This window comes from Hyperolius riggenbachi, chromosome 2 (assembly GCF_040937935.1).
Source record: "Hyperolius riggenbachi isolate aHypRig1 chromosome 2, aHypRig1.pri, whole genome shotgun sequence".
Taxonomy (NCBI): domain Eukaryota; kingdom Metazoa; phylum Chordata; class Amphibia; order Anura; family Hyperoliidae; genus Hyperolius; species Hyperolius riggenbachi.
In genome coordinates this window covers 16,315,181-16,387,269 of record NC_090647.1, presented here as the reverse complement: position 1 = coordinate 16,387,269, position 72,089 = coordinate 16,315,181, and the positions used below count along the sequence as shown (strand labels likewise).

Genomic DNA, 72,089 nt, shown 5'->3' with positions numbered 1-72,089 from the left:
ATCTCATATCATTTCTTGGGTAATTATGCAGAAACATACAGACACACAAGCCTATCCACATTCTAGTACAGGGGACAATCTTCCCATTACTGATAAACTATACAGGCCACACACCCAGACCACCCACACCGGACAACACACACAGTTCCAGGCCGGGGGGACAAGTACTAGAGCAGATATATTACTGGATACAAACACAGCTAGTAATAATTTACGTATATCAGATGATAGTAAGACTGCATCCACACCAGCACATATGAAGCGCCCAAAAACGGCAGAGAGATTTCAGAAGCCTCAGGTGTTGAGCAGCCAGAGTTTCTCCTCAGGGCGACATTATTGGGAAGTGGATGTTGGGAGATCAAATAACTGGAGAGTTGGCATGTGTTACCCCAGTATTCCTAGGGGTGAAACACAACCAGGGATTGGATATAATAGAAAGTCGTGGTGTTTGCGGGGGTACCTTTTTCAGCATTTATTGGTACATTGCAGTAAAGAAATCCTGGTACCTGACAAGATCCCCAGTAATAGAATTGGGATATATCTGGATTATGAGGCCGGGCAGATCTCCTTTTATGCCCTGTGTGACCCCATCAGACACCTCCACACCTTCACTGCCACCTTCACTGAGCCCCTCCATGCTGCGCTGGGAGTTTGGGAAGGTTGTGTAAAAATATTGAGTTAAACCAAGAGAAAGCCACTCACTGATGCACACACACAAAGAATTGTACTTGTTGACATGTCTGTCCATTGCTTAATAAATGTCTAACCTCTTGAGTCATTCCCAATTTCACAACTTTTGATTAAGGAAAGGTTTTCTTCTCTTCTTGACTGCATGTGCTATTTTTTTTTGCTTATCATGTAAATGTCATGTTAAAATATTTAAAGTTGACCCGACATAAATATTAAATCAAGTGTGAACAAAGTCCAATACAATTCACCCTAAAAAAAAAAACATCACCCGGGGCAAGCTTGAAAACATAGTACAGTAGAGTCTCCATTTTTCGGCAATGACGGGGATCAGCTGATGCCAGATAAGTGTGCTTTCTGGTTGCTTGAGACTCAATGTGAAAAGTAGACCTAGCTAACACAGTACTATACCCCACTCTGTATACATACCCTGAACGGTCTTATATATGGTCTTGATAAAGCCCATATTGCAGGGCGAAACGATCATCGACCATCCTCCGCACCTCCTTCACTACTGCTTGTGCCTATAAGTATACTTTGCATGTTGTTCTTATGCTTTTGTCCTTTTTGATGGAATTGGATTAAAGTTTGCAAGTTTTACAGAGCATACAGTGTTGTTGCTCCTGGATTCTGTACTGTTGGCCTATTTATACATACCATGAACTCTGTATTACATTTTTGGAGGAATTTTTTAAGAACAGCAGAGCCCTCAAACAGCCTAAGAAGTTGGCCTTTACCGATTTGAGTAGTGCTGGTGATTTGTACTGGTTGGTTGAGAGTGCTGGTTAGTTGAGTTCCGGATAACCAGGACTCTAAGGGAGTACTACATCAAAGCTCACTGTCCGTCACTTGTAGTAAACAGCTTTCATGATCACCAGGACTGTGATGATTTCCTTGATATTACTCCTAAAGGCTCTGTAGCTAATGTTGTAGTTATATACAGTATGTTATCTTTGCTTATATGCATTATCTTTATCCATACATCACTGTGATTGAATCTGCTGAAGATAGTTGCCTGTATGCAGAGTATAGCTACAGCCAGGACCGGTTCTCTCATGAAGCAAGGTGAAACACTTGCATCGGGTGCATAGATTACAGGGACAGCATGTTTGTACAGTGTGTTTATGCTTACAGCATGCAGTCAGAGTAGGAGGCGAAGCAAGAGGAGAGCGAGGTGAAGAGGTCATCATTGGGGAGAGCAGCTTGTGGTGCTGTGTGAGGAGACTGACAGTGAGTGAGGGGGGGGGGGGGGGGGCAGGAGAGCATCATTGGGGAAAAGCAGCTTGTTGTGCTGTATGAGGAGTCTGACAGTGAGTGAGGAGGGGGTAGGCAGGAGAGCATCATTGGGGAAAAGCAGCTTGTTGTGCTGTGTGAGGAGTCTGACAGTGAGTGAGGAGGGGGTAGGCAGGAGAGCATCATTGGGAAAAAGCAGCTTGTTGTGCTGTGTGAGGAGTCTGACAGTGAGTGAGGAGGGGGGAGGCAGGAGAGCAGCATTGGGGAAAAGCAGCTTGTTGTGCTGTGTGAGGAGTCTGACAGTGAGTGAGGAGAAGGGAGGCAGGAGAGCATCATTGGAGGAAAAGCAGCTTGTTGTGCTGTGTGAGGAGTCTGACAGTGAGCGAGGAGAAGGGAGGCAGAAGAGCATCATTGGGGAAAAGCAGCTTGTTGTGTTGTGTGAGGAGTCTGACAGTGAGTGAGGAGGGGGAGGCAGGAGAGCAGCATTGGGTAAAAGCAGCTTGTTGTGCTGTGTGAGGAGTCTGACAGTGAGCGAGGAGAAGGGAGGCAGAAGAGCATCATTGGAGGAAAAGCAGCTTGTTGTGTTGTGTGAGGAGTCTGACAGTGAGTGATGAGGGAGGAGGCAGAAGAGCATCATTGGGGAAAAGCAGCTTGTTGTGTTGTGTGAGGAGTCTGACAGTGAGTGAGGAGGGCGAGGCAGGAGAGCAGCATTGGGGAAAAGCAGCTTGTTGTGCTGTGTGAGGAGTCTGACAGTGAGTGATTAGGGGGGAGGCAGGAGAGCATCATTGGAGGAAAAGCAGCTTGTTGTGCTGTGTGAGGAGTCTGACAGTGAGTGAGGAGGGGAGGCAGGAGAGCAGCATTGGGGAAAATCCTCACGAGTTTGCCTCGGGCAGCAAAAAGTCTAGAACTGGCCCTGGCCACAGCGTAATGCTCTCACTCACCTCCCAGTGTCCATAGTGACCCCACGATACCGGGGTGTGAGTGACTGTGCACGTGCTGCCTGGGTCACTCCAGGCACTGGGTGATAACGGCAGCACAGAGGAGGGAGAGTACCAGCTGGTGTGATGAGTCAGAGCTGCAGTAATACTCTGCATAGGGCGCTAGGTAGAGCTGCAGTAATACTCTTCTTAGGGCCCCGGGTAGAGCTGTAATTTCATGCTGAAATCAGTAAAAAAATTGATGTGCAGTTTGTGGCACTGATAGATCCCTCTGTGATTGGATGTCAATCGGAGACAGATCTATCTGTTAGCAGGTCGAGAGAAAGTCTGCCAGTGTATGGCAGGCTTTACTGGGGATGAGCAGTGTCTAAAGTTCCATAGGAGTACATACCTGTATCAGCCTTAGTATGTCCCCTGTCTGGGCTTAGTATGTTCTGTGTCTGGGCTTAGTATGTCCCCTGTCTGGGCTTAGTATGTTCTGTGTCTGGGCTTAGTATGTTCTGTGTCTGGGCTTAGTATGCTCTGTGTCTGGGCTTAGTATGTTCTGTGTCTGGGCTTAGTATGTTCCGTGTCTGTGCTTAGTATGTTCTGTGTCTGGGCTTAGTATGTTCTGTGTCTGGGCTTAGTATGTTCTGTGTCTGGGCTTAATACGCTCTGTGTCTGGGCTTAGTATGTTCCCTGTCTGGGCTTAGGTTGTTCCCTGTCTGGGCTTAGTATGTTCCGTGTCTGTGCTTAGTATGTTCTGTGTCTGGGCTTAGTATGTTCTGTGTCTGGGCTTAGTATGTTCCCTGTCGGGGCTTAGTATGTTCCCTGTCTGGGCTTAGTATGTTCTCTGTCTGGGCTTAGTATGTTCTGTGTCTGGGCTTAGTATGTTCTGTGTCTGGGCTTAGTATGTTCCCTGTCGGGGCTTAGTATGTTCCCTGTCTGGGCTTAGTATGTCCCCTGTCTGGGCTTAGTATGTTCTGTGTCTGGGCTTAGTATGTCCCCTGTCTGGGCTTAGTATGTTCTCTGTTTGGGCTTAGTATGCTCCCTTTCTGGGCTTAGTATGTTCCCTGTCTGGGCTTAGTATGTTCCGTGTCTGTGCTTAGTATGTTCTGTGTCTGGGCTTAGTATGTTCTGTGTCTGGGCTTAGTATGTTCTGTGTCTGGTCTTAGTATGTTCCCTGTCGGGGCTTAGTATGTTCCCTGTCTGGGCTTAGTATGTTCTCTGTCTGGGCTTAGTATGTTCTGTGTCTGGGCTTTGTATGCTCTGTGTCTGGGCTTTGTATGTTTCCTGTCTGGGCTTAGTATGTTCTGTGTCTGGGCTTAGTATGTCCCCTGTCTGGGCTTAGTATGTTCTCTGTCTGGGCTTAGTATGCTCCCTTTCTGGGCTTAGTATGTTCCCTGTCTGGGCTTAGTATGTTCCCTGTCTGGGCTTAGTATGTTCTGTATCTGGGCTTAGTATGTTCTCTGTCTGGGCTTAGTATGTTTCCTGTCTGGGCTTAGTATTGTTATAAACTGTTCTAATCACCTTTTTCCGGCACCAGCAACTTCTTATAGTTGCGTCTCACAGACTGTGAGATAACTTGACTCTCAACACAGCAAGCAGGAGATAGACTTTCTCAGGCTTCTTCAATATTCACATTATTTATTCAGGAAACATATATACAGATATAGTCCATCATATCCTGGCAAAGCAGATTACCATGTTGCGTTACAGCTGCGTGAGTACTTTCCTGCTGAAGGTACAGAGGTCTTCTTGTATCTACTCTATGTTACATCTAGACTACCTATGTACGGCATACATTATATCAGATTACAGAAAGGAATGAAATACTTAGAGGTTCCAGTCAGCATTGAGAGCTAGTGTGAAAGTAAGAAGCAGAGTGAGCTCCCATCGCTCACTCAGGCTTTAATACCGACTAGAAAAGAGTTAAATATGACATCATCTTCGCCACCCCCTAAATCAGACTATTGGTGGACCCACTCGTGGTGTCATCATACACACCTACTCGATTAATATTCAATGCGGCTTTTGACATACATACAAGAATTTGGTGTTTAGTAAATATGGCTGATGTTTATTGTTCTAGTGGTGTACATGCACAGGTCAGGGAGACCTGTGGCCTTGTCCATAGAACAGCTTCTTGGTATATTCTAGTTCTGACAGAACTGAAGATTTTCTCTCTAAGAGAAAATCCCCTTAAAGGGCAGGTCTGCTCCCCAAGCCTTTTTGACTAACTCAGTCCAAATAACTGAGGCCTACTTAAATTATAACAAGTATGTCCCCTGTCTGGGCTTAGTATGTCCCCTGTCTGGGCTTAGTATGTTCCCTGTCTGGGCTTAGTATGTTCCCTGTCTGGGCTTAGTATGCTCTGTGCTGGGCTTAGTATGTTCCCTGTCGGGGCTTAGTATGTTCTGTGTCTTGGCTTAGTATGTTCTGTGTCTTGGCTTAGTATGTTCCCTGTCTGGGCTTAGTATTTTCTCTGTCTGGGCTTAGTATGTTCCCTGTCTGGGCTTAGTATGTTCTGTGTCTGGGCTTAGTATGTTCTCTGTCTGGGCTTAGTATGTTCTGTGTCTTGGCTTAGTATGTTCCCTGTCTGGGCTTAGTATTTTCTCTGTCTGGGCATAGTATGTTCCCTGTCTGGGCTTAGTATGTTCTGTGTCTGGGCTTAGTATGTTCCCTGTCTGGGCTTAGTATGTTCCCTGTCTGGGCTTAGTATGCTCTGTGTCTGGGCTTAGTATGTTCCCTGTCTGGGCTTAGTATGTTCCCTGTCTGGGCTTAGTATGTTCTGTGTCTGGGCTTAGTATGTTCCCTGTCTGGGCTTAGTATGTTCCCTGTCTGGGCTTAGTATGTTCCCTGTCTGGGCTTAGTATGTTCCCTGTCTGGGCTTAGTATGCTCTGTGTCTGGGCTTAGTATGTTCCCTGTCTGGGCTTAGTATGTTCTGTGTCTGGGCTTAGTATGTTCTGTGTCTGGGCTTAGTATGTTCCCTGTCTGGGCTTAGTATGTTCCCTGTCTGGGCTTAGTATGCTCTGTGTCTGGGCTTAGTATGTTCTGTGTCTGGGCTTAGTATGTTCCCTGTCTGGGCTTAGTGTGTTCCCTATCTGGGCTTAGTATGCTCTCTGTCTCGGCTTAGTATGTTCCCTGTCTGGGCTTAGTATGTTCCCTGTCTGGGCTTAGTATGTTCTGTGTCTGGGCTTAGTATGCTCTGTGTCTGGGCTTAGTATGTTCCCTGTCTGGGCTTAGTATGCTCTGTGTCTGGGCTTAGTATGTTCTGTGTCTGGGCTTAGTATGTTCCCTGTCTGGGCTTAGTATGTTCCCTGTCTGGGCTTAGTGTGTTCCCTATCTGGGCTTAGTATGCTCTCTGTCTGGGCTTAGTATGTTCCCTGTCTGGGCTTAGTATGTTCCCTGTCTGGGCTTAGTATGTTCCCTATCTGGGCTTAGTATGCTCTGTGTCTGGGCTTAGTATGTTCCCTGTCTGGGCTTAGTATGTTCTGTGTCTGGGCTTAGTATGTTCTGTGTCTGGGCTTAGTATGTTCCCTGTCTGGGCTTAGTATGTTCCCTGTCTGGGCTTAGTATGCTCTGTGTCTGGGCTTAGTATGTTCCCTGTCTGGGCTTAGTATGTTCCCTGTCTGGGCTTAGTATGCTCTGTGTCTGGGCTTAGTATGTTCCCTGTCTGGGCTTAGTATGTTCCCTGTCTGGGCTTAGTGTGTTCCCTATCTGGGCTTAGTATGCTCTCTGTCTCGGCTTAGTATGTTCCCTGTCTGGGCTTAGTATGTTCCCTGTCTGGGCTTAGTATGGTCTGTGTCTGGGCTTAGTATGCTCTGTGTCTGGGCTTAGTATGTTCCCTGTCTGGGCTTAGTATGCTCTGTGTCTGGGCTTAGTATGTTCTGTGTCTGGGCTTAGTATGTTCCCTGTCTGGGCTTAGTATGTTCCCTGTCTGGGCTTAGTGTGTTCCCTATCTGGGCTTAGTATGCTCTCTGTCTGGGCTTAGTATGTTCCCTGTCTGGGCTTAGTATGTTCCCTGTCTGGGCTTAGAATGCTCTGTGTCTGGGCTTAGTATGTTCCCTTTCTGGGCTTAGTATGCTCTGTGTCTGGGCTTAGTATGTTCCCTGTCTGGGCTTAGTATGTTCCCTGTAATTATTACCCAGGACAGGATCACAGTGAATGTGTGTCCTTCCTGTGTAGGTGACGTTCCAGCTCAGTTACCAGACATACTCAGCGTCTCATGAGTACTTGCAATAGCTCTGTAGTAAAGTGAAGCAGCTCTATATATTTTGCTGTGTCACCAGGCGTGGGGGTGACAGATAAGCCCTAACTGTGCAGGGAAATATCAACTACTGATCAGTGCTGCTAGCTCATGTAAAGAGCCCCTGTAGTGACATAATATGGCCTCAATTCACTAAGCAGTTTAGAATAGTCTACTGGTGGTTTTTAGTCTACTGATGGTTTGGTCAGTTGCATCAAAGGGGAATTCACTATTACCAAATGTTTTAGACTTGTTTTTAGACCTGGTCTAAACCATTTGGTAATTAGGTGGGTAAAGCAGGGGAAATGATGAAAAGATGCAATTCACAAATGAGTAGCTATGACTGACATCCTTCTCCTCTGATAAGCTCTCCTCTGCATACAATTAAACTCCTGCATAATTATTTCATAAGGTTCCATCCTCACATCTAAAATACCTCCCAGAATTACTTTACTACAGAAATCAGCTGGTCTAATCTCTGTCAGAGAAAGTGGGCGTGGTTACTTCTTGTTTGCCTTTGTGAATTGCGTAATTACTGAATGGTAGACCAGGTCTAAAAACAGGTCTAAAACATTACACCAAACCATCAGTAGACTAAAAACCATCTGTAGACTAGTCTAAACTGCTTAGTGAATTGAGGCCATAGTAGAATGCATTACATTATTCAAGATATGTGTAACAGCGCAGAGGAAACAAAGTGGCCGCTGCTGAGAGAAGAACGATGTCCAGAGATCACAAACAGGTTAATTATATACAATCAGCTCAGAGTCCAAAAACAGGAGACAAGTCTTCAAAGGTAAAAAATAAGCAATTTTATTCATGACATTATTTTCACTACAGTATTTTCACGTTCCTCTCATTCATTTGTTAATAACTTTATTGCTACTCATTACACCAAAAAGATCTATATATTGTATTTACTGGATAATCTAGGCTTTCTTTGGCTGGTATGTTTTGATGAGAATTATAATATTTCTTGTGAATTTTAAAGAGAATAAGAAAAAAGTAATTACGTCTCCGTTTTCAGCCATTATAGTTCAAAACTAAAGTGTTACTGTAGATAAAACCCACACGTTTTATCAGCCCATTTGTCTGATCATTACAACATTTAAATGATGTCCCGAGAACAATGTATGGTGACAAAATTTTATTTGTAAATAAAGTTGTATTTGTTCCATTTTGTGTTTCTTTATATTATATCGAAAATTACAAGCCCTTATTTGCAAAAAATAACAGTAATATACATATTAAAAAAGCCCTAATATAACTATTTACAGGTGAAATTGAAAAAATTTAAATATTGTGCAAAAGTCAGTTTATTTCAGTAATTCAACTTAAAAGGTGAAACTAATATATGGAATATGAAACCCTCTGCAGGTGTTTGGGATGAATTAGCTGATTAGAGTCTGACACTCTGAGCCTAGAATATTGAACATTTTCATAATATTGTAATGGCCTGAGAGTTTGATTTTAGGGTTTTCATAAACTGTAACCCATAATCATCAAAATTACAGAATGCGTTTATTTCAATGCTCACACTTTTTTTTATACAAGTGTTTTATTCTGGTATTTTTTTTGGGGGGGGGGGAGGAGGGGGAATGTTAGTAACTTTTTTTACTGTATTGTAAATGTACTGTGTGTATTTTTAGAAATGCACTCTGCTCTGCAAATTAGTCACATTTTTCCCCCTCATATCCTCCCACTCCCATAATCCAGAGTGTTTGTTCAGCACCTTTAACTCCCTTCTCCGTCCCCCTCCTCCTCCAACTTCATGTTTATCAGCTGAAGAATTTGCAACATACTTCACTGCTAACATTTACAAAATCTGAAGTGTTTTTTTCCATGCAGCCCTCAAGTTTCATCTCCACTCCTCTAATTGACTAATCTCTATGGGGCTGATTCATGAAGCTGTGTTCAGGGCCAGATTTACCATAAGGCACTGTAGCAGGTGCATGTCTACTGGCAGCTTATGTGGCAGAGGCAGCTCCCCTCCCTTCCCAAATGTCCCCTCTCTCAGCAGAGCCAGAGGGCGATGTCACTCACCCCCTGGTCTCCAGTCCGGCGGCTGCAGGCACATAGGTAGGGGTGGAAATCCGAAGCTTACCATAATCGGTGCCTCCTGTGAAAGGGAGAGTAGCATGGTTGGCGGTGTGGGTATTGCACCCTCTGCCCCTGCACTGGACCAGCCACAGTGCAGATCAGCTGTGCACTCCGACCACACACACAATGCTATTTGCCACCTGCTCTTTTTATCTTGGTGGGGGGTGGGCTTGAGCCAATGTAAGCTGGTGACTTAGTAGTGTTTAGCCCTCAATCTTGTGTAGCCCCACCCCCAATTGTGTATGCGTGTGTCTGTTTTTTAAGGTAACTAGGGCTATATATATATATAATTATTATAATGGTTTTCATTATTAAAGTAGACAGGGCCTTATCCAAGATTTTGCTGTACAGGTTCCTCTTTAAATTACACTGCTGCTAGGTTCATGTACTTTTAGCTCTTTATGTAATATAAGAAAATAAGGGCCAGGGTTAGGGGTGTAGCCTGTGTTGAGAGGCAGTGTTTAAAGAGAATCTGTATTGTTAAAATCGCACAAAAGTAAACATACCAGTGCGTTAGGGGACATCTCCTATTACCCTCTGTCACAATTTCGCCGCTCCCCGCCGCATTAAAAGTGGTTAAAAACAGTTTTAAAAAGTTTATTTATAAACAAACAAAATGGCCACCAAAACAGGAAGTAGGTTGATGTACAGTATGTCCACACATAGAAAATACATCCATACACAAGCAGGCTGTATACACCCTTCCTTTTGTATCTCAAGAGATCATTGTGTGTTTCTTTCCCCCTTCTGCTCTCATGCACTGAAGTTTCAGGCTGCTCTTTTCTTCTTGCAAACAGCTTTGCCCTTGTCTGTAATTCCTCACTATGTGAAAGCCCAGCCAGCTCAGAGGACGATTTATCCAGCTTGTAAAAGATAAGAGAGAATCTGCCATAATCTAAATAACACACAGGCAGTGTGCATAGAGGGGCCTGGAGGGGGGAGATTCATCACAGAACCACAACACTGAAGAACTTGGCAGCCTTCCAGACACAGGCTGACAAGTCTGACAGGGGAAAGATACATTGATTTATTACAGAGACAGTGATAGCAGAAAGTGCTGCAGTAAGCAAGAACACATTAGAATAGCTTTTGGAACTTGTAGGATGATAAAAAACAGGATGCAATTTTTGTTACGGAGTCTCTTTAAGGTGCTAGAATCTCTGTGCCTAGTGCCTACAACCACTTGAAGTGTAAATCCGGCCCTGCCTGTGCTGCTATAGCAGTGCCAGCTCCATGACCAGCGTTGCAACCTAAATCCAGGGCTGCATGCTATGCTCGGTCTTGCAATGTAGCGTGCCTTCCTTAGTTACGCTTGCTGCTTACATAGCAACATGTGTTGCTTTAAATACCAGGCGCTGCTGTGAAGTATGGCGACCACGATACTTTACTACAGCGGCCACAACTATTAATTCATAGTAGCGAGCGCTCTAGTGAAGTATTGCAATACTTCACAGCAGTGGCTGGCATTTAAATGAATGCACGTTGCTATGTAAGCAGCATGCGTAATTAAGGAAGGCATGCTATGCTGCAAGACCAAGCAGCCTTGAATTTAGCTTGCGGTGCTGTCATGGAGCTTGTGCTAGTGAATGGGTGAGCTTTTTTAGCTCATAGAAGCACATAGCAATACCCTTTGGAGATGCGTTTTTTACCCCTAATAAAAAAAACATTTTCAAATAAAAACAAATTAATAAAAGTCTAAAACAACAAATGTTTTATTGATTTTTTACCAAACGTGTCTTAGTGAATTGAAGCCATAGAGTATGGAACATAGAAGCATATGGAGCAGGCATTTCAGTCTTTTATGCTAACATTGGGCCATTGGGCTAGATTTTGTCCTGCCTGTCAGGAATTGAATAAAGTTATAACACTTCAAATGCCTATTTCAGCTTTATGATCATTAATCCCCAACTTACACCTAATGTCTTGGAAAAGGATGGCAATATGTTTTATAAAAGATCTTTATACTAACAATATCCTGTGCTCCTTCCTGGAGTTTTAAAATACCTTCAATTTACATAAAAGTTAACTATAGTAATTCTTACAGATAAGACACCCAATTTCTACTAATAAATATGTCCTCCCTCCCCCAATATGTTATTATATCCCTTAAAACTCGATCAGCACACAGACTGGGTATCTTGGCTATATAAAACCATTGACCCTCACTCATTGGTTCTTCTAAGTGGCAATTGAGAGCATGGGATAGAATACTGAGGACTGGGAGACGGCAGCCCAGGAAATCAGACTAGTCTCTCACTGTACTTCACACTGGGACAACCATTTAAAAATTGGCAATGGTACATGTACGATATAAAAGAAATTGAGACACGTTTCTTGCAAAAGGTATTGGTGTATTAAAACAATACTGTAACCTACCATATAAACGTACCCCATATATTGCACACACCCATATACAATGGACAGGCCCTACTATTGCTGCCAGCCTATTCTAGACTTGCTGTGCTGCATAACAGTCCTTGCTAACTGCATGGACTTGCAAATGGGAGGGTGCGGCCACCATCATAAGCGACCACCGCAAGGTTTCTGGAGACAACGCGATTACCCCCCATGTGCACGTGGGTGAGGGTAGGACCGTAGGAGTGGTGAGATCCGGGCTTTTCTTTTAACAAAGCACTATAATCAGGGATGCTCGGATGTGCCTCATCCACGAATTCGGCAATCCGCGTGGTTGCAAAAAAAATCTGCATTCGGCCCCGCCGCATGCGGATTTTTGACCGCGTCCACGCAACCACGCGGATTTTCTGCCGTGAATGGCGTAATCACGCGTGGATTCCCGCCCGGAGGCGGATTTTCTTTAAACGTTAATAACAAAGCCCCCATACATGCTACAATCCCCCAAATTGCATGGATTATCGAGGTGATAAGGGGCAACATAACTTCAACATAAAAAATTCCCCCCCAATTTTTTTTTTTTTAATGGCTTTTAAAGACAAATCACCACTGTAAATGGGGCTATTAATTGGTAATACGTGGTTTTAAACAGGGATATACGCGTTAAGCAATCAAAGAGGTGAAGGCGAGTTCCAATGGCACTTGGCAGCGAAGGTACCGCTGGAGGAGGATGAGTGGCTGACGCCAAAAAGGCCCCAGAGAGGTTTTTGTAATTTGTTTTTTTTTTTTTTTGCAGCAGCAATTAGCAATGACATCGCAGCAGAGTTGTCAGTGGACACGGGCAGTGTGAACGCAGAGTGCAGTGGTGGTAGCGACTGAGTCAGGAGAAGGACTATGCGGGCGGTCAGTTCAGCAGCACAGAAGGACCACGGCAACATACTGGTAGTAGTAGTAGCAGCACAGCGTCATAGTGCTGGCCAAAAAATTAAATGCACCCGGTGACCCGGGCAGTGTGAACGCAGACAGAGTACATTGGTGGAAGCGAGTGAGTCAGGAGGAGGAGGACAATGTGGGCGGTCAATTCAGCAGCACAGAACAGAAGGACCATGGCAACATACTGGTGGTAGTAGTAGTAGCACAGTGTCATAGTGCTGGCCAAATAATTAAATGCACCCAGTGACCCGGGCAGTGTGAACGCAGAGTGCAGCAGCGGGAAGCGACTGAGTCAGGAGGAGGAGGACAATGCGGTCAGTTCAGCAGCAGCAGCAGCAGCACAGAAGGACCATGCCAACATACTGGTGGTAGTAGTAGTAGCACAGTGTCATAGTGCTGGCCAAAAAATTAAATGCACCCGGTGACCCGGGCAGTGATAACGCAGACAGAGTACATTGGTGGAAGCGACTGAGTCAGGAGGAGGAGGACAATGCAGGTGGTCAGTTCAGCAGCACAGAAGGACCATGGCAACATACTGGTGGTAGTAGTAGTAGCACAGCGTCATAGTGCTGGCCAAAAAATGTAATGCACCCAGTGACCCGGGCAGTGTGAACGCAGAGTGTAGTAGCGACTGAGTCAGGAGGACAAAGCGGGCGGTCAGTTCAGCAGCTCAGAAGGAGGACCATGGCAACTTACTGGTAGTAGTACCATAACACCAAAAAATTAACCAAGGTAGGCACTAGGCAGGTAGTAACTGTCTTTATAAAGGCAGGCATAGTTAACAGCAGCACATGCAGCAGCCACTTCATGTCCCCCTGTGTCTGACAATAGGGGCCAGGAACTCACCTTCCACCCAAGCCTGGTTGATTTTCAGGCGTACGTTAAAAAGGGGCGCTGGGAAAAAAGGGCGCCAGGTTTTTAACGATAAGCATGGATAACGTTTAAAAATGTATTGTACTGTATTTCGTTTAAAATGTTTTTTAAAGTTATAAATCATTAAATAATGTGCATTAAATCGACAATTGTAAAAACGTTAATCTTTCGTTTAAATACTGAAACGTATAATAACGTTAAAAAAAAAAATTACTAAGTAACCCTCCCTGTACCTACCCCTAACCCCTAGACCCCCCTGTTGATGCCTAAACCTAAGACCCCCCCTGTTGGTGCCTAAGTAACCCTCCCTGTACCTACCCCTAACCCCTAGACCCCCCTGTTAGTGCCTAAACCTAAGACCCCCCTGTTGGTGCCTAAACCTAAGACCCCCCTGTTGGTGCCTAAACCTAAGACCCCCCCTGTTGGTGCCTAAACCTAAGACCCCCCCTGTTGGTGCCTAAACCTAAGACCCCCACTGTTGGTGCCTAAACCTAAGACCCCCCCTGTTGGTGCCTAAACCTAAGACCCCCCCTGTTGGTGCCTAAACCTAAGACCCCCCTGTTGGTGCCTAAACCTAAGACCCCCCTGTTGGTTTTTTCGTTTAAAAATAATGTAAAAAAAAAAAAATGTACTGTTTTGCGTTTAAAAATAATGTTTGAAAAAAAAATTGTACTGTTTTTCGTTTAAAAATAATATTTAAAAATGTATAAATCATTAAATAATGTGTAATCATGAGAAGCAGTAATAAAACATTAAGTCTCCGGGCGCCGCTTTTAAAACGTTATTTTTCTCCGGCGCCCTTTTTTCCTATCGGGCGCCCATTAAACGATATTTATTATAGGAGTGAATGGCGGCGCCCGATTTGTCCACTAGCCTCAGGCGCCCGAATTTACTGTTCCCGATTTTCAGGAAGGTGAGTTTGTCCACAGAGGCATGGGAGAGCCGAGAGCGCTTCTCTGTGACCACGCCACCGGCCGCACTAAAGCATCTCTCTGAGAGGACACTGGAAGGAGGGCAGGATAGGTGTTCCAGGGCGTACTGGGAAAGCTCGCTCCAGATGTCCAGTCTCTTGACCCAGTACTCCAAGGGGTCCATGGGGCTGTCGGTGTCATTGAGCCCGCTGGATGACCCCATATAGTCAGACACCATGGTGGTCAGTCGTTGCTTGTGCTGGTTGGTGGTGGATGCTGTGGCGGGCACCTCTGTTCTGGGCTGCTGCACTGCATACAGGCTCTTGCTTAGGCTCTTCAGGTCTCCGGGGCGCCAGTTGCTGCTGCTGGTGCTGGTGGTTGTTGTTGTGCTGCTAGTGGCAATGGCAGGCACCTCTTGCTGGCTTGGCAGAGCAGTTACAGTGGGGGTGGAAGGCAGGGGGAATGTTTCCAGTAGTCTGCGCACAAGGGCCTCCTTCAACTCCCTTGTGCGTTGCTTGGTGGTGGATGGCGTCATTAAGTCTCCCAGCTTCCCCTTCAGACGGGGATCAAGCATCAAGGTAATCCAGATGTCCTCCCTTGAACGCATCTGGATCACCCGGGGGTCCCTGCAAATGCAGCGCAACATGTGCACAGCCATGGGAAACAAGTGGGCCCTGCCAGCAAGATCTTCCTCGTCCTCGCCATTGTCCCATAACGCATGCCTGTCCTCTTCCTGTGCCATGTCGTTGTCCTCCTCAAACCGCCATCCACGTACAACGCCTGCTGCACTCTGCTCCTCCTCCTCCTCCTCATTCAGGTTAGGGACCTCCAACTCTTCCACTACCTGCTGTGAGCCCTCCTCTGAGCTGGACTGTGCTGCCATCTGCTCCTGTTCTTCCAACTGCCTCAGGGCTTCATCCCCACGCTCAATTAAATTGTCCATTGCCTGCTCCAGTAGACAAACCAAGGGCACCCACTGGCACACAGAGGCCCGCTCCTCACTGACCATCTTGGTTGCCTCCAGGAAGGGACTCAGCACCAGGCATACTTGCTGCATCAGTGTCCACTGAGTGGCAGTAATCATGGGGACTTGCTGGTTGCTGGGGACACTTGGGTCTAGCATGTAGGCCCTAAGAGCCAGCCTGTGCTGACACAGCCGCTCCAACATGGCCAGAGTCGAATTCCAGCGAACTGGCATGTTGATGATCAGCCGGTGTTGTGGCCTTCCATACTGCTGCTGTAAGGTGGACAAGAGTGCAGAGGCAGTGGCTGACAGGCGGAAAAAGCGTACCACCGCCCGGGCATCCTGCAGCAGCTCGCTCATCCCCTGGTAGGTGCGCAAGAAGCGCTGCACCACAAGATTGAGCACGTGGGCCAAGCAGGGGATGTGCTGGAGGTTTCCCTGCTGCACTGCTGCCACCAGGTTGGCCCCGTTATCGGCTGCCACATACCCCACTTCCAGGCCTCTGGGGGTCAGCCACCCCGCTCCTGCTTCCTGAGGGGGCGGCCAGGACGTTGGTGGCCGTAAGCCTCTCCTTCCCCAGGGTCACCAATTTTAAAAGGGCTTGGCAGTGCCGAGGCTTGGCGCTGCTGCTGCCTGAGGCGGGCTTGCTTTCCGGGTGCAGAGGGAGTGTCGTGACAGGACCCTTCTGCATCCCCTCCTGATCCCGCGTGGTGGCCCCACTAGCTGGGCTGATGCGCTCTTGTCCTCCCTCCCTTCCATCAGTGTCACCCAGTGGGCCATAAAGGACAGGTAGCGACCTGTCCCAAATCTGCTACTCCACGAGTCCATGGTCACGTGGACCCGCTTGCCCACAGAGTAGTCCAGGGAACGGGCCACGTTTTCCACCGCAAACTTGTGGAGTGCTGGGATCGCGCTCCTGCTGAAATAGTGGCGACTGGCCACTCGGGGATGCCAAATTGGAGCAGCGTCCGCATGGCGCTCCCCTCCTGCACCAGGGAGTAGGGAAGCAGCTGTGATGCCATGGCCCAGGCCAGCAAGCCATTTAGTTTGCGGATCCGCCTGTGGCTTGGAGGCAGAGGCTTGGTCAGACCCTGAAAGGTGTCGCTCAGCAGGGTCTGACGACGCTGGGATGCAGGGGAGACAGAGGAGAGAGACGAACACTGGCTGCCAGCCTCAATGTCTGTGTCCTGAGCAGCCGAGGTGGAAGAGCGCTTGCGTGCTACTACTGCTGCTGCTGTGGGGGATTCACGACCCTGAGGGAGGGATGATGCTGCTGCGCTAGTGGGCCTTCTGCTCTCAGGAACCCCTGCCAGCAGTGCCTGCTTCCTCTTAAAGTCCGCATACTCGCGGCAGTGGCGGCTTCTCAGGTGGCCCTGGAGGGATGAGGTACCCATCTTGCTCAGACTTTTCCCACGGCTCAATCTTTTGCTGCATAACCTGCACACCGCATACCTTTTGTCATCAGTACATTCCTCAAAGCAATCCCACACTGGTGACTTTAATTTACTGCGGCCCCCACTAGCAGAGGGTGCAGCGGAACAATGTGTGGTAGTAGTTGCCGGGGGTTGCATGGTGGTGGTGCCGGCTGAAGCAGTGTCCTATCTACTTCCTCCACGCCCACTGCTGCCGATGCCCCTGCCTGACATATGGCGATATCCTTGCCTAGGCCGAGGTGACTCGTCATCCTGCTCTGACCATTCTTCCACGGACTCAGCAGGCTGCGCATAGTTAGGGTCCACAACGTCGTCTTCATCAGCAGCATCATCATAATCCAGCTCTTCCTCTGACTCCCCCGCCTCCTCTTCTGTCCCTACATCCCCAGACACAGACCCCTCTTCTTCATCACCAGAACTCAACAACGCTTGTGATTGTGGCCCGATCTCAATCTCTGCCACATCAGTCCCCAGTAAGTCCTGAGCTTCTTGCATCAGCAGGTTCCCAGATGCCGGACTCAGGGACAGAACGCTGTCATCCTGGGAGGGCTGCTGACCAGTGGGTGCTGGGGTGGATGTCACAACAAGCGTGGGACGTTGGCGGCTGCTGCTGCTGCTGCTGCTTGGAGTGGTGCTCACAGTAGAGGTCTGGGAGGAAGTCATGATGTCCATGAGTACGTCAGGTTCCATTTGCTCAACCACCACACGGGGACCAGAAACTTTAAAATATTTGGACAATGGCGTCCGCTGACTCGGCCCAGGCTTTACTGCCCCCCTTTCTGCTGCATCACGACCACGTACAGCTGGGCGTCCTCTCCCTGGACGTGAAGCAGTCCCAGAAGTGGCTGAGGCAATTGAACTCCCTTTCCTCTCTCCCTGCGAAACCCTGCCAGACATGTTGCTAGTAATGAATCACTGGATGCAGTGGGCACAGTACAAGGTCACTGAAGGATGCAGTGGGCACAGCAGTGGGCACTGGATATACAACTAGGTCACTGAAGGATGCAGTGGGCACAGTACAAGGTCACTGAAGGATGCAGTGGGCACAGCAGTGGGCACTGGATATACAACTAGGTCACTGAAGGATGCAGGGGGCACAGTACAAGGTCACTGAAGGATGCAGTGGGCTCAGCAGTGGGCACTGGATATACAACTAGGTCACTGAAGGATGCAGTGGGCACAGTACAAGGTTACTGAAGGATGCAGTGGGCACAGCAGTGGGCACTGGATATACAACTAGGTCACTGAAGGATGCAGTGGGCACAGCAGTGGGCACTGGATATACAACTAGGTCACTGAAGGATGCAGTGGGCACAGCAGTGGGCACTGGATATACAACTAGGTCACTGAAGGATGCAGTGGGCACACAAGGATGTCACACTGTGTAATGAGATGCTTATATGCCAGCGAGCGAGCAGTGGGCACTGGGCACTGCACAAGGTCACTGACAGAATGAATGAACAGCGCTGGCAGAGAGTGGCGGCGCTGGCGGTGTGACTGGCTGCCTGCAAATAGTACAAGTGTATAACTGTCACTGGAATATACAAGTGAACACTGCAGCTGCACTAACCTGCCTGCCTGCACTACACACAGATAATCCCCACTCCCACTACACTGACTACACTGCAGCACTGAACCTGCCTACACTACACACAGTTAAATAATCACTAGACTCCCACACTCCCACTACACTACACTGACTACAACTAACTACAGCAATCACTCACTGACTAGCTAACTGTGTACAGTATAAGAGCAGTGTTAGCAAAAAAAACGCTTTGTTTTTAACACAATAAATGCACTTGCTCAAACAATGGCCTGGAGATAATCCTCTCAGCACCACAGTCTAGCAAGGACAGAGCTTTTCCATCATGGCCGCCGCTTTATATTCAGGAGGGGAGGGCATAGCTCCCCTCCTGTGATTGGTTGCTAGGGCCTGGCTGGGGCTAGTGTTGGGCGAACAGTGTTCGCCACTGTTCGGGTTCTGCAGAACATCACCCTGTTCGGGTGATGTTCGAGTTCGGCCGAACACCTGATGGTGTTTTCGGCCTTTTTAGTTCGGGTTCGCCCGAACTACTGTATGCCCCCCGAACAGGGCCGAACAGGGCCCCTGTTCGGCCGAACAGAGCCCTGTTCGCCCGAACATGCCGCAATACGGCCCCCCTATGGGGTCGCAGGCATAAGGGGGGAGCATGCCCCGATCGCGGGGGGGGGGGTCGGAAATTCCCCCCACCCCCTCCGCTAGCGCTCCCCCCTCTGCCCGCTTCCCCATAAAAAAAGTTTGATGAAAATTAAATCGTACCGGTGGCTGGCAGTGGAGTGAGTGAGGAGGAGGAGGAGTCCGACTAGGAGAGTGACGCGTTGAGGCCGGGCAGCGGGCGGTTCAGCGGTAGTACCCTTGTGGTACTTCCGCCCTTTCTCTGACCTCACGTCCTCTGCATACGAGGGTACGCGTCACGCGTACCCTCATTTGCGTCATCACGTAGAGGACGTGAGGTCAGAGAAAGGGCGGAAGTACCACAAGGGTACTACCGCTGAACCGCCCGCTGCCCGGCCTCAACGCGTCACTCTCCTAGTCGGACTCCTCCTCCTCTTCATTCACTCCACTGCCAGCCACCGGTACTATTTAATTTTCATCAAACTTTTTTTATGGGGAAGCGGGCAGAGGGGGGAGCGCTAGCGGAGGGGGTGGGGGGAATTTCCGACCCCCCCCCCCCCCCCCCCCCGTGATCGGGGCATGCTCCCCCCTTATGCCTGCGACCCCATAGGGCCCCCAAAAGCGGGATGTTTGGGGAGTTCGGGGTTCGGCCCGAACATGCCGAACATCTGGCCCATGTTCGGCCGAACGGACCCGAACACCCAGGTGTTCGCCCAACACTAGCTGGGGCCCTTTGATTGGCCTGCAATGTGTCACTTCCGCATAGTTTGACGCATTTCCGCTAACCACGACTTCAGCGCCGGGTTTCACGAGCGTGAATGCGGATTTCTGTCCGCATTCACGCGAAGCTGAAGCAGATTTTCGTGGTTGAAAATCTATTCACGGCTTAGCGTGTCCGAGGCGGAATGCGTCAAAATGGTCGTGAATCCACGCGTAAGCGTGATCACGACCTGGCGGTGAGCACCACTGACTATAATTATGGACATGTGAAGACTTTATATGCTGTCCAGCGAAGATTGCATAGTTCTGCTTGTTATAGTCCCAATGAATTTGGCTGGACTTTTCAGTTTAGCAGCAGTTAGCAAGGACTGTTATGCAGCACAGCAAGTATAGAATAGGCTGGCAGCAATAGTAGGGCCTGTCCATTGTATATGGGTGTGTGCAATATATGGAGTATGTTTATATGGTAGGTTACAGTATTGTTTTAATACACCAATACCTTTTGCAAGAAACGTGTCTCAATTTCTTTTCTATCATATGTTTATTGTGCTATGCACGAAAGGTTTAGAGTGGTTTAATGGTACATGTACCCCACGAAGCTGACTAAGTTCCAACTGTCTGCCTCCACATACCTATGAAATTGCTGCAGGGAGATTTGGGCGCAGGATAATGCTGATAAATGGCTTACACTGCTCCTGCACAAGTCCCTGCGCCACTAATTACTATTAGAGATGGCCCAAATAGTTCGCTGGCGAGCAGTATTCTGTGAAGTTCGTGTATTCGCGCTCACCGCGAGCAGTGAGCTCATGGTGATATTCGACCTGCCCCCATACATCATCATTGGGCTAAACTTTGAACCCTTACATCACAGTCAGCAGGCACTGACAGCCAATCAGCTAGCACCCCCTCACAGACCCCCTCTCCCTCCCCCCCACCGCCCCCTTTAAAAATGCAGCAGTGTCAGCCATGTTCCAGTCTGTCTTCAGCTGGAATAGTGAGAGGAAGGGACAGAGCTTGCTGGAGATAGGGAAAGCATTAGCTAGGCCAGTTTATTTTAATCCTCGTTGGCTGATTGCTGCTTAATCATCGCAAACAGCCCTTCTGAGGGCTACTTCATCCTTCTGCTGTGTTTTTATTGTGTGTGTGTGTATGTGTGTGTACCCTCAACCCCCAAAATTCTGAGGAGGTGGTTGACTGGCTTACACAGCACACCAGATCTTTTACTGCTTCCGCACGGAACCTCCTTGTTGCACCGTCCTCTTCCTGCTCTGCTTCTGGTTTCCCACAACAACTTACCACCACCACTATCACCACAGCTGCTCCACTTAATATGTCAGAGGAGTTATTCACACATGATGCATTTAGTGATACACTTGGGGTCATCCAGCCAACACGCCCTTCAAGGCCTGCTGTTGCCACCACCCGAATGCCGACATTCCAAAGCTCACCAGTGTGGCATTTTTTTTGTTTGTGTGCCTCTGATACCGGCAATGCCATCGGCAACCTCTGCCAAAAGAAACGAGTCGTGGGAAGTTAAACACCCAACCTGGGGACAACTGCTTTGTGAAAGCACCTGAACGCAAAACACAAACACCAATGGTATGCAGACATGAATAAAAGCAGCACACAAATATAATAACTTTGAAATAATTTTTGATAAACTTGACAAACATGCTTTAAGAAAGACAAAAGAAAAAAATAGGTTGTACCGTAAGCTGGTCTGCTTGCTACCATCATAAAGTTCTATAATTTACTTCCCATCCCATCCAGGCCTCTGGTACACGTGATATAACAAAGCCAGGCTGGTCCGTTTACTTGAGCATAACGCACTTAATAAAATGTTGTTGTAAATGACATTGACATTTTTTTTAAAAAAAAGAAACTATTTATTTTAAAAACTAACAACGCCCAAGCTGGTCCATTCTGTGGAGCAATAGAGATGTCCCGAACGGTTCAGCCGTGAACTTATTTGTGCGAACATCGCTGGTTCGCGTCGAATTGCGAACTTTTACGCGTGTTCGACCCGCCCCTATACTGCACTTTGACCCTCTGTATCACAGTCAGCAGACACATGGCAGCCAAGCAGGCTGCACTCCCTCCTGGAGCCCCCCCCCCCTTATATAAGGCAGCAGCGTTGGCCATGATCTCGCTCTGTGTGCTACTGTAGTAGTGAGAGAAGGGAGAGGTTGCTGCAGAGACATAGGGAAAGCTTATTTAGGCTCTTGTTAGGCTTGGTAGCTTGCTCCTTGCTGATACTTATTGCTAAAAAGCACCCCGAAAACAGCTCTTTTGAGAGCTAATGTTCTTGTGATGATTTTTTTTTTTTTTGTGGCCCACTGACACTTGCATATACAGCCCTGTCTGTCGCAGCTGGCCCTTGCTAATTGCTATACTGTGCCAGGTCCAGCACATTCAGTGCCTACCTTTTCACTGCACCTGTGTGTGTGACAGCTGCACATTTGTAATACCAGTCTGTGCCGTGCATACCTTTCACTGCACCTGTGTAACAGCACACAGTTTTATATATTAGTCACTGCATACCTGTTCATGGTACCTGTGTGTGTGACAGCTGCACATTTGTAATACCAGTCCATGCATACCTTTCACTGCACCTGTGTAACAGCACGCAGTTTTATATACCAGTCACTGCATACCTGTTCACTGTACCTGTGTGTTTGACAGCTGCACATTTGTAATACCAGTCCGTGCATACCTTTCACTGCACCTGTGTAACAGCACGCAGTTTTATATACCAGTCACTGCATACCTGTTCAATGTACCTGTGTGTGTGACAGCTGCACATTTGTAATACCAGTCACTGCATACCTTTCACTGCATCTGTGTGACCGCATGCTGTTCTATATAGCAGTCACTGTATAGCTTTCACTGCATCTGTGTGACCGCATGCTGTTTTATATACCAGTCCGTGCATACCTTTCACTGCACCTGTGTAACCGCACATTGTTGTACCAGCAGTCACCTTTTCACCGCACCTGTGTGACCACACATTGTTGTACCAACAGTCACTGCAACCTTTTCACTGCACATGTGTAACCGCACATCGTATTAGTCAAGTCAGTGCATACCTTTCACTTCATCTCCCCAATATGGACAAAACAAGAGGCAGAGGCAGAGCCAAAGGCAGGCCACCTGGCAGGTCTGTTCGAGGTCGAGGTGGCGTGATTTTGTGCCACCCTGGACCAAAGTATAGTGTTCAGAAGAAGGCACCTGCCATCAACTCCCAAGATTGCCAGGACGTAGTTGACTAACACAGAACACCTCTGTAACGATCGGTGGGCGCAGAGAGTATCTGATTACCGGTGATCTGCAGTATCACCGGAAATACAGATATATACCAGATTATAAGTGAACTGCAGTCTCACCGATAATCCGATATACAAACTAACCTCTGATCACCTGAGTAGAGTGTAGTGTTTGGTGTAACTGTAACACTAAGAGGACAAGGCCTCAATGCAGTAAGGAGTACTGTACAGATTCCTTCCGCAGACCTGAGCTCTCCAAGACGGGAGGAGTCAGACTGACAGTAGGAAGGGATATCTGAAAGTGACCCTCAGGAGGAAGGATCGCTAACAGAGTGAGGAACCGCCTCTAACGGTAAGGTCGGTTCTCGAGGTCGGACAAGCCAGGTCGTACACACACGGACAGATAAAGTACAGGATCAGGAGGCAAAGGCAGAGTCAAAGTACAGGCAGGGTTCAGCAACGGGGTATCAGAAATATCGGGGTACAAAATCAGGAGGCAGAAGCAGAGTCAAGGAACGAGCCGGGGTTCGGCAACAGAGTATCAGAAATATCGAGGTGCAAGATCAGAGTTCAGGAGGATAGTCAAGGCAGGCAAAAGTCATAACAGATAATCACAATCAAACTAGTACTTTAGCTATCAACAGAATCTAGCTTAGTGTAGGATTACAGCTCCAGCTGGTCCCGGCACACTAACGGATCTAACTACGGATCTGGGTGCTCCCACATATGTGAACGCAACGCCAGACAAGGAGCAAGTGAACAACCAGCAGTATATATACTCTAGGACCTCTCCAGGACCTCCCTAATTGCTGGTCCAATGGGAGCAGTGGAATTTGTCAGCTGACCCAGCTGGTCAGCCGACACCCTTCTAACTGCTATTTAAACTCTGCCTCTGTGCTCGCGCGCGTGTAAGTCTGAATCTTGGTGGACTATCAGTCCCAGCCACACCAGTACTGTTTTGCAATGTATCTAATGCGGGGGTCGCCTCTGATGTATATTCCGCCGTTACCAATGCGGATTCCGCCGCACTGCCCATGCGGCATGCGACGTTTTTTCCGCGTTGTGACGCCATGCTGGACGCGGAAACAGCCGCCTCACCTCGAGAGATGGCGGCTTTTCAGCGTTTCCTCACAACCTCATCTTTCTCAGCTTCCGCACGGAACCGTGACATATCTTCCTCCGCAGCCACCACTACTACTACTAGCACCACATTCTCCCCATTTGACACTTCGCAGGAGTTATTTGGTGGGGAAATACACGCCACCGTAGCCCGCACGCCCAGAGTGTTTGGAGCGCAAGAGGAAGTACTGGAAGCGCAGGCAGAAGTATGTAATCGAGACCCGAAAGTGACACGGCCAAATGTACGCCTGTAGTGGATGAATGGGGACATGCGTACAACAGTCAAGCTGTCCACTGTTACTCTACGCATGCGCCCATATCCTCTGTACCCAGGTACCTTCCTGCTCATGGAGTACATTTGAAATCAGCGCCGGTACACTTGGGCGCAGGATACAGCGGTATATAGCTGATCCTGCTTCTGCACAAGTCCGGGCCGATTTAATTACTATTCCCCCTCCAGGCCGCCATGGATAGTGGGGGAATGAAATAATTCGGCTTCCAGCGATTGCTGGAGGCCGAATTATTATATTTTTTTAAGCAACTTCTGCTCCATCTTCTGAAGGAGCCGACGTTACTCACTGAGCGCTTCAATAGGAGTGATTCCCATTGAAGTCTATGGAGGCGCCGGCTGCGCCCAAATCTAGCAGCGCTGAAAAGCACTGCTCCGTGCTCATGGCCCAAAGGTCTTTTAGAGGCCATAACCATATGAGCCAAACTATACATTAAAGGTCACCGCAGCGCCATCTATAGACAGATTAAAGGATGGCATCATCTATGCATGTCACAAATCTTTAGTCACATCATCTATACATATCATAAATCTTAGGTCTCATGAAAGAAAAAATCTCACCATAGGACCAGCAAACAAAAACGATTGGGGGGGGGGGATTTGGATAGCATAAAGCTGGTTTAGTCACATAAATTAAGAAGGCAATTTTAATGGCCATATATCACTAGAATATATAAATTCTCAATTCCTAAAATGACAAAGCCTGTCCCTGTGATACACATATTCCGTACAATGTGAGGTCATCAAATTTACAGAAACATCTTATAGCTGACAAAATCATTAAGACCAGGTTTTTCTTCTGACGCCAGTTTCCATATCCAACTCGCCTCAATCTGGTAAAGTTCCCTAACTATATCTCCTACCCTAATGTTTGGATTTTTTATAACCCAACCCTGACTTTCCTGAATTCTCAACAACTTTGTCCCTGACTTGGAGAGTTCCTTGGTCTTCATGTAGTAGCAGTAGAATATTGTACTATGTTAGCCAGCAGTAAAAAACAAGAAGTTTTGAATCAGGATGATTCAAAACTTCTTGCTTTGGTCTTCATGGTGTGATGCCTCTTGCTTATTGGTGTTTGGGGAGCTCCTCGGTCTTCATGGTGTGATGCCTCTTACTTATTGGTGTTTTGAGCTCCTTGGTCTTCATGGTGTGATGTCTCTTGCTTATTGGTGTTTGGAGAGCTCCTTGGTCTTCATGGTGTGATGCCTCTTGCTTATTGGTGTAGTAGCTTCTGGGTCCTTTCTAAAAAGGTGCATTTATACTGACAGATCATGTGAGTCTTAGATTGCACACAGGTAGAATTCATTTCACTAGTGATCTGATTTGTGAAGGTAATTGGTTACACCAGGACTTTTTGTGGCTTCGTGGCAAAGGGGGTGAATATATATGCACATGCGAATTTCCAGTTTATTTATTTTATTATTTTTCAAAAAATTCAGTAAGAGGTGCCCTGCAGTCTTTGGCAGCCAAAGATACTCATCAGCAGTGGCAGCTCCAGGAATTTTTTTTAGTTTTTTTAGGAGGTGCTATGCAGGTGCTGGATCTTTTCTAGGGGTAGCATCAGGGGGCATGGGCAAAAACCAGGGGGCATTGTCAAAAAATGGGCGTGTCTATGCATTGGAAAGCGTGCATGTATAGGTAATAAAGTTGCCCTATTGTAGTATAGCTGCCCCAGTATAGGTAGTATAGCTGCCGCACCATAGGTAGTATAGCTGCCTCAGCATAGGTAGTACAGCTGGCCCAGTGTAGCTAGTCCCAGTGTAGGTAGTACAGCTGCCCCAGCATAGGTAGTATGCTCCCCCAGTGTAGGTAGTATGCTGCCCCAGTATAGGTAGTATGCTGACCCAGCATAGGTAGTATGCTCCCCCAGTGTAGGTAGTATGCTGCCCCAGTATAGGTAGTATGCTGACCCAGCATAGGTAGTATGCTCCCCCAGTGTAGGTAGTATGCTGCCCCAGTATAGGTAGTATGCTGACCCAGCATAGGTAGTATGCTCCCACAGTGTAGGTAGTACAGCTGCCCCAGCGTAGGTAGTATGCTGCCCCAGCCTACTACCCCCTCCGCTCTCGTGGCCGCTGCTCGTGCATCTTTCTGAGCTGGTGGCTGCTACCTCTATGGCTGTTCCCGCTGCCTCCTCTCCTGCGTCAGGCATCTCCCCACCTCCTCTCCCTCTGTGGTGCTACAAGAAAATGGCCGCCAACGTCCGCATTTGAGGACATTGGCAGCCATTTTCTTGTAGCACTACAGAAGGGAGAGAGAGCGGGGCGGCGAGTGGCTGGGGGTGCTTGGAGAATTTTAGGGGGTGCTTCAGCACCCCCCTGGCGCTGCCCATGCAGATCAGTGTGAGATGCCCCACAGTATAGGTAGCCAGAAAGCCCCTCCAGTAAATGGTAGCCAGTGATGCCCCCAGTATTAGGTAGCCAGAAGCTGCCCCCCGTATTAGGTAGGTAGAGATGCCCTTCCTGTATTAGGTGGAACACAAAATATAGAGAGCCCCTTTTACTTTACATGGATTTGTAGGAAAGGGGCAAGCTTTGCTGCCTTTCCCGTATAGAGCCTACCCATATCATGGACCATGCAGTCTTGTGTGGCTCAGAGTGTGAAGCCCCACGAAGGCTCCGATTTCCCTGGGGGATGCCAGTAAGCATGCCTCGGAGGTAGATCCTCTCGCTATCCTTTTTAAAAAATTGACTAAATAAAACAAATTTAACCAGTTTTGCCGGAATTCGACATTTCAAGGGTTTTAAATAATACTCTTTCCTGACAAAACGTTAAAATCAGATTTTTCAAAAACTGTAGCATCTTTTTGCACAGTTCTTTTTTTAAAAAAACATGTCCCCACTAGAGACCCTAACATACATAGAAATTGTGGTGCTGACTGATGGCATGTATGGGGGCTTCATATTTAACTTCGGAAAGTTGTAGCCACAGACTTCAAAGCAAAATGCAGAATCCACAAAACTAATACGTTTTGCGGATTCTGCATTTTGTTTTGAAGTCTAGTGGCTACAACTTTCTGAGTTGGAATTCCATCAGAATTTGTTTCTTTTTAAGCAGACTTTTCTGCTGGGATCAAAATATGGAGATTTTTATGAAAAACCACAAATTGCTGGAGAGATTTGGGGTAATAAAACTCGTTGCTCCCCTCCCCCTCGCAGCAAAGTCTATCCTTCAATAGCCCGGATACTTCTGTCTGCATCGGCTATAACGCTCTAGTAATCTTGTTAGAAACTGTGGATGCAATATATGAATTGATGACCACCAGGCTTTTACACCTCCCTGCTTGTGCTTTCTATTCAGAGATCCACTGCATTCTCTCAGAAAAGGATGCAGATGAAGTGGGTCCCTAGACAAGATAGTAGTTTTTGCCCACCGCTAATGGTCAACTGGCTTTTTTAGTAAGATTTTGTGGGGGTTAGCAACCATCAGGCCCTGGGCAACTGCCTAGTATGCCTTGTGGATGATCTGGCTCTGAATTCATAATTTTTTTCTGCATTGACTTTCTTAGGGAAAGTAAAGTTACTTTTTTTTCTCACATAGCTTATGTGTTGGGCTGCAGTTTCAACATCATGATAGTACTGAAGCTGTCGTCAGGGTCAGACTGGGACACTGGGGGCCCGCCAAAGAAATTTCAACCTGGGGCCCACACATCCCATGATTGCGGTGACAAAAGGGTGTGACCATGCTCCGGAAGGTGGACAGGGCCAAATGTACATGATCTTAGCAGCATTGTAATTCAGAGACACTGCTGCCCAGCCAAACTTTGCTCTCCACAATATCTCTCCCCTGTACATCTCCTCACTAGTCTCCAGATACCAACCCAACCGCAATCTCAGATCTGCACACGAGCTTCTGTCCTCTTCTACAATTACCTCCTCACATTCACGTGTACAAGACTTCTCACGTGCCTCACCCCTCCTCTGGAATGCCCTTCCACAACACATCCGCCACTCTCCCACCTTTGAAATCTTTAAATGCTCCCTCAAAACCCACCTTTTCCGACAAGCATATTCTCTAGCTTTGCCATGCACCCACTAAATAACCTAATTACGCACTGCCTGTACATATACTGTATACTTCCCCACCTCTTGTTTCCACCCCATTCCTTTAGATTGTAAGCTCGCAAGGGCAGGGCTCTCACCCTTTTGTTTCATGGAATGTTATTAATTCAATTGCTTGCACACTGTTAGACATTTATACATTTTAGTCATCCTGTTAAATCAAATTGTAATCAGCAGTGCTGTATCTTGTATCAGTGTTCATATTTCATGTATATCATTGTCTGTATCATTATGTATCCCTTGTTTGTTTTCTTACATTGTACAGCGCCACGGAATATGTTGGCGCTTTATAAATAAATAATAATAATAATAATAGAGTCCCCTCCTTCAATATAAAGTAATGTCCTACTTTGCAGAGGTTGCGACCGCAGAGGTTGCGACCACATCGTGACCCTCCCTCAACTACAGTATTACCTCTCTATTGGTCCTTTGCTCATAATAATCACTTCTATAGATACTTTGAACAGTGGTAATCATTAACAAACTGCTCCCCATCCCCTTGCACCTCTGACACTGTAGTTGCCATTGGCAGGGATTGCTATGTATAGAGTGCTTGGGGGTAATCAGTAACAAGCTGTTCCCCATCCCCTTCTTGCACCTCTGACACTGTAGTTGCCATTGGCAGGGATTGCTATGTATAGAGTGCTTGGAGGGTAATCAGTAACAAGCTGCTCCCCATCCCCTTCTTGTACCTCTGGCACTGTAGTTGCCATTGGCAGGGATTGCTATGTATAGAGTGCTTGGGGGTAATCAGTAACAAGCTGTTCCCCATCCCCTTCTTGCACCTCTGACACTGTAGTTGCCATTGGCAGGGATTGCTATGTATAGAGTGCTTGGGGGTAATCAGTAACAAGCTGTTCCCCATCCCCTTCTTGCACCTCTGACACTGTAGTTGCCATTGGCAGGGATTGCTATGTATAGAGTGCTTGGGGGTAATCAGTAACAAGCTGCTCCCCATCCCCTTCTTGCACCTCTGACACTGTAGTTGCCATTGGCAGGTTTTGGTGCGTTGTATCAATTGTTATGTATAGAGTGCTTGGGGGGCCCCATTGTAAAACTTGCATCGAGGCCTACAGCTAGAGATGGGCCGAACCTCCGATTTGAACCGGGTTCGTGAACTTCCGCGGAAGGTTCGGTTCGCGTTAAAGTTCGCGAACCGCAATAGACTTCAATGGGGATGCGAACTTTGAAAAAAAAAAAATAATTATGCTGGCCACAAAAGTGATGGAAAAGATGTTTCAAGGGGTCTAACACCTGGAGGGGGGCATGGCGGAGTGGGATACACGCCAAAAGTCCCCGGGAAAAATCTGGATTTGACGCAAAGCAGCGTTTTAAGGGCAGAAATCACATTGAATGCTAAATGACAGGCCTAAAGTGCTTTCAAACATCTTGCATGTGTATACATCAATCAGGTAGTGTAATTAAGGTACTGCTTCACACTGACACACCAAACTGTTCACTGAACAGAACAGGTATGCAGTGGCGGGTTCACTGAACAGAACAGGTATGCAGTGGTGGGTTCACAGAACAGGTATACAGGGGTGGGTTCACAGAACAGGTATGCAGTGGTGGGTTCACAGTACAGGTATGCAGTGGTGGGTTCACAGAACAGGTATGCAGTGGTGGGTTCACTGAACAGAACAGGTATACAGTGGCGGGTTCACTGAACAGAACAGGTATGCAGTGGCGGGTTCACTGAACAGAACAGGTATGCAGTGGTGGGTTCACAGAACAGGTATGCAGGGGTGGGTTCACAGAACAGGTATGCAGGGGTGGGTTCACTGAACAGGTATGCAGTGGTGGGTTCACAGTACAGGTATGCAGTGGTGGGTTCACAGAACAGGTATGCAGGGGTGGGTTCACAGAACAGGTATGCAGGGGTGGGTTCACAGAACAGGTATGTAGTGGTGGGTTCACAGAACAGGTATGCAGGGGTGGGTTCACAGAACAGGTATGCAGCCAGGGAAAAGCTAAGCCTAACTAATCTTTCCCTATGAGAGAGTGTGCAGCAGCTCGCCCTACTCTAACTAATGCAGGCACACGAGTGACCGTAATGGTCGCCGCTGCCTGCCTTTTTAGTAGGGGGGGAGTGGCTCCAGGGGCTAGTGTAGCCTAATTGGCTACACTGGGCCTGCTGACTGTGATGTAGAGGGTCAAAGTTGACCCTCATAGTGCATTGTGGGGCGAACCGAACTTCCGGAAACGTTCGCCTGCGGGAGGCGAACGCGAACCACCGAAGTTCGCCGGGAACCGTTCGCCGGCGAACCGTTCGGCCCATCTCTACCTACAGCTTCTTAGCTATGCCACTGCTCTCAGCATGAGTGATTACAGCACTGAGAAGAGAATTTTTGTGCTGCAGGCAGCAATTGGAGCTCTGTCAGACAAGGAGGGGTGGGGGGGCCCACTAGAGACCTGGAGGCAGGGCCCACCGAGGGAAAAGACTGTACTACTGTGGCCCAGTCCGACCCTGGCTGTCGTTATTGCCAACAGCGTGTGATTTAATGCTATAAAATGTTTTTGTCTCTGAGATGTATTCATACAGTATCAAAGTTAATAAGTTACTGCTAAGTAATATACTGAACTTTACTTGTGGTGTGATAGAAAATACTTCACCTTTGGTCTTTTGATTCCAGGTGTGACAATGGCGTCTGCTGATGTGACTGCTGAGCTCCGCTGCTCCATCTGTATGGAGATCTATAGAGACCCTGTGACCTTGCCATGTGGCCACAACTTCTGCCGGGACTGCATCACACAAGCCTGGGACCACCAGGAGGATCTACGGGAATATAGATGTCCTGAATGTCAGAAGATATACAGGAGGAGGCCTGAGCTGGTGAGGAACACAAGGCTACATAACATCTGTGAGGCTTTTCATGCTACAGAGACAGATCAGGAGCAGACCGGGGTCTTCTGTAATTACTGTGACTTTCCTGTTCCTGCTACTAAATCCTGTCTGCAGTGTGAGACCTCCTTGTGTGATCATCACCTGAGGAAACATGACAGGTCAGGGGGTCACACGTTACTACCTCCGACCACTGACCTGGGGAACAGGAAATGCTCCGTCCATAAGGAAGTACTGGAGTATTACTGCACTGAGGATGATGCCTGTCTCTGTGTGTCCTGCTCTGTGATTGGGGGACATGTAGGACATGAGATGATGTCACTGGATGAGGCCTCTGAGGAGAAAAAGAAGAAGCTGAGGCATGATCAGTGGAAACTGATGGCAGAGACAGAGGAGACTCAGAAAGGGGTCCAGAGTCTGGAGGAACTCAGGAGAAAAGCACAAGAAAAAGCAGATGGTGAAACAGAGAGAGTCACTGCGCTGTTTAGAGACCTCAGGAGACGGCTGGACAATCTGGAGAAGAGAGTCCTGAGTGAAATCACAAGACATGTACAATGCTATAATGATGTAATTCGGCAGCTGGAGATAAAGAAGGAGAAGCTGTTCAGGAAGATGTGTCATATTGAGGAGCTGTGTAACATGACTGATCCACTGACTATCTTACAGGAATCAGACACAGGTGACTTGTGTGACACGGAGGACAGAGAGAGACATGACAAACAGTTCCATGATGGAGGGGATCTGGATGTGGCCGGCATCTCACACACATTACACACAGGACTATCTGATATCATGTCTGGGGTAATTGTGCAGAAACATACAGACACACAGGCCTACCCACATTCTAGTACAGAGGACAAAGTTTCCATCACTGCTGAGCTGAACTATCCAGGCCACACTCCCAACCCACCCCCACCACACAACACACACAGGCCTATCCACATTCTAGTACAGAGGACAAATGTCCCATCACTGCTAAACTATCCAGGCCATGCCCCCAGCCCGCCATCACCACCGCACAACACACACAGGCCTATCCACATTCTAGAACAGAGGACAAAGTTCCCATCACTGCTAAACTATCCAGGCCACGTCTCCTTCCCAAACCGTCCATACAAGTTACACAGTGCCAGGCTTGGGAGGCAAATATTGGGGTTGTTACTGGGGTAATTGTACAGAAACAAACAAACAAACTGGCCTATCCACATTCTACTACAGAGAACAAGGCATTTACCACTGCTAAACCATCCAAGCCAGGCCCCCAACCCACCCCTACCACACAACACACACAGCGCCAGGCTGGGGGGACAAATAATGAAGTTGTACAACAAACATCTGGGGTAATTGTGCAGAAACATTCAGAAACACAGGCCTATCCACATTCTAGCACAGAGGATGAAGTTCCCATCACTGCTAAACTATGCAGGCCACGCCCCCAACCTACCCCCACCGCACAAAACACACAGGCCTATCAACATTCTAGTACAGAGGACAAAGTTCCCATCACTGCTAAACCGTCCAGGCCACGCCCCCAACCTACCCCCACCATACAATACACACAGTCTTGCTGTCAGTTCTACTGGATTCTAAATTCAGAAGCCAGTTGCCTATCAAAATTTTTGAATACATTTTAGTTTAGTGAAAACCAGAAATACAGTATCCTTTTTTGTGGTGTTTTCATACTGCAGCTGTTGCGTTGCATCTCAAAAATTTGTTGCAATGCGGTGCAGATGCATTAATAGTCTGGGACTACCACATTGATTGTGGTGCAGCACGGCAGGCACTGACTCAGTAACTTGTTTACACTGGCACTGAGGCACACTTGAATAGTACTGTATGCCTCACTGTACCGGTGCACTACATTGTCAAGGTGTGAACTTTCAGCACCGTTGCTGCTGTACAATTGAAGAATAATCACACAATGCATTTACCACAGTGATAAAGTAGCCTAAAAGTTTACATATAGGAGAGACAGAACTGGCCACAATCTACCATTTCTTATTCTTTTAAAGTACACCTGTCATGAGTGGAGCAAGGTGACTGCTATAGTTGCCCTCCTGAATATGCTGTATGTTATGCTGATCCTCCGGCTATAATACTTACTGGTCACTCACCTGGAACAAGTATTCAGTGAAGTCAGAGGGAAGGTGGGACACCTGACCTGCATACTTGTTCCAGGGGAGGGACTTAGAAAGTGAAATATTCAGAGGATCAGCATGACACATAAGAAACTCGCTGCCTTTTTAAGAAATGGTCAGAAATGGCGGCCTCCATATTTCTCCCTTGGGTTTACTTCTCTGCACTGGAAATCAATGAAATAGCAAGAAGTTTTGAATCAGGATGATACCATTTATTGGCTAACTTAGAGATGGATAAACAGTGAGCTTTCGGCTTATAGAAAGCCTTCGTCGGACTGGTTCCTGACAAATACTGAAAGACACAGCTTATATACACTGACATACAGAGGAGAACCATTCTTTAAATGCCACAATTCTCTTTAGCTTAGAATTAATGGTACATGTAACCAGGCCAGTTACCATTTGAATTCGGAATTTACGATGTCTCCCCATCACCAGAGTCTGCTTTATGTCATGTTGAGGATTCTATTGATCTTATCAATTTAGATAGGATGCCTGGGAAAGCCTCCTCAGTAACTGTTAAGGCATCTAATTACATTTATGTTTGCTAAAGAATGTTTCTCCTCTGTATGTCAGTGTATATAAGCTGTGTTTTTCAGTTTTGGTCAGGAACCAGTCCGACGAAGGCTTTTTATAAGTCGAAAGCTCATTGTTTATCCATCTCTAAGTTAGCCAATAAATGGTATCATCCTGATTCAAAACTTCTTGCTTTTACTCATGGTCGTGGTACAACACTCCAATGAAATACCAAACAGGATTTACAGGAAGCCTGAAGCAAGAGGAATAGGGAGGCTGCCATTGCCATCGTTTTTTGTCATGCTGATCCTCTGACTTTGAGACTTTCTCATTCATTCTCCCTGAACCAGTATGCAGATCAGATGACTCTGACACTACTGGAGCCAACAGATCAGCATAACAGCCACACAACTGGAATTCTATATGGGGGGGGGGGGAAGAATGCTCCTTTCCACTATTTGGGGGGGGGGGGGGGGGGAGAGATGCTCCTCTCCACTGGTGGGTGTGGTCAGGGACTTTACCCTGCCACCAGTATCACATGACTCCATAGGGCAGAAGTCACGTTACCAAATGTAGTAATCATTTTTGTGTAACAGATGTCTTTGTATTGTCATTAATAAGTAATGCTGCTGATGTTCAGCTTCCTGTGTGTGCCCTAGCAGGACAGGAAGTCACATGGGTATTGGACGTAACAATAGTTACCGCGACTCCCACCCACCCAGCAGAGCTTTAGCTGAGCACAGTAGAGCTACTGTATGTGAGTATATTTACGGTACTTGATGCCTCACATCTCCTCCTCCGCCCATCTGCCACTCTTCTGTCTACCTGATGTCACATGATCAAAAGCCAGGGATGCAGCGCAGAGCTAGTGGCTCCTGGGAGGAAGAGGAGGTGCGAGGCAAAGCGATCACAGGGCCGGTTCTAGCAACAATGAGGCCCCCAGGCAAAATTAACCTGGGGCACCCCGCTTCCTGAAGACCTGAGTTCCTTTCTTAAAGTAGCATTAATTCCCCTTTGTTGATGCTAAATTGGCAGTAGCACCTCATTTGTCCCCTGTATTAAACAATAATATGTGGGGCAAGGAGGAGAGGGACTCTTGCAGGGATGAAGTCAGGGGGAGCACAGGGAGCCACGGACTGACTGAGGAGTGCACCAGCCATCACAGGTGAGGTGCTATTCTGCAATAGACTCTGCAGGGGCCCCGGGGACCATAGTTAAGTTGAGGGGGGGGGGGCATGGCAGCCAGGTCAAGGAACCCGGGGTAGCACTGGCCCTGGTCATGTAGCTTCGCTGCACTACTGCTGTAGGGGGTTGGGGGGGGGGGGGTGTATATGTCACCGGACACTTCAGCGTGGGAGGGCATCTGCAGGGGGACTCGGGATAGTTTTGTGTGCTGGGGGGAGGGGGGCTGGGCGACTCTCTATGTAGGACCTCTGGACCTCTCGGTACTCAGCACTGCAGCCTCCAATCACCTCACTAATCTCATGGAAATACTTGAATGTCATAAATTATTGAGAAATGATACATGTTGTTCTGTCTCTGTCTGCAAATGTCTATTTTTTTTTATAGAAGAATGTAATAAATATTTTTTATTTTATAAAACATCAGCATATTTTCCATTATTTTATTTAAAAACATGAATTTGGGGGAAATGTATTTGCTACAAGAGGCTTGATGTACAGATGTGTGCCGTCAGCTGCAGTTTCCTGTAAACATGGGATGACCTCTGGAGAGTCCATAGAACCTTCCAGAAAAGACAGGAAGCCCAGAAGCCCCGTGTGTTATAGTACTTTGTGATACCAGGTAAGAGGGTGTAGAAGAGGGATACTCACAAGCAGAGCAAGAACATCGATAAGGCAACCCCCCCATCCTTCTTGATTCCTTTCCCACGTTGGCTTACCAGGAGGACTGTAATGGAGAACCAAAGCTTCTACATTCCCTTGGGTCCCATTTGGTTTTAATCCTTTCCTTTTCTCCATGCTCTGGTCAGATGATAAGGCTGGATACACACTTGAAGAGTCATAAACCACAAATGTTTTGACAAAATTGCATTTTACTAGTTTTGTGCTTTTTGCTTGAGGTTTTTTTGCTTGTGCCCTTTTACATGTGATCTTTTATTTTGAACTGCGTTTGTGTGCATTTTCATACTTAATTTAAAAATACAATTGTATTCCATATGCTCTCCATGTGCGGGAAAAAAAGCAGACCACAATATTTTTTCCCCACAATGCAAATGGAAAAAATATGAGTGAATGCAAAAAAAGCTAGAGTAGCGAGCGACCAATATGTAACCATTTTAACCAAAAACATACAAGCATAAATATCATTCAAACTAAAAAGGTTCTATCTACCCAAATATGGGAGATATGAAAAGGGATATTTGGATTAAACGACCTTATCAATCTATGACCAAAAAAGTTATAACAAAGCACAAGTTTTCCCAAAGCAGTGTATAAACTGCATTCATTTGCACAACACTACAGATGAAAACTGACTCTTTATTTATAATACAGACTAAGGCCCCGTTCACACTTGCGTTTTGCCATGTAAACGGACCGGATCCTGATCGGATCAGGACCTGATCCTGATCAGAACTGTACGGTTCCGATCCGGATCCGGTCCGTTTGTATCAGGCATGCATCAGGCTGCCATCCGGATCCGTGGGCAAAAAATAGTGAAATTTAAATAAAAAAATGTTGGGGTCAGCAGAAGGTGCACCTGGTGCACCTGTAGAATCAGGTTCCTCCGCTGTAGGCCTCACCTCCACCACCGACATTCTGCCAAACAGCTCCAGCACGTCTGTCACTGCTGCTCCTCTCCAGACATGCTTGGCCCATGTGTCCCCATCCGAAATGGCCGCTTGGATACGCATAGGAAGTGGGGTAGAACGTCAGGTTTTTGTAGGCAGTGTGTTCTGTGCCTTCCGTTTCCCATTGGTTTCTGTGTTCCGGATGGTGCTGACAGGCTCAGGTCCGGCTCCGGTCCGGGTGCGTGGGCCGGAGATCCGGACCCAAAAAATAGCGCATGTTGGAAAAGTGTCCGGAGTCCGGATCCGGTCCGGCTCCGTACTGTACGGAACGGACACGTGTGAACGTCCGCATAGACTTTGCATTGCTATGCGGAACGTACGTTCCGTTGGTACAGTATACGGTCCGGATCAGATCAGGAAAATCCGGACAGGGAACGCTAATGTGAACCGGGCCTAACCAGCAAGCTCATGGTGAACCAGAACTCATTGGAGTGTGTGAGGGGCTACAATGGTCCTAAAAGCCCCCTTACTAAGATGTTATGGAAAACTAAAGTTTTCTTTCTTAAAGGGACTTCGAGCTCACCCAAAAAAAGAAAGTTGTACTCACCAGGGGCCTTTTCCAGCTCAGTGCTGGTCGGGAGGTCCCACGCCGGCGTCCTGGCTCCTCTCCTTCTCCCCGCTCCGGAATGGCTGACAGGCCGTAGCCCGGGCGACACTCGGCCGAGTGTCGGGCTGCTCCTTACGCGTATGACGCGGCTGACGTGACACGCCGGCCGCCTCGCGTCATCACGGCGGCCGGCGTGAAAGTACTGCGCATGCGCGATTAAAGCGCGCATGCGCAGTACTTACACGCCGGCCGCCGTGATGACGCGAGGCGACCGGCGTGTGACGTCAGCCGCGTCATACGCGGAAGGAGCAGCCCGACACTCGGCCGAGTGTCGCCCGGGCTGCGGCCTGTCAGCCATTCCGGAGCGGGGAGAAGGAGAGGAGCCAGGACGCCGGCGTGGGACCTCTCGACCAGCACTGAGCTGGAAAAGGCCCCTGGTGAGTACAACTTTCTTTTTTTGGGTGAGCTCGGAGTCCCTTTAAAATAGAAAGAATTTGCGATAATTCAGGTTGGAGTGAGCTGGAGATGTCTCCCAGTGCATCACTGCAGAATATATGCAAATTAACCATTGCTACACTTAGAAGCTAAACACACCTCCAGAACCACTGGAATGCAATGATGTGTCAGCTTGTTAATTGTACAGAGCCAAAATAATCCAACATGCATACAGACTGTTTCGGATTGGTTGACCCTCATCAGTGCATGGCATCCTCATAAGTGCTTGGCTCTGTGGAGTAGGACTTGAAAAACCCAGAGGTACAGACTAACCAGCAAGTTCATGGTGAACCAGAACTCAGTGGAGTGTGTAAGGGGCTACAATGGTCCAAAAAGCCCCCTTACTTTTAAGGGAACCTAAACTGTGAGGGATATGGATGTTTCCTTTTAAACAACACCAGTTGCCTGGCAGCCCTGCTGGTCTTTTTGGCTGCAGTAGTGTCTGAGTTGCACACCTGAAACAGGCAGGCAGCTAATCCAGTCTGACTTCGGTCAGTGCACCTGATCTGCATGCTTGTTCAGGGGCTGTGGCTAAAAGTATTAGAGACACAGAATCAGCAGGAGAGTCAGGCCACTGGTATTATTTTACAAGGCAACATCCATGTCCTTCTCAGTTTAGGTTCCCTTTAAAATGCATGGAAAACAAAAGTTTTGCTTTCTAAAAGTTCATTTTCCATGCGTTTTAAAGTAAGGTTTTTTTTTGGAGACACAGAACTACTGAGCCTGTGCAGTAAGCCGCATACAACGTGGGCTTGATTGACCGGCGGTTCGCGCAGGCGCAGTGGCATGTGGCATGAGACTGGATGACGTCTACTGCAAATATTTTTATCTTTATGTCTGTTAGGTGCATGTGGACTGTGCCCAAAGTTCAGCCCCACCCGTCCTTTTCCTTCCTACAGTGGATTCTTCTATCTGAGCAATGAGCTGTGCTGTCCTGTCTGTCTGATCATTTATACAGATCCTGGAAGGCTGATATTTGGATACAACTTCTGCCAGGTATGTAGTGATCATGTGCACTGGAGGGGTCTGGAGGTTATTCCTGTCCTGAAAGTAGAGAGGAGTTTATAGAGTGGCCGACACTGCAGAGGAACATTGCCCTGAGGAAGATAGCAGAGCGTTTCCTGTCTACTCAGCCAGATCAGGAGAAGGTGGGAGGCTGCTGTACTTACTGTATCCATTCTCCTGTACCTGCTGTTATTCTGAAGGCTGTGCAATGTATAACTAGTATGGCTGAGTGAGAAAAGTCATAAAAAAATATCTGAACTATCTGTGTGGTCACACCCAGGGGCATAGTAATAGCTCCCACGACACCCGCTTTCACATGGGGAGCCCAGGGGCCGTGAAGGCCCACTATTCCTCCAGGGGCGTAGCTAGCAATGACACTCCCAACCAATGCCTATCCCTAACTGACCCTCCCTCAAGCTATGCCTAATCCTAATGCCACCCCCACCCTATGCCTAACCATAATGACCCAGGGAGAATCCACGTATGCCTATGGCCACTGCTGGTGGTCAAGGCCGCATGAATGGCATGAATGAATGAAAGGGAAAAAAACCCTACAGCAGGCAGCTAGGACTGGCAGGCCCCTCTTGTGGCTACGGGCCCCATAGCAGCCGCTATGGCTACTATGGTGATTTCTTCGGCTAACAGTTCCTCCCTTTCCCCACCTGCATGCAGTATACTGGAGGGGGCAGATGTAATATTTACCTGGTCCAGTGCTGCCGGTCTCCTATATGCTTTACAGTCGCACACTCTCTGCTGCCATTCGCTGGCTTCCAATCTCCTGACTAGTGATGGCAGAACATCAAAATTTCACAAATGTTACCATGAAAATTTGTGAACCGGCAATTTGCAGCGAGCTCCATAGATTTTAATGGGCAGGCAAACTTTTAAAATGTTCAGGATATCTCTGCAGTCACAGTTTCTTTAGAAAATGTGTAAAAACTGTACCAAAACCCAGACAATGGCATGGCGGAGGAGGATCAAGTGCAAAATAGTTACCAAAATATACATGTTTTGCACAAATGCTTATCTAATGTTTTTTTTTTTTTTTAAATACATTTTAATTTCCGTCGACTTTAAGAGTAACTGTCAGGCTGCAAAAGCTAATTTAAACCTCTATTCTCCTGTGTTAAACAGTTTAGAAGGAAGCCAAAAAGGCAATACTGTAGTTAAAAATCTCTCTTACTTTTGATGTGTGCTGACAGCAAGGCTCTGTATTCCCAAGCCCTTAAAAAGGACGAGAGGCCGCATACCATACTGCAAAGCATTCTGGGACCCTCCCCTCAGCTGCTAGTGAGAAGTTACAGGCTCAAGTTACAGCAGCTTGTAATGCAGTCCAGCTCACAGCACTGAAAAATCACAGGGAAGAGGGCTAATTAATATTCACTGCACAGTAGTGTTGTCCATTAGGACATTTTTTGTGAGTCGAATAATCAGGAAGCAGAGAGGACATGACATCACAATTGGCTTCATAGGAGACAGACAAACATGGAACCTGCCATGAGCTGCCAGGAGCATCATTCTCTGCAAATACTATATAAAAATTCTGTGAAATCCAAACGTGGACAGTGAAATGCAAATGTAATGTAAGTACAGCCAATATTTAGCTACTGATATATGTGTTTTTTTCCTCGGAGACCCTATACCTAACAGCTCCTCTTTAAAGAAAACCTGAACTGAAAATTAAAAGTCAAGATAAGCATACACAAGTCATACTTACCTTCCATGTAGTCTACTCCTCAGTGTCTTTCTCCTGTCCCGCGTCCTGTTTTTCCAATGTTTTCAAGGGAATTCTCCGTCCTCCATTTTGAAAATAGCCATTACCCATAACAGCTTTCTGGTCAGCACACAGTTAAACTGTAACATCGCCTACTTGAGCCATAGGGAAACATGGACATTACCTGGTACATCAGTTTTCCTCTCAGCTATAACTGTCAGCAATTGATATTTTATTGACAGCAACTGATATATTTCAGATCTGACAAAATATTGTCAGAACTGGAAAGGATCGTTGTAGGAAGAAAATGGTGAGTTTCTGAGAGGAACTGATGGCAAGGTAACTATGTAATGTTCATTTGAAGTTACCTTCATGTGTTTATTTTAAATATTTTTACTCAATACAGGTTCTCTTTAAGCAGTTAATAGCAAAGCCCCTGTGAGTGATAGACACACCAAATTTTCAGGGTCTATATTAAGGAGGACAGTGGGAACAAGTGGAAAAAAGACCTTGTTGTTTTTGAGAAAATCAATGTTAAAGTTAGTGGAAAAAATTATGTTGGTCTTTTTCTGGCTGGGGATGGCAGCTGTATGCTTGTCCTGACAGCGGTGACGCCATTCAGTTTTGGTTGAACAAGCTTGACATCTGCCCCCAATTAGCACAGTATACTATTAAGGTTCTTTCATGCCTGGCATCCAGTGTTGTGTCTGAAAGAACCTTGAGTGCTGCTGACAGTCGTCACAAACAACCAATTACAACTGTAGCCAGAAATTGTCGTTTTTGAAAATGAACCAAATGATGGTTACTAGCAGCTATTAGCCGCAACGCAGATGTCACCCATTGACTGACGCAAGGACTGTGGCCAACCAAGATACCTCTATGAACCCACACTGCTCCTGTGCTGAGTCTATGGCAACCACCAACATGACCACCACACTGTCGGCTGTGGCACCCTTGGTTAAAATTTTCTGCTCGTTATCGCAATATAGATGGGTGGCATTCAGAATCATCATCACCAATCTCAGGCTTGCCATGCTGCCAGCTAGTGATCTGCTTTATTCCTGCTGCTTTCAGGGGACCAAGCAACTGCTGCTTAAAACCCCCAACACTGCTACACTGATACGTACCATTGCCTTTCCCTATTTCTTATGCTCGGCATTGTAAGATTGATGGGCGGCAGTCATGTCATGTCAAGTTTATGATGCAAACTAGCAATGTCATCTACCTTACTTCCGCTTCCTGGAAGTCAGACCACAGCAGCAGTGCTGGCCGCACACACTACAACTTGGTCTGGCCCTCTTACTTTTAGTCTAGTATGTTTTATTTGTATGAACACTTCTGGGTGGCATTACTTATGCACTCCAACCAGCTCATGTTGCCAGCCAGCAATGCGGTCTACACGGCGATAGCTGGCCAGAGGCCACATGCTGCTTCTGCCCTCACTGACCCACCTTCTGTTTCTGGTTCTCCTTCCTCGGGCCTAATGTCACCATGCTACTCCTAGACACCTTTATAGGTGACATTCATTCATGATGTCACCCAGTTCATAAAGCCAGCTAGCAATGCGGTCTCCTGCTGCTTCTATGGCCCAGACTTCTGATGGTGCCCTGAGCTGATGCCTACCACCACCGCTACAATCTCTCAGGTCTCGCTTCTATGGCCTAATGTTTCCTCTGCTTTATGTTCGCTTTTTGAAAGGCACGTCGCCTTTAAGCTGCGCATATCACCAGTAGTAGAACATATATTGAAAAATGTATAATTCAATTTTGAAAACATATCTTATTATATTTGACACTGTAGGTCACCCAGCGTTTACAGCCTCAGGATGTGGCCCATAACACAAATATTTGAAAATTTAGCATACACTGGCTTGCAAAAGTATTCATCCCCGTTGAGGTTTTCCACATTTTGTCACATTACTGCCACAAACATGAATCAATTTTATTGGAAATAAAAGACCAATACAAAGTGGTGTACACATGAGAAGTGGAACGAAAATCATACATGATTCTGAACATTATTTACATAAATAAATAACTGCAAAGTGGGGTGTGCATAATTATTCAGCCTCCTTTGGTCTGAGTGCAGTCAGTTGCCCATAGACATTGCCTGATGAGTGCTAATGACTAGAGTGCACCTGTGTGTAATCTAATGTCAGTACAAATACAGCTGCTCTGTGATGGCCTCAGAGGTTGTCTAAGAGAATATTGGGAGCAACAACACCGTGAAGTCCAAAGAACACACAAGACAGGTCAGGGATAAAGTTATTGAGAAATTTAAAGCAGGCTTAGGCTACAAAAAGATTTCCAAAGCCTTGAACATCCCACGGAGCACTGTTCAAGCGATCATTCAGAAATGGAAGGAGTATGGCACAACTGTAAAACTACCAAGACAAGGCCATCCAACTAAACTCACAGGCCGAACAAGGAGAGCACTGATCAGAAATGCAGTTAAGAGGCCCATGGTGACTCTGGACGAGCTGCAGAGATCTACAGCTCAGGTGGGGGAATCTGTCCATAGGAAAACTATTAGTCGTACACTGCACAAAGTTGGTCTTTATGGAAGAGTGGCAAGAAGAAAGCCATTGTGAACAGAAAAGCATAAGAAGTCCCGTTTGCAGTTTGCCACAAGCCATGTGGGGGACACAGCAACCATGTGGAAGAAGATGCTCTGGTCAGATGAAACCAAAATGGAACTTTTTGGCAAGAATGCAAAACGCTATGTGTGGCAGAAAACTAACACTGCACATCACTCTGAACACACCATCCCCACTGTCACATATGGTGGAGACAGCATCATGTTCTGGGGGTGCTTCTCTTCAGCAGGGACAGGGAAGCTGGTCAGAGTTGATGGGAAGATGGATGGAGCCAAATACAGGGCAAACTTGGAAGAAAACCTCTTGGAGACTGCAAAAGACTTGAGACTGGGGCAGAGGTTCACCTTCCAGCAGGACAACGACCCTAAACATAAAGACAGGGCAACAATGGAATGGTTTAAAACAAAACATTTCCATGTGTTAGAATGGCCCAGTCAAAGTCCAGATCTAAATCCAATTGAGAATCTGTAGCAAGATCTGAAAACTGCTGTTCCCCATGGCTGTCCATCTAATCTGACTGAGCTGGAGCTGTTTTGCAAAGAAGAATGGGCAAGGATTTCAGTCTCTAGATGTGCAAAGCTGGTAGAGACATACTCTAAAAGACTGGCAGCTGTAATTGCAGCAAAAGGTGGTTCTACAAAGTATTGACTCAGGGGGCTGAATAATTACGCACACCCCACTTTGCAGTTATTTATTTGTAAACAATATTTGGAATCATGTATGATTTTCGATCCACTTCTCACATGTACACCACTTTGTATTGGTGTTTCATGTGGAATTCCAATAAAATTGATGCATGTTTGTGGCAGTAATGTGACAAAATGTGGAAAACTTCAAGGGGGCGAATACTTTTGCAACCCACTGTATATGTCTCACTAATATATAAATGCAAAAGTTTGGATGTTTGGATATTTGGATGTTTGGATGTTTGTTACTCGATCACGCAACAATGGCTGAACGGATTTGAATGAAATTTGGCACACACATAGTACATTACCTGGAATAAAGTATAGGATACTTGTTATCCCCATAACCAAAAAGTGGGCGGAGACAAATACAAATTTCACTGGGAAAATGAAAACTGCAGCCATTCTTACACTGTTAATGGCAGGGTTCTCAAACTTTGCACAGTTGGTCACTGCGTGACTGGGATTAATATTCAGAAAAGTGGGTGGAGCCTACAAAAGCCAATCAAAATCCACCTATTAATCTTTAAGGGGAATATTTAATTGCTGCCATTCTTGCACTGTTAATGGCACACGCCTCTTGCACTGTTAATCACCTGTACCTGGTACAGTTGGCCATTGGGTGATTGGGGTTCAAATTCAGAAAAGGCAGTGGAGCCACAAACAGCCAATCAGATTTGTTCCAAAGCCCAGAGCTCTGTGTGTGGACCCAGTGGCATAGTAATAGGGGATGCAGAGGCTGTGACACCACAGGGACCCCTGGACTGGAGGGGCCTGCTAGGGGCCCACCTTCATCCATCTTATTAGCATTTTATTGGTGCTAAGTTGATAAAGAAACCCTCTATGTGAGCATTGCATAGTGGTAATCATTAACAAGCTATTTTCTCACTCTGATTACACCTCTCTGACACTGCAGCTGTCCTTAGTAGGTTTTGGGGCTCCATATAAATAGAGTACTTGGGGCCCCATGTGAAATTCGCACCGGGGCCTAAAACTCCTTTGTTACGCCACTGGTGTTATTATGGAAGAAAATTTCCATACAGATGTACTTGGCTGGCTTCCTGGCATGCTTTAATCCTTGCTAGCAAACTGCTCTCAGGGGGGGGGGGGGGGGAGGGGGCACAGTGATTCCAAGGAGGGTGTCAGTGCCCCAGTGTAGTGCCACCCATGCCCACTTATGACCCTAATGTACATTGCAAATTGTGGTGCTGGCTGATGGCATCAGGATTTCACAAGTAAGTCAGAAAATTGTCGCCGCTGACTTCAAAGCAAAATGCAGAATATGCAGAATTCCATCAGAACTTGTTTAATTTTAAACAGACTTTCTGTTGTGAATAAAATATGAAGAATTGTTATGAAACTAACTGCATGTAAAGCAAAGTCTACCATTCCTTGGTCAGGACCAGTGATGTAAGTACAAGTCATGGAGTCACCCTGCATAAACTTTCCCAAGGCTCGCCAACATTCCCACATCCCCTCTGGTAACAAAGGAGGCGTCTGCCAGGGGTCTTATATCAAGTGTGGCCATCATAATCCCCACACCCATAACACTAGATAATCTGGAGGATAGATGCCTGAACTGTAGGGAGGAAGGGTAAGTATTATGGCCCCCCACAGCTCAGGGCACTGGCGTAGGGGCCGCGGTCACAGTGGTCACCACAGCAACCAGGCCTGTACTCCAGGGGCCTCACTTGTCCTCCCAGTTATGTAGACTAGAGATGGAGCGAACCTCAGATCGCGAACCGCAAACGCGAACTTCAATAGACTTCAATGGGCAGGTGAACTTGAAAGACTACAAACACTGTTTCTAGCCACAAAAGTGATGGAAAAGATGTTTCAAGGGGTCTAACACCTGGAGGGGGGCATGGCGGAGTGGGATACATGCCAAAAGTCCCGGTGAAAATTACGTATTTGATGCAGAGCAGGGTTATAATCCCTAAAGGGAAGAAATCACATTGCATTGCTAAATTGGAGGCATAAAGTGCTTGAAAACATCTTGCATGTGTAGACATCAATCAGGTAGTGTAATTAGAGTTCTGCTTCACACTGACACACCAAACTCACTGTGTAATGCACCGCAACCAGCTGTTTGTGTAGTGATGACTGTGCTGGACTGGTGCGCACAGTGGCGAGAGTGCAGGCGATGGCGGTTTTCAAGCCCATATGGTCGGGCTGAGGTAGCTCAATGAGAGAACAACAGTGAGGCAGGGCAAGCTAGTAGTTGGATGGCAAATTGTGACAGCTCTGGCCACAGGTCAAGCCTGCACACCCAGTAGTCCAGGGGTTCATCACTGCTTAGACTGTGGATGGTTCTTACTCTACAATTGTTAAAGAAAGGGTATGGCTAATCAGGGTTTGAATCCGGTCCGGAGTGGGAGCCTGAGAAACGCTACCACCACACATCCAAGATAGGCAGCAGACACGGCACGCAAGTCCCGACTCGGGGAGGTAGTGATGAAAAATAACAATACAAGAGGACTCTTTCGAGGCCCTGTATAATGATGAGTACACTTGAAATACTATAACAGAAATCTGTTATAGAGGGTAAGTCTTCCATTCATTCAAGTGTGTGATAAACTATCTTTGGTACTTTCTGCACCATGGTGACCACGGGTAACGGCCGGGGAATCAGGGTTCGATTCCAGTTCAGAGTGGGAGCCTGAGAAACTGCTACTACCACACATCCAAGGAAGGACCCAATGTGCTGTATAAGTAATGTACTTGCCCTGACCGTGCTTTGCAGACCAGGCATCCGTGGTCAGATGGACCCTGCATTGACCCAATGCTGTGTGCCAGAGATGACACCACTTGCCTTTCAACATTACGGAACAGTTTGGGTATCGCCTTTTTAGAAAAATAATTGCGGCCTGGTATCTTCCACTGTGGTGTCCCAATCGCACTGACTGCTGGTATAATACAATGTGCAGTCACACAGATGCAAGGAAAGGTATGCAGTGACTGTGGTATAATACAATGTGCAGTCACACAGATGCAGGGAAAGGTATGCAGTAACTGGTGGTGTAATACAATGTGTGCAGTCATACAGATGCAGGGAAAGGTTTGCAGTGACTAGTGGTATAATGCAATGTGTGCAGTCACACAGATGCAGTGAAAGGTATGCACTGACTGCTGGTATAATACAAATGTGCAGTCACACAGGTGCAGTGAAAGGTATGCAGTGACTGCTGGTGGTATAATACAATGTGCAGTCAAAGATGCAGTGAAAGGTATGCAGTGACTGGTATATAATACAATGTGCAGTCACAGATGCAGTAAAAGGTATGCAGTGACTGGTATATAATACAATGTGCAGTCACACAGATGCAGTGAAAGGTATGCAGTGACTAGTATATAATACAATGTGCAGTCACACAAATGCAGTGAAAGGTATGAGGTCGCTGGTGGTATAATACAATGTGCAGTCAGTCACACAGATGCAGTGAAAGGTATGCACTAAATGTGCTGGGCCTGGCACAGTATAGCAATTAGCAAGGGCCAGCTGTGACAGACAGGGCTGTATATGCAGTGTCAGTGGCACACACACACAAAAAACCACAAGAACATTAGCTCTCAAGAGCTTTTTGGGGTGCTTTTCAGCAACAAATATCAGCAAGGAGCAAGCTCACAAGACCTAACTAAGCTTTCCCTATCTCTGCAGCAACCTCTCCCTTCTCTCACTGAAGCAGGCAGCACACAGAGTGAGAACATGGTCGATGCTGCTGCCCATGAACGCGAACCAGCAAAGTTTGCACGAATAAGTACGCCAGCGAACCGTTTGGACCATCTCTAATGTAGACAATAGGGAAGATTAGAGGACACACACACACACACACACACACACACACACTCACCTCTTACAGGTTCCAGGCGCTGGAGGTCTGTCTGTCTTCTCTGTAACCCCGCTGCTCTGTACTTCCTGCTTCTCAGTTTGGGCTCTAGTGCCCGATGTCAGAAGTAGGAAGTACAGAGTGGTGGTGGCTCCCCCTGTCCCTCTTTCCGGTGCTGAGAAGACAGATGGTAGGGAGCTCCAGTGCCTGGAACCTTTAGGAGGTGAGTGAGTGTGTGTGCGACTTCCAATCTTCCCCAATGTACTTCCTAACATGGGAAAGGGGCGAGATTAGGGAGTGGTGCATATACTGGGGAGAAAGTGGGGCACATATTGGGGAGGGGGGAGACCGCCTGGCTAACACACTGGGTAGGAAGCCCACCTGGCTATCCCACTGGAGTGTGAGGGAGGGGGAGCCCACCTGGCTACCACACTGAGGGTGGGAGGGAGAAGGAAGCCCACATGACTACCACACTGGAGTGGTAGGGGGGGGGGAAGCCCATCTGGCTACCACACTGGGAGTGTGAGGGAGGAGCCCACCTGGCTACCACACTGGGGAGGGAGGAGTCTGTCTGGCTACCATGATGAGGTGGGAGGGCGCACATTATTTAATGTAGGGATGGAAAGGGGGAAGCCCGCTCCAAATTCCACATTGGGGCTTTGAGGTCTGTAGCTACACCACTGGCTCTGGGCCCCCCTGTGGTTGCAGTGGTTGCTCCATCACAGTTATGCCCCTGGTCAGGATACATACGCCTGCCACCAATATAACTTTTGAGTAATGGAAACTATGGACAGCACAGGGCATGCAAAAGGCTGACCAAAATTCACACCTCCCTGCTTGTGTTTCTTATTGAGAGATCGGCTGCATTCTTTAGATTGACTTTCTTAGGGAATACAGGCCAAAAGTGGGGAGAAAAAGTCACTGCATCTTATGGTCCGAATACTAGACCCACATCAAAAAATTCCCTCATGGCAGCCCCTGCTAACAGCCACCAAGGCAATCCCTTCACCTCAACTCACTGTGTCCCAGTGATCACTGACCCCGCCACACTCCAAGATCTCACAAGCGCCTCTATGCCTCCTCTTTGCACCACTGTGATTCTGGCTGCTACATGCGATCCTGATGATCCATGTCTTTGACTACTTGGGCTGAGTGTTGGCGTGCATGGCCGGCAATGGAGGGGTAGTGCTGCAGCTGTTACACGGGGCTCACATACTGGGATCACATCAGCAGAAAAGTCGACGTCTTAGCCGGGGCAGCGTAGCAGAAGCAGACACTGCACCAGCAGCCCACGGCTGCTATAACTTCCTGCTTCCCTATCTGTTACGCAGGGCTACAATGCCCCCTCCTGGATTGGCTGTCGGCCAATATTAGATGGTAATTAGCTGAGCGGGACTTCTAGGTCCCGCCTCCAGAGGTATCGCAGGCAGTAATAATGGAAAACTACACCTGGCTGCAATATCGCCGGAGGCGGGATCTAGAAGAAGGCCCACTCAGCCAATTGCCATCTAATGCTGGGCGAATGTGGACTCTTCTGTGTATGTGGTCCTGGTATCTGAGCCGCATGTAACACTTTGGAGTGCACCTACGCCTGGCTACCTATACTGCGGGCAACTATGCCTGGCTACCTATACTGTGGGGATCTATGCCTGGCTTTCTTTTTGCCTCAGGCAGCTAAAAGTTGAGAAACAGCTCTGCAACTCCTGCTCCACAAGATGCCCCTGCACCATAGACATGCCAGGGTTAGTATAATTTTTTACTTGGATTTTGTCCTCCAAACCCAGGTACGTCCTATGGTCAGGTGCGTCTTATAGACCGAAAAATACGGTTACTACTGTGCAATTAGCAGCACCTTTCTTGTCATTTGACAGGATATAGTTATTTTTTTGGTCTTCTGATTCCAGGTGTAACAATGGCATCTTCTGATGTGACCACTGAACTCTGCTGCTCCATCTGTATCGGCATCTATAGAGATCCTGTGACCTTGCTGTGTGGCCACAACTTCTGCCGGGACTGCATCACACGAGCCTGGGAACATCAGGAAGACCTACAGGAATATAAATGTCCTGAATGTCAGCGGAGATACAAGAGGAGACCTAAGTTGGTGAGGAACATAACTTTACGTAATATCTCTGAGGCTTTTCATTCTACAGAGACAGATCAAGAGCAGACCGAGGTCTTCTGTAATTACTGTGACTTTCCTGTTCCTGCTACTAAATCCTGTCTGCAGTGTGAGACCTCCTTGTGTGAGAATCACCTGAGGAAACATGACAGGTCAGGAGGTCACACATTACTACCTCCCATCAGTGACATGGAGAAGAGGAAATGCTCCGTCCATAAGAAGATCCTGGAGTATTACTGCACTGAGGATGCTGCCTATATCTGTGTGTCCTGTCGGCTGGACGGAGAACATCGATGGCACCAGGTGGAGACACTGGATGAGGCCTCTGAGGAGAAGAAGAAGAAGCTGAGAGATGATCTGCAGCAACTGATGGCAGAGACAGAGGAGGCTGAGAAAAGAGTCCAGAGTCTGGAGGAACGCAGGAGAAAAGCACAAGAAAAAGCAGACGATGAAGAGGAGAGAGTCACTGCCCTGTTTAGAGACCTTAGGAGTCGGCTGAAAGACCTGGAGAAAAGAGTCTTGCGTGACATCAGAAGGCAGGTGGAATCCTATGATGATGTCATCAGGCAGCTGGAGATAAAGAAGGAGGAGCTGTCCAGGAAGATGCGTCACATTGAGGAGCTGTGTAACATGACTGATCCACTGACTGTCTTACAGGAATCAGACACAGGTGACTTGTGTGACACGGAGGACAGACATGATAAGCAGCTCCATGATGGAGGGGATCTGGATGTGGCTGGCATCTCACACACATTACACACAGGGCTATCTGATATCATGTCTGAGGTAATAAACATTTATACATGGAACAATGCAGACATAGTACTGGATATAAACACAGCTGACAGTTATCTTTATGTATCAGATGATGGGAAAACTGCATCCAGGCCATTATGGTCCCTCTTTCTAATTTTACATGAGAGATTTCAATATGCTCAGGTGTTAAGCAGCCAGAGTTTCTCCTCAGGGCGACATTACTGGGAAGTGGATGTTGGGGGATCAAATAGCTTTAGAGTCGGGATGTGTTACCCCAGTATACACAGAAGAGAAGATCAGCTATGGATTGGATGGAATAACAAATCCTGGGGTTTGTACAGGGATGGTAATCAATATGCTTTGTTACATGATAGGAAAGAGATCCGGTTACCTGATGGGATCCCCAGTGATAGAGTCAGGATATGTCTGGATTATGAGGCTGGGCAGATCTCCTTTTATGCCCTGTGTGACCCGATCAGACACCTCCACACCTTCACTGCCACCTTCACTGAACCCCTCCATGCTGTGTTACAAATAAAAACAGGTTATATAAAGATATCTGGAGGGGATCAGGAAATGTGAGGGATCCACCCATTGGTAACATCACAGGGAGAGTATTGTTATTGGTTCATTGTACTGACTTTAATTCCAATTTTGTTTCATAGGTTTAAATCTGTTATATTTGATTTCAATTAAGATTATACCACACTGCAGCATGACTCACATAGGAGAGACATGTCACATCCCTTGTTATAACCACATTGAAACCCTGTCTTCTATATTATTTTAGTCAACTATAGTGATTTAACTAAGCTTGGCAAAAGTTATGTACATTTTAAGAATTAATGTTATAGAGTTGGAGTTATACGCTCACTAGAGTTATTCCTTAAAGGGAAGGTCCAAGCAAAATAAAAAAATGAGTTTCACTTACCTGGGGCTTCTACCAGCCCCCTGCAGCCATCCTGTGCCCTCGTAGTCACTCACTGCTGCTCCAGTCCCCCGCCACCAGCTAGTTCTGCTTCTACCAGCCCCAAGCAGCCATCCTGTGCCCTCGTAGTCACTCACTGCTGCTCCAGTCCCCCGCCACCAGCTAGTTCTGCTTCTACCAGCCCCATGCAGCCATCCTGTGCCCTCGTAGTCACTCACTGCTGCTCCAGTCCCCCGCCGCTAGCTAGTTCTGCTTCTACCAGCCCCAAGCAGCCATCCTGTGCCCTCGCAGTCACTCACTGCTGCTCCAGTCCCCCGCTGGCAGCTTGCCGACCTCGGAGGTCGGCGGGCCGCATTGCGTACATTTTTACGCATTCCCGCTAGTGCAGGAACATTAACACATACATTTTTATGCATTAGTGGTTCATTGCGTAAAAATGTATGCATTAAACCAGTAACACGTAAAAATGTATGTGTTAATGTTCCTGCACTCGCGGGAATGCGTAAAAATGTACGCAATGCGGCCCGCCGACCTCCGAGGTTGGCAAGTAGAGATGTCGCGAACGGTTCGCCTGCGAACGGTTCCAGGCGAACTTTGGGGGTTCGCGTTCGCCTGCATCAGGCGAACTTTTGCGGAAGTTCGATTCGCCCCATAATGCTCTATTGAGCAAAACTTTGACACTCCATATCACTGTCAGCAGACATGTTATTACCAAACACACTGCTCGAGGCCCGCCCACCCTCCCTCCCCCAAGCTAGGTCCTTATACCATTTGACTCAGTTGTCTGCCTACACTAATTAGTTATGGGACAGCTGCTACACACTCTGCTAGGGAGATTTTAATTAGCCTCTTCTGGGCTCCCTCCTCCCTTCTACCTATTCCCTCCTACCGGAGGGAGGAGGGCCTCTTCTGCCAGGGAATTATACTATTTTAAAAACTCAGTATACATCATACCATGGCTGGGAATCGAACACAGATCTCACTGTGTGGTGGGCAAGTCACCCTAACCACTGTACCACTACAGTAGTAAGTGAAGCTGGCCTAAAATTTACCATTTATGCTCAATGCAATAGAAACATTAGGTTGCTTAAAGGAGAACTGTAGTGAGAGGTATATGGAGGCTGCCATATTGATTTCCTTTTAACCTATACCAGTTGCCTGGCAGCCCTGCTGATCTATTTGGCTGCAGTAGTGTGAATCACACCAGAAACAAGCATGCAGCTAATCTTGTCAGATCTTACAAAAATGTCAAACACCAGATCTGCTGCATGCTTGTTCAGGGTCTAGGGCTAAAAGTATTGGAGGCAGAGAATCTGCAGGATAGCCAGGTAACTGGTATTGCTTAAAAGGAAATCAATATGGTAGCCTCCATATACCTTTCACTACAGTTCTCCTTTAAAGGGAACCTTAACTGAGAGTGATATGGATGTTTCCTGTAAACAATACCAGTTGCCTGGCAGTCCAGCTGATCTTTGTGACTGCAATAGTGGCTGAATCACACTCTGAAACAAGCATGCAGCTAATCCAGTCTGACTTCAGTCAGAGCACCTGATCTGCATGCTTGTTCAGGGGCTGTGGCTAAAAGTATTAGAGACACAGGATCAGCAGGCGATTCAGGCAACTGGTATTATTTTAAAAGGAAAAATCCATATCCTTCTCCGTTTAGGTTCCCTTTAAGGATTTGTAGCATAAAAGCCAACTCACATTGGCTGGGATTTGAACCTGGGTCTCATTGTGTGGTGGGCAAGCACACTAACCACTGTACCAACTGAAGCTGGCCTAAAATTTACCATTTATGCTCAATACAAGAGAAAAAGTAGACAAGACAAATAACATTTATATCACACTTTTCTCCTGGCGGACTCAAAGCACCAGAGCTGCAGCCACTAGGGCATGCTCTATAGGCAGTAGCAGTGTTAGGAAGAGAGAGAGAGAGGTGGGAGGAGGGAGGAGGGAGGTGGGAGGTGGAAGGTGGGAGGAGGGAGGAGGGAGCCCACAAGAGGCTAATTAAAATCTCCCTAGCAGAGTGTGTAGCAGCTGTCCCATAACTAATTAGTGTAGGTAGACAACTGAGTCAAATGGTATAAGGACCTAGCTTGGAGGTGGGCGGGTCCTCCAGCAGTGATGTGTATTTCACTCAATCAGGTGTGCCTCCAGGTATTAGAGCTCTTGAAACATGTTTTCTATCATTTTTCTAGCTGGTAGAATTTTTTCAAATTTTCAAAGTTCGCCTCCCCATTGAAGTCTATTGCGGTTCGCAAACTTTTTCATCTCTATTGGCAAGCTGCCAGCGGGGGACTGGAGCAGCAGTGAGTGACTACGAGGGCACAGGATGGCTACATGGGGCTGGTGGAAGCCCCAGGTAAGTGATACTCATTTTTTTATTTTGCTTGAACCTTCCCTTTAAACAAGTGTAAATAGCAAACTTTACAGAATACATTTAAAGCTAAGAGAAATTGTTTATGGTTTCTTTTGGAGACTAAGAAATGAGTTTCAGCCAAAGCAATGTCACCATGCCTTTCTATATTTTGAGAATAAATATTATGCTGAAATTAGTGATGGCAGCAAACTTCAAATGTTATAGTAAACTTTACTTATTATCAATTTTTGTAAAATGTCAGATTGATAAAGCATTTCTAATCAAAAGAATATTATTTATATTACACCTGTTAGTTTTTGTAATCTTTATAAAATTAATATATGTTTAGCATTTCTTAATAAAACAATTATAGAATTAAATTATTTAGATAAATGATCAATATAAATGTGTAATGATCAGTAACAGTGCACTAGCACAAATGTCAGTACTTTAATAAGAGTGTGATCACACGTGTTTTTTGGTACACAGTAATACAGGAGTACTCCTATGTGATAGCCCCTGGCTGTAGGGACTATCACTAGTAGAGTGGTCGGACAGGCAGGGTCGGTAACAGATCGGTCAGAGGCATTACAGAATCGTCAGACAAAAGAGTAGTGAAAAACAGGCCGGGGTCAGTAACAGATCAGATGGGCAAAAGTACAGAATCAGGAGGCGAAATCAGAGTCAAAGGTTTCAGGCAGGAAATCGGCAACAGATAAGATGAGCAGAGTACAGAATCGGCAGGCAGAAGAATAGTCAGGATATCAGGCAGGGTTCAAACACAATAAGAAATACAATGATATTGAATGCTACAATTTATGCTGCGCCCCGGGGGGACCAGCACCACCAGAGGACAATGACTGAGAGGCCGCGGCGGTGTCCGCAAACGCGTCAGACGCGGAAGCGGTGGCCTGCCCGCTCTCCGCCGAAGAGGTAACCAACAAGGTCCTAACATTATCCCCTCTCTCGAGGTGTGGCCTCCGTACACGCCCCCGAAACACTCTGAGGATGCGAGGAGTGAAACCGCTTTTTCAAGTCTTCCACGTGAAGATGGCGCTCTGGGACCCATGACCTCTCCTCAGGACCATACCTTCTCCAATGAACCAGATACTGCAAGGAATTTCGCACCATGCGAGAATCCAGAATCTCCTCTACCTCGTATTCTGACTCTCCATCAATAACCCCGGGGGGGGGGGGGGGGGAGAAGAATCTGCATATACAGCTGGTTTAATCAAAGAGACATGAAAGGACTTTACCCCTTTCATAGTAGATGGGAGTGCTAACCTGTAAGCTACCTCGTTGATCTTTTCTGTAATAGGGTATGGCCCAATGAATTTAGGTCCCAATTTAGCAGAAGTTTGTCTCAGGGCGATGTGCCTTGTAGAGACCCACACCATGTCACCTGGAGCAAAACTCCACTCCGGTGAACGCTTCCGATCGGCCTGTCTCTTTTGGACATCAAAGGCTTTTTCTAAATTGGCTTTTACCAGTGCCCAAATTCTTTTACATTAGTCCCGCCAGGTGTTCAAAGCAGGGAAAAGAGAATTGGTTGCTGGTAGCGGACAAAATTTGGGTGATTTCCCTGTAACCACTTGAAATGGAGACAAACCCGACGAAGCATTCTGGAGGTTGTTATGAGCAAATTCAGCGAAGGGAAGAAACCTGGCCCACTCATGTTGGGACTCAGCCACATAACAACGCAGGAACTGCTCTAAAGACTGGTTCATCCTTTTGGACTGGCCATTGGTCTGAGGGTGGTAGCCCGAGGAGAAGGACAGGGTCATGCCCAGATGTTGACAGAATGCCTGCCCGAATTTGCACACAAACTGCACTCCCCTATCTGAGACTATATTACTAGGTATCCCATAAATACGGAAGATATGGTTAACAAAAAGATCCGCTAGCTCCTGGGCTGAGGGAAGTTTTTTTGAAGGCACAAAGTGAACCATTTTACTGAAGCGGTCGACGACCACCCAAACAACCATGTACCCATCAGAAACAGGGAGTTCCCCCACAAAGTCCGTGGATATGTGGGTCCATGGCTCCATGGGCATAGGTAACGATTGCAGGGTTCCTGCAGGTGCCTGTCTCGAGGCTTTGCTACGAGCACAGACAGTGCAGGACCCCACAAACTCTTTGCAATCGTTTCTCAAGGAAGGCCACCACACACTGCGAGACAACAACTCTTCGGCTCTACCAATACCGGGATGGCCAGCATTCTTGTGACTATGAAACATATGCAAAATCTGGAGACGCAGATGCAGAGGAACAAATAATACCCCTTCAGGTTTACCCTCAGGAGCATCGGTCTGAAAAGACCGCAGTGTGGCAGTCAAGTCTTCCAAGGGTTCTGTAGCAGCAACCACTATCTTGTCTGGCAAGATGTTCACTGGGAGTGAGGGCTGAACTGTCTCAGGTTCAAAACACTGGGATAACGCATCGGCTTTAATGTTTTTATGACCAGGTTTGTAAGTAATTATAAATCTGAATCGTGAAAAGAAAAGTGCCCACCTAGCTTGCCTTGGGTCGAGCCTCTTTGCCCCTTTGATATATTCCAAATTTTTATGGTCCGTATACACTATAATTACATGTTCCGCCCCCTCCAGCCAATGTCGCCACTCCTCAAACGCCATTTTTATGGCCAACAGCTCTCCGATACCTATGACATACTTCTTTTCTGCTGGAGAGAATTTGCGAGAAAAGAACGCACATGGATGCAACCGACCCTGTGAACTTGAATACTGTGACAGCACAGCCCCCACTCCAATCTCGGAGGCGTCTACCTCTACAATAAACGGCCGGGTCACATCCACATGGTGTAAAATGGGAGCGGCACAGAATAGTGTTTTAAGCTGTACAAATGCTTTACATGCCTCTTCTGACCAATTATGAGCATCCGCCCCTTTTTTAGTGAGGTTGGTAAGAGGCAACACAACAGTACAAAAACCCTTAATACATTTTCTGTAATAATTTGCGAATCCTAAAAAACGCTGCAAAGCCTTCAACCCTACAGGTTGTGGCCAGTCTAGAATGGTAGTGACCTTCTTGTGATCCATAGAGAGACCATTTACAGAGATAATGTATCCCAGAAAAGCAACCTCTGACACCTCGAATAAACATTTTCGAGTTTTGCGTAGAGACGATTTTGTCTCAATCTTTCTAAAACATATTTGACGTGCTCCCTATGTTCCCTGAGGTTCCTTGAAAAGATAAGTATGTCGTCTAAATATACGATGACAAAATGACCTAAGACTTCTCTAAAGATTTTGTTCACAAAGTCTTGAAAGACTGTGGGTGCATTGCACAACCCGAAGGGCATCACCAAATATTCATAATGCCCATCGGGTGTGTTGAAAGCCATTTTCCATTCGTCCCCTTGTCTAATTTGAATTAAGTTGTACGTCCCTCTCAGGTCCAGTTTGGAGAATATTTGAGCCCCAGAAACCTGTGAAAATAAATCATCAATCAGTGGCAGGGGGTAGCGGTTGGGAACAGTTATCTTATTTAAGGCTCTATAGTCAATACATGGCCTGAGACCACCATCTTTTTTTTGCACAAAAAAGAATCCTGCTCCTGCTGGGGATTTGGACGGATGGATAAAGCCTTTTTCCAGGTTCTCCTTAATATATTCTTTCATGGCTACCTGCTCTGGACCTCAGAGGTTGTACAGATGCCCCCGGGGAGGCATGGTACCCGGTCTTAAATCGATGGGACAATTAAACTCTCGGTGAGGAGGCAGTTTGTCAGCGGCCTTGGGACAAAAAACATCTGAATAATTTACATACGAAGAGGGAACCCCTTCTACCTGAACCTCAGTGGAACACAGGGTAACTTTCTCCAAACAGGTATCTTGACAGGCGGGAGACCAGGACAATAAATGCCCAGTGTTCCAATCTATTTGCGGCCAGTGCTGGCGCAACCATGGGAGCCCCAAAACTACCAATTGCTGTAACATAAATCTGTCTCTTGATGGGCAGAATAGGAATTCCCCATTTAGAGACCAGGTCAAAATCTATAAAATTAGCGGCAGAGCCAGAGTCAATGAAGGCCTGGGCAAAAAAAACTTGACCTTTCCATGAAATGGAACATGGCAACAGAATTTTAGACATTTTGGGAGGTAAAACAGGTTTGCTTAGCGTAGTACCTCCAACTAACCCTAGGCGGAGAAGTTTTCCGCCTTCTTGCTGCAGCTCTGCACAAAATGACCTCTTTCCCCACAATATAAACAGAGCCCCTCTTTCCTCCTCTTGGACTTTTCAGCTTCCGACAACCTCGAATGACCAATCTGCATCGGTTCATTCGAAGAAGTTGAAGTCGAGGGACCAGAGGAAGCTGTTCTATACAGACGCGTATCTAGAGACATGCAGGTGTGGCTTATGCCCTGGGCGCCGCCTCCTTCCAGGCACTTAGGGGGGCACAGGTCTCTCCTCCTTCCTGTGCAGTGCAGAGAACACAGGAAGAGTTTTAGCGTTATGTGAGGGGACGGAGCAGCTTCCCTCCTCTTCCCTTCAGCTGTGTCATCCTATTTAGAGATGTCGCAAACCTCCGATTTTCGGTTCGCGAACCCTGTTCGTGAACCTTCGCGAAAGGTTCGGTTCGCGAAAAAGTTTGCGAACTGCAATAGACTTCAATGGGGAGGCGAACTTTGGAAAAATGATAGAAAACATGTTTCAAGGGCTCTAATACCTGGAGGCAGACATGATTGAGTGAAATACACATCAATAGTCCCAGGCAAAAATCTAGATTTCACAAAGACCCCTATATTAAGGTCAATTTTCAATTACAGGCCTACTCTGCTTTCCTCCCTCCTTCCTCCCGGAGGGAGGAGGGGCTCATCTGCCAGGGAATTATACTATTTCAAAAGCCAGCTTACATACCGTGGCTGGGAATTGAACCCAGGTCTCACTGCGTGGTGGGCAAGTACCTTAACCACTGTACCACAACACTACTGACTGAAGCTAGCCTAGCATTTACCATTTATGCTCAATCCAAGAGAAAAATTAGACAAGACAAATAACATTTATATCACACTTTTCTCCTTGCAGACTCAAAGCACCAGAGCTGCAGCCACCAGGGCATGCTCTATAGGCAGTAGCAGTGTTAAGAAGACTTGCCTAAGGTCTCCTACTGAATAGGTGCTGGCTTACTGAACAGACAGAGCCGAGATTCAAACCCTGGTCTCCTGTGTCAGAGGCAGAGCCCTTAACCATTACACCATCCAGGCACTGCTTAAGGATTTGTAGCCATGTACCATTTATGCTCAATTCTTTTATGCTCAAAAATATAAGAGAGAGAGAGAGAGAGAGAGAGAGAGAGAGAGAGAGAGAGAGATGAATCTACCTGGCTATCTGGGGTTCTCTTTGGACAACTGTTGAACACAAAAGGCAAGGCCATGCCTGGCTACAAATCCTTAAGCAGTGCCTGGATGGTGTAATGGTTAAGGGCTCTGCCTCTGACACAGGAGACCAGGGTTTGAATCTCGGCTCTGTCTGTTCAGTAAGCCAGCATCTATTCAGTAGGAGACCTTATGCATGTCTTCCTAACACTGCTACTGCCTATAGAGCGTGGCCTAGTGGCTGCAGCTCTGGTGCTTTGAGTCCGCCAGGAGAAAAGCATGATATAAATGTTATTTGTCTTGTCAAATTTTTCTCTTGGATTGAGCATAAATGGTAAATGCTAGGCTAGCTCCTGTTAGTAGTGTTGTGGTACAGTGGTTAAGGTACTTGCCCACCACACAGTGAGACCCGGGTTCAATTCCCATCCAATGTGAGTTGGCTTTTATGCTACAGATCCTTAAAGGGAACCTAAACTGAGAAGGATATGGATTTTTCCTTTTAAAATAATACCAGTTGCCTGAATCGCCTGCTGATCCTGTGTCTCTAATACGTTTAGCCACAGCCCCTGAACAAGCATGCAGATCAGGTGCTCTAACTGAAGTCAGACTGTATTAGCTGCATGCTTGTTTCAGGGTGTGATTCAGCCACTATTGCAGTCACAGAGATCAGCTGGACTGCCAGGCAACTGGTATTGTTTAACTTGAAACATCTATATCACTCTCAGTTAAGGTTCCCTTTAAGCAACCTAATGTTTCTCTTGGATTGAGCATAAATGGTAAATGCTAGGCTTGCTTCAGTTAGTACTGTTGTGGTACATCGGTTAAGGTACTTGCCCACCACACAGTGAAACCTGGGTTCAATACCCAGCCACGGTATGTAAACCGGCTTCTGAAATACTATAATTCTCTGGCAGATGAGACCCTCCTCCCTGAGGGAGGAGGGAATGGGTAGGAGGTAGTGAGTAATATACAAGAGCCTAATTAAACTCTCCCTAGCAAATTGTGTGTAGCAGCTGTCCCTTAACTAATTAGTGTAGGCAGACGTGTGAGTAAAAAGGCTCAAGGACCTTGCCTTTTATAAGGGGGGGGGGGGGGGGGGGGGCTCCAGGCGTGAGTGCAGTCTGATTGGCAATAATGTGCCTGCTGACTGTGATGTAGAGGGTCAAAGTTCTGCTCCATAGTGCATTATGGGGCGAATCAAACTTCCGAGAAAGTTCGCCTTTGGTAGGCGAACGCGAACCACCCGAAGTTCGCCAGCGAACCGTTCGCGACATCTCTAATCCTATTACCGGAGCTGCCATCGCACTGCAGAGCTCAGATGACCAGTGACCGGCTGCTCAGGGCTTCTCGGTTGTGGAATCCTGCTGCTCCGTTTTGCCTGCTTCCCCTCCTTCTCCTCAACTGCTGTGGAGAGTTCCAGCAGCAATTTCCCCACCATGCGTCACACAGAAAAGTTCAGCGACAGGCAGATCTGCATCTTTCCCTTCTACAGCTGCTCTGCAATCCCCTGGCTGGTCTTCCTGCTTCTCTAAACAGACCCAGCCGGAGGATTACAGAGTGGCTGCTGCAGGAAGGGGAGAGATGCAGATTTGCCTGTCACTGAACTGTGTTACAAGTGGTGGGGAAATGAGTGCTGAATGATCTGGCCACAGCTGCTGATGAGGGAGGCAGATTAGGCAACATGGAGCTGGAGGAGCCTTAGCAGCATGCCACTGATCTTCTGTGTTTTGAATCAGCAGGACCTCCGAGGTAGGTATCATTTCCTCCCCCACAGCCCACTCTTCAGCTCATCACCCCCCCCCCTACCTCCGAGGTAGGTATGAAGGGACCTCACCCCCTCCCTGAAGTATAGGTAGCTCTCTCCCCCCCTCTTCCAGTATAGGAAGCTCTCTCTTCTCCCCCCCTTCCAGTATAGGAAGCCTCTCTCATCCTGATCCCTCATCCCTCCTCTCCCCATTCCACTCCTTATCCCTCATCCCCTCTCCTCAACCCCTCATCCCCCCCCCTTCCAATATAGGAAGCCTCTCTCTCATCCTGATCCCTCATCCCTCCTCTCCCCATTCCACTCCTTATACCTCATCCCCTCTCCTCAACCCCTCATTTCCTCCCCCACAGCCCACTCTTCAGCTCATCACCCAAGCCTTATCTTTGCTCCTAATGCTGGATCCAAACCATACAATTTTTTGGCAGATTTACCTGCCAGATCGATAATTTCCAGCATGTTTGGTCTGAGAATCGTTCTATTTTTTGTAGCGATTTTCTGAGCTATTTCCGTTCGTTCAGAAAATCGCTAAAAAAATTTATCGATTCTCAGATCGGGCATGCGGTAAATAATTGATCTGGCTGGTAAATCTGCCAAAAAATTGTATGGTGTGGATACAGCATTACCCCTCAATCTCTCCCCCCTATCCCTCTCTTTCCTCCTTAGCCCTCACTCAACACCCCATTCCCTCCCCTCCCCCCAGCAGCTGTGGGGTTTCTCGAGGGGGCGCAATTACAGTGCTTGCCATAGGCGCCATCTTCCCTAGGTACGCCACTGGTTCTATAAGTGGTACGAGACCTGTTCTGTTTATGGAATCGTACCCTGCGATCTATCTTGACAGCGAAGGAAATTGCCTCGTCAAGTGTTTTAAGTTCAGGGTGGCTGAGCATAATATCAGCAACTGACTCAGATAACCCCGAGAGAAAACAGTCCAGTAAAGCGTAATGTTCCCACCTAGAAGAAACCGCCCACTTTCGAAACTCGGATGCCCCTGACGGAGTCTTTTTAACTTTCTTTCAGCTGTGGCGGCCATGTCAGGGTCGTCGAATATAACCGCCATTGCATCAAAGAAAGCCTGTACTGACCCTAAGGCCTCATGACCAACAGGGAGATTGTAGGCCCAGGTTTGTGAGTCCCCACTTAAAAGTGTTTTAATGAGCGTTACCCGTTGTGACTCAGAACCTGATGAGACGGGCCTCATTTCAAAGTATGACAAACATTGATTTCTAAAGTTACGAAAATCGGACTTATGACCAGAAAAATTTTCAGGGAGTGCCATCTTGGGTTTACGGACAGGTGAGGGAGGCAATGGTGGTACAACTCTCTGATTAACAGCCTCAGCCAAGGTATTTATCTGAACCTGCTGTGATGTCACAGTGGCGGTTAACTGCTCGACAGCTGCAGTTAACGCCTGGACCTGTGCCTCCATACTACTCACCTCTTCACGCTTGCATACCCCCCTACACCAGCACCATAATATGTTCTGTTAGACACACTCTCAAAAGATGCACCTATTGTCTCCACTCCCACCCTTTAGATTGTAAGCCTCTGGCAGGGCCCTCCTCTCTAGTGTTTCCAGCTTGATTATGCAATCTTACTGACAATCACACCTCTTGTAGACTAGAACAGTCTCTATTTTGATCTATGACACTGTATTGTTATCAAATCTTTTGCTTGATCGTGTGTTGTTGTGAGTTTCCGTATGTTCTACCTTGTATGTTAACCCTTTTATCTATTGTGCAGCGCTGCGTAATATGTTGGCGCTTTATAAATACAATAAATAATAATAATAATAATAATTGGTCTGCTGTTATGTAATGATCAGTAACAGTGCACTAGCACAAATGTCAGTACTTTAATAAGAGTGTGATCACACGTGTTTTTTGGTACACAGTAATACAGGAGTACTCCTATGTGATAGCCCCTGGCTGTAGGGAATATCACTAGTAGAGTGGTCGTACAGGCAGGGTCGGTAACAGATCGGTCAGAGGCAGTACAAAATCGTCAGACAAAAGAGTCGTGAAAAACAGGCCAGGGTCAGTAACAGATCAGATGGGCAAAAGTACAGAATCAGGAGGCGAAATCAGAGTCAAAGGTTTCAGGCAGGAAATCGGCAGCAGATCAGATTACTAGAAATGACAATGGGCCGCCACTCACTTACTATAAGAATTCTTTATTGCGTCAAGGTATACAAAACCACATTTCCCTGTTCCCCCCACCCTACTAAAATCCCCAAACCCGTGCTGGACCAATCTAGGAGCGCTCCTGGACATCAACATACACATTCACACCACACTCATAAATCATGGATTGATCAATCCCTACCAACTGATTGAGATGAAGCATGCACAATGACTTCACTACTAACAACCATTTCTAATCTTATATCAGCTTCCGCAGTATATGCCAATTTTGGTCTGTCAGCATGCAGCGTGTCCAACACCTCTAGCAAACCAGAGTACTATCTTCATTTGACTGCACTTGTATCTTCACCCACTACGTGATGGTAGCAGACCCTGCTTAGGCCTTAAACAACTCCTTTGACAGTCCCAAGTTTCAACTCCAGTAAAACGTTCCAGCCTCCTGCATTGTACATCTCTGTCCCGGCTAAAACACTCTTATGCGCTCGTGCATGTAGCACCAAAAGTCTCTGCGCGCCAGGCCGCTATTGATCGTGCTTAGTCTCCGCGATGCTATGCATCCTCCAACATATCACTCTCAGGCGTAATGGTTATTTACCTTCTTTCCGCCTGGCTGCTTGGGGTGCTAAATCTCACTGCGGCGTCCCGCAGTATACAGGTACCTGTCTCGTGGAGTAACTTGCCGGATGTTAGTGTGTCATTCGTGTCCTCATTAGGTCGCCCAGGTTGCTCATCATATCCAGCACGCAGGCCACGCCCACATACGCGTTACGCCCACCAACGTGAGCTTCGTCAGTGTGATGACGCTATGGCTGGGTCATAGTGGGAACACCCTCTGCAATCTTATGTGGACAAGGAGGTGGTACCATGGGGAATGAGAAATAGATTTGTCCCTGCAGGACATCTAAGAAACCCCCGGTTCATGACAAAATGGAAAAAGATGGCAATTGAGAATGACTTAAATGTGATGCGTATTATGATTGAGGAAGAAACAATCCAATTGGACACATTAAAATCTGAGATCGCAGAGAGCATAGCTCAGTTAGAGTGTCATAGATCTCACGCAGATTTTGTTAAATTAAATGACATGGTTAAACGTGAGGTGGAAATCACTCAGAAAAAGATCAAGATGATTAAGCAAGTGAAATTTCAAATTGATGTGAAAGAATGGAATAATGGGGAATACTATAACTGTAATCAGGGCAGAGCAAGGTCTAGATCAAGGAGTAGAGGGAGGAGACCCCAGGAGGATGAGAGCCCCGATAGTTCACCTACCACCTCAGGGAAATCAATCTCTTTTTTAGAAGATGGAGAGGAAACAGAAGAGGGAGAAGGAGAAAAAGAAGAGGAAAGGGTAGGAAGACCAAACAGAGATTACACACAGGGGAGGGGGAGGGGTCAGAGGGGAAAGAAGAAATGGGACAAGGATGTACAGCCTATCCTGAAGAAAAGGATACAACCGCACAGGAAAGGCAAAATACACAAAGAGTAGAGGAAATAGGGGAATCTGAGGACAGAGAGGATAAAAATAATATTGTAAATTTGACTACATTTGTGCTAAAGGAGCAGCACGTATCAGTGCTCAATAAGGGATTGTCCTTCTCCCCGGTGTGTGGGGGGGACCCTTTTGACACATACAAAGATTTTCAGTTTTTTCTAAGGAAGGTTTTATTTAAAAAGATGTTTGCTGGAAAAGAGAATTTATCCTCTCAGTCTAAGGAGACTCCTGAACAAGAGCAGATGATTAGATCCTTGAAGGAAAGGTCACTGTTGCGAGACCTGGAAGGTTTGATAGATGAGGGAATCCCCCCCACTGCCCCCCCCCCCCCACTCCCCGGCAGGGAACCACGGATGGTGGTGTGGTTGATTCAGGCCTTAAAAAATCGTCAAGATATATGCCTCCACTCTCCATGGATAAAAATATTAAGGTGTTTTGTGAATTGGTCAGTCGTGACCTCGAATTTATACACTGGGGACCCAGGTTTGATAACCTATCCCCCCTGGAGAGACAGGCTATTCTTGAGTTAAAAGAGGCGGACGACATCATCATCCGTGGAAGTGACAAAGGGGGTAACATTGTACTGTGGAGTAAGGAAGCATACTTCAAAGAGATGGATAGACAGTTAAGTTGCAAAGACACATATATGAAGTTACGTGATAATCCTTTCCCAGGAATAGTTAGAAAAAGAGACAGGATTTTGGAACAGGCACTAATGGAGGGATCTATCTGTCAAAGGAGTTGTTTAAGGCCTAAGCAGGGTCTGCTACCATCACGTAGTGGGTGAAGATACAAGTGCAGTCAAATGAAGATAGTACTCTGGTTTGCTAGAGGTGTTGGACACGCTGCATGCTGACAGACCAAAATTGGCATATACTGCGGAAGCTGATATAAGATTATAAATGGTTGTTAGTAGTGAAGTCATTGTGCATGCTTCATCTCAATCAGTTGGTAGGGATTGATCAATCCACGATTGATGAGTGTGGTGTGAATGTGTATGTTGGTGTCCAGGAGCGCTCCTAGATTGGTCCAGCACGGGTTTGGGGATTTTAGTAGGGTGGGGGGAACAGGGAAATGTGGTTTTGTATACCTTGACGCAATAAAGAATTCTTATAGTAAGTGAGTGGCGGCCCATTGTCATTTCTAGTATCCATTGGTAGAATTGGCCTTGCCTTCCCTCAGCACATGGGGTTTTACTAACAGAGGCATTGATCGGTGCACCGGATAATTTGTAAATGTAAGCAGATCAGATTAGCAGAGTACAGAATCGGCAGGCAGGAGAATAATCAGGATATCAGGCAGGGTTCAAACGCAATAAGAAATACAATGATATTGAATGCTACAATTTACAGCTATCAAAGGTCTGAGCGCTAACACCAAGTATTCGCAACAGCAGACAAAGAAGGACTGACAGAGCAAGGTTTAAATACCCGCAGGTACTCTCCAGCTCCGCCCAGCGACTACAACCAATCAGGAGCGGAGAACTGTGCTGCACTGGCAGCTGACTCGCCTGCGCAAAGTATAAAGGTCCTGTCTCCCGGTGCGCGCCATTCCACCGAGATGCGCCCCGGGGGGACCAGCACCACCAGCGGACAATGACTGAGAGGCCGCAGCGGTGTCCGCAACCGCGTCAGACACGGAAGCGGTGGCCTGCCCACTCTCCGCCGAAGAGGTAACCAACAAGGTCCTAACAAAATGTAATTTGTTTATTCTATCACATTAGATACAGTGTTTAAATAAGTATTCAATTAGTGTAGGCTGTAGGTTACAGGTCTATGTGCTTTGCTGGGTCAAAATGGCCGACTCCATTTCAGGAAAAGGACAGACACATTCCGAACTAATTAGTAGAGAGACATATTAGAAGTGTGTCATGAAAGATGGATAGAATGAACATTGCTTAATATTTAAAAGTCCTAATGTCTGGGGTAATTACATGAATCAGCAGGACAGAGAGAAAGGAATGCAGACAAGATGGCTGGTGACTATGAATGTAGAAAAAGAAAGCCCATATATATAGCACCACTCTAGAAAGTTTGAAATATAACAAATTTTATTAGCAAAAACACTGTATGATAATTGACACAATGGAGATTTCAATGTAAAAAAACAATTAAAAAAAGACCACATTGTCCTAAGAATCCAGCTGCAATAATCAATATGATCCATGTATATATGTGTATACAAACATATGAATGGAGTAATTCCTAATCAATATATATGCCAACTTGGTGGGCTGCAATTTAGAGCCCTCCAGTGGTAGAACCCGGGTTCAGTATATGCATAAGGTGCATGAAAACATTGATCATAAATCCATGTATAAAAGTGTTGAGTGCAATAACATTATTGTGCAAAAACACAGACTGCAAAAATAAATACAATGATAATAGGAGCAGCCCAAGGGTAAAGTGCATGAAGGATATAAGTGACAGTGAATAATAAAGATACTTAGCCCAGGACGTTATAGTACTAGCAGCTGGAACAAGACTGGAATCCCCTCAGACATTCCACCAGGTTCGCGGGCGTCACCCCGCTTTGAGAGGAGGAGAGGACACCGTCAAGATGGCTGGTGACGTCCATTTAAAATCAAAGACGTCGAATAGACCCAATAAGTAAATGTCAGTGTCATGGTTAGCGGACCCGCTGCCAGTGTGCACGCGGCAGCGGGCTCCGCTTCACAGGCTCTCACCTCTGAGTGTGGGACGCCGAGCGGGGCAGTGCGGACGGCGGAGTCCGCATGCTCGGCGGACTCCGCCGCATGGTTGCTGCCTGTGGGGTCCCCCGTTCCTTCGCCGGCTCTCAGTCTCCGCATGACGCGCGCACGTGCGAGGAGACAAGAACTTTATGCCTCAAGACGGGGAGTCAGCTGACCAGGCCGGTCAGCTGACTCCAGCAGCTCTTTGGATTGGCTGGGGCTCTGGGGCGGTGCTGGGTAACTCTCGGGCTACATATAGAACTTACTTGTCAGTAGCAAGTTGTCTGCTGTCGTGAATACATTCGTGTTAGTGCTCAGACCTTAGTCCACTTCCTAGGTGTTGATATCAAGGACTTCACACCTTAGTTTAGGATTGTTATTGATATTTACCTGTGTCTTGACTCTGGCTTTCCCTGACTACTCTCTTCTCTAATCGTTATTTTACTTCTGCCTATCTGCTACTTGTTGCCGACCCTGCCAGTTTATCGACTCTGAATCTGCCTTCCGTTTCTGTACTGCTGCCGCCTTCTCTGTTGCTGAACCTCTGCTTGTCTGACCTTTCTCCCTTCAGTGGAACGTCTCCCATTGTAGGGTTATCTCTGAGGCTTGCCTCTCCAAGACGCCTGCCCTAGCAGACGATTACTGCCAGGGGCCGAGATTCCTCTCTTTGCCCGGTTTGAGGATCTCACACACGGGGTTCCCATTCAGAGTTAACCACACCTCTGAGGAATTGCCGTGTGGTGGATATTTCCACGATCTTGTGAATTATTACTGTCTTTATTGTCATTTACTGTCTTAGGTGTCCAGAGGTTAGTTACACTTGTATTATTGGTGATACTGCAGATCACCAATAATCAGATTCTCTCTGTTTGCTGACACCACTTGTTACAGTCAGTATGTGTAATTATCCCAAACTACCTACATTCCCACTGATAAGTTGAATAAGGAATTTGGGAAAAAGAAAACATTATGTCTTAATTAAATGTCAGGTATTCAAAATAAACAATTATTGACGCATGGAAATTTCAGCCAATTAGGATCAGAGATTAAGGGAAATTCCAAATTAGGCAGCCATATTTGATGCAGTGAGTATAAAAATAGGTGGTTTGATAGCTATTTGGGATCCTATTCCTCTTTTAAAAGACACACAAGCCAGAAGCTACCTTCTCACTAGTGTTGGGCGAACAGTGTTCGCCACTGTTCGGGTTCTGCAGAACATCACCCTGTTCGGGTGATGTTCGAGTTCGGCCGAACACCTGATGGTGTTCGGCCAAACTGTTAGGCCATATGGCCGAACTAAGAGCGCATGGCCGAACGTTCCCCGAACGTTCGGCTAGCGCTGTGATTGGCCGAACGGGTCACGTGTAGTGTTGGGCGAACATCTAGATGTTCGGGTTCGGGCCGAACATGGCCGCGATGTTCGGGTGTTCGAGCCGAACTCCGAACATAATAGAAGTCAATGGGGACCCGAACTTTCGTGCTTTGTAAAGCCTCCTTACATGCTACATACCCCAAATTTACAGGGTATGTGCACCTTGGGAGTGGGTACAAGAGAAAAAAAAATTTAGCAAAAAGAGCTTATAGTTTTTGAGAAAATCGATTTTAAAGTTTCAAAGGGAAAACTGTCTTTTAAATGCGGGAAATGTCTGTTTTCTTTGCACAGGTAACATGATTTTTGTCGGCATGCAGTCATAAATGTAATACATATAAGAGGTTCCAGGAAAAGGGACCGGTAACGCTAACCCAGCAGCAGCACACGTGATGGAACAGGAGGAGGGTGGCGCAGGAGGAGAAGGCCACGCTTTGAGACACAACAACCCAGGCCTTGCATGAGGACAAGAAGCGTGCGGATAGCAATTTGCATTTTGTCGCCATGCAGTCATTAATGTAATACAGATGAGAGGTTCAATAAACAGGGACCGGAAACGCTAACCCATCACAGATGTTCATTGTTCATGTTACTTGGTTGGGGTCCGGGAGTGTTGCGTAGTCATTTCCAATCCAGGATTGATTCATTTTAATTTGAGTCAGACGGTCTGCATTTTCTGTGGAGAGGCGGATACGCCGATCTGTGACGATGCCTCCGGCAGCACTGAAACAGCGTTCCGACATAACGCTGGCTGCCGGGCAAGCCAGCACCTCTATTGCGTACATTGCCAGTTTGTGCCAGGTGTCTAGATTCGATACCCAATAGTTGAAGGGTGCAGATGGATTGTTCAACACAGCTATGCCATCTGACATGTAGTCCTTGACCATCTTCTCCAGGCGATCGGTGTTGGAGGTGGATCTGCACGCTTGCTGTTCTGTGTGCTGCTGCATGGGTGTCAGAAAATTTTCCCACTCCAAGGACACTGCCGATACCATTCCCTTTTGGACACTAGCTGCGGCTTGTGTTGTTTGCTGCCCTCCTGGTCATCCTGGGTTTGCGGAAGTCAGTCTGTCGGCGTACAACTGGCTAGAGGAGGGGGAGGATGTCAATCTCCTCTCTAAAGTCTCCACAAGGGCCTGCTGGTATTCTTCCATTTTGACCTGTCTGACTCTTTCTTCAAGTAGTTTTGGAACATTGTGTTTGTACCGTGGATCCAGAAGGGTATAAACCCAGTAATTGGTGTTGTCCAGAATGCACACAATGCGTGGGTCGCGTTCAATGCAGTCCTAGGCCGAAGAGGTCATAGCCTAGGGTCACAAAAACCTGTTTATTTGGGCAATTTCAATGGTATTGATGCTGACGTACATAAATCTCAGCCATGGCCGTTAGCAACCTCTGAATTTCACGAAATGTCTCATGCAGGTAGAAGACATATTGTTAGACTTGGATTCCAAAGATGGGGTCCCTACATCTCTGCAAACCAGAGTTACAGGGGTCCAAAATTGGTAAAATCCCCCATAGGCTTTCATTGCCTCCCTATTTCACTTTCCAAAATCTCACATCTTTTCAAAGGGCAATTGCTCAGCAGTGGCAAATTTTCTAGCATTGTAGGGACCCTTAGGGGGAACATGACTGGTAAGTTTCGGGCCCCTAGGCCGAAGAGGTCATAGCCTTGGGTCACAAAAACCTGTTTATTTGGGCTATTTAAATGGTAGTGATGCTGACGTACATAAATCTCAGCCATGGCCGTTAGCAACGTCTGAATCTCACGAAATGTCTCATGCAGGTAGAAGACATATTGTTAGACTTGGATTCCAAAGATGGGGTCTCTACATCTCTGCAAACCAGAGTTACAGGGGTCCAAAATTGGTAAAATCCCCATAGGCTTTCATTGCCTCCCTATTTCACTTTCCAAAATCTCACATCTTTTCAAAGGGCAATTGCTCAGCAGTGGCAAATTTTCTAGCATTGTAGGGACCCTTAGGGGGAACATGACTGGTAAGTTTCGGGCCCCTAGGCCGAAGAGGTCATAGCCTAGGGTCACAAAAACCTGTTTATTTGGGCTATTTCAATGGTAGTGATGCTGACGTACATAAATCTCAGCCATGGCCGTTAGCAACGTCTGAATTTCACGAAATGTCTCATGCAGGTAGAAGACATATTGTTAGACTTGGATTCCAAAGATGGGGTCTCTACATCTCTGCAAACCAGAGTTACAGGGCTCCAAAATTGGTAAAATCCCCTATAGGCTTTCATTGGGCCTACTATTTACCGTTCCAAAATCTCACACCATTTCAAAGGGCAATGGCTCAGCAGTGGCAAAACTCACTAGTCATGATCCTCCTAAGAGTCCCTACAATGCTAGAAAATTTGGTACTGCTGAGCCATTGCCCTTTGAAAAGATGTGAGATTTTGGAAAGTGAAATAGGGAGGCAATGAAAGCCTATGGGGGATTTTACCAATTTTGCACCCCTATAACTCTGGTTTGCAGAGATGTAGGGACCCCATCTTTGGAATCCAAGTCTAACAGTATGTCTTCTACCTGCATGAGACATTTCGTGAAATTCAGAAGTTACTAACGGCCATGGCTGAGATTTATGTACGTCAGCATCACTACCATTGAAATAGCCCAAATAAACAGGTTTCTGTGACCCTAGGCTATGACCTCTTCGGCCTAGGGGCCCGAAACTCACCAGTCATGTTCCCCCTAAGGGTCCCTACAATGCTAGAAAATTTGCCACTGCTGAGCAATTGCCCTTTGAAAAGATGTGAGATTTTGGAAAGTGAAATAGGGAGGCAATGAAAGCCTATGGGGGAGTTTACCAATTTTGGAGCCCTGTAACTCTGGTTTGCAGAGATGTATGGAGTGGGACCCCATCTTTGGAATCCAAGTCTAACAATATGTCTTCTACCTGCATGAGACATTTCGTGAAATTCAGACATTGCTAACGGCCATGGCTGAGATTTATGTACGTCAGCATCACTACCATTGAAATTGCCCAAATAAACAGGTTTTTGTGACCCTAGGCTATGACCTCTTCGGCCTAGAACTGCATTGAACGCGACCCACGCATTGTGCGCATTCTGGACAACACCAATTACTGGGTTTATACCCTTCTGGATCCACGGTACAAACACAATGTTCCAAAACTGCTTGAAGAAAGAGTCAGACAGGTCAAAATGGAAGAATACCAGCAGGCCCTTGTGGAGACTTTAGAGAGGAGATTGACATCCTCCCCCTCCTCTAGCCAGTTGTACGCCGACAGACTGACTTCCGCAAACCCAGGATGACCAGGAGGGCAGCAAACAACACAAGCCGCAGCTAGTGCCCAAAAGGGAATGGTATCGGCAGTGTCCTTGGAGTGGGAAAATTTTCTGACACCCATGCAGCAGCACACAGAACAGCAAGCGTGCAGATCCACCTCCAACACCGATCGCCTGGAGAAGATGGTCAAGGACTACATGTCAGATGGCATAGCTGTGTTGAACAATCCATCTGCACCCTTCAACTATTGGGTATCGAAGCTAGACACCTGGCACAAACTGGCAATGTACGTAATAGAGGTGCTGGCTTGCCCGGCAGCCAGCGTTATGTCGGAACGCTGTTTCAGTGCTGCCGGAGGCATCGTCACAGATCGGCGTATCCGCCTCTCCACAGAAAATGCAGACCGTCTGACTCAAATTAAAAT

General features: G+C 47.0%; 3 protein-coding genes across 3 annotated transcripts in view; all 3 read left to right on the top strand.

Moving 5' to 3' along the window:
- Nucleotides 1-682, top strand: part of LOC137544635 (E3 ubiquitin-protein ligase TRIM39-like) — a 1,692-nt gene extending 1,010 nt beyond the window's left edge. The window contains exon 1 of the mRNA XM_068265729.1: nucleotides 1-682. This exon is cut by the window's left edge and continues 1,010 nt beyond it. Coding sequence (XP_068121830.1) covers nucleotides 1-682 — 682 coding nt within the window.
- Nucleotides 683-19,913: 19,231 nt separating this feature from the next.
- On the top strand, nucleotides 19,914-33,439 carry LOC137542405 (E3 ubiquitin/ISG15 ligase TRIM25-like). Its single transcript, XM_068264295.1, has 2 exons — nucleotides 19,914-19,997; nucleotides 30,897-33,439. Exon 2 carries the CDS (start codon nucleotides 30,905-30,907, stop codon nucleotides 32,273-32,275), a length of 1,371 nt encoding a protein of 456 aa, XP_068120396.1. The 5' UTR covers nucleotides 19,914-19,997; nucleotides 30,897-30,904; the 3' UTR covers nucleotides 32,276-33,439.
- A 5,081-nt stretch (nucleotides 33,440-38,520) lies between these two features.
- Nucleotides 38,521-51,166, top strand: LOC137542398 (E3 ubiquitin/ISG15 ligase TRIM25-like). The gene is made up of 2 exons (XM_068264282.1): nucleotides 38,521-38,606; nucleotides 49,343-51,166. Exon 2 carries the CDS (start codon nucleotides 49,351-49,353, stop codon nucleotides 50,896-50,898), a length of 1,548 nt encoding a protein of 515 aa, XP_068120383.1. The 5' UTR covers nucleotides 38,521-38,606; nucleotides 49,343-49,350; the 3' UTR covers nucleotides 50,899-51,166.
- The last annotated feature ends 20,923 nt before the right edge of the window (nucleotides 51,167-72,089 follow it).

Excerpts from the sequence above, each read along its gene's own strand:
- LOC137542405 (XM_068264295.1), top strand. The coding sequence starts at position 30,905 with ATGGCGTCTGCTGATGTGACTGCTGAGCTCCGCTGCTCCATCTGTATG.
- LOC137542398 (XM_068264282.1), top strand. The coding sequence starts at position 49,351 with ATGGCATCTTCTGATGTGACCACTGAACTCTGCTGCTCCATCTGTATC.